Source organism: Cyprinus carpio, chromosome A18 (assembly GCF_018340385.1).
Source record: "Cyprinus carpio isolate SPL01 chromosome A18, ASM1834038v1, whole genome shotgun sequence".
Classification (NCBI taxonomy): Eukaryota; Metazoa; Chordata; class Actinopteri; order Cypriniformes; family Cyprinidae; genus Cyprinus; species Cyprinus carpio.
This window is the reverse complement of record NC_056589.1, coordinates 11,922,136-11,994,224: the sequence shown is the minus strand read 5'-3', so window position 1 is coordinate 11,994,224 and position 72,089 is coordinate 11,922,136. Positions and strand designations below refer to the sequence as shown.

The 72,089-nt window shown below is 37.2% G+C and overlaps 1 protein-coding gene and 1 long non-coding RNA gene across 2 annotated transcripts; both read left to right on the top strand.

Moving 5' to 3' along the window:
• The first annotated feature begins 43,044 nt into the window (after positions 1 to 43,044).
• LOC109077080 (cytochrome b-245 light chain) lies at positions 43,045 to 46,351 on the top strand. Its single transcript, XM_042775021.1, has 6 exons — positions 43,045 to 43,221; positions 43,608 to 43,677; positions 43,881 to 43,955; positions 44,155 to 44,238; positions 44,354 to 44,435; positions 45,095 to 46,351. The coding sequence occupies exons 1-6, from the start codon at positions 43,164 to 43,166 to the stop codon at positions 45,284 to 45,286; spliced, it is 561 nt and encodes a 186-aa protein (XP_042630955.1). The 5' UTR covers positions 43,045 to 43,163; the 3' UTR covers positions 45,287 to 46,351.
• A 9,811-nt stretch (positions 46,352 to 56,162) lies between these two features.
• Positions 56,163 to 57,006, top strand: LOC122148668. Its single transcript, XR_006162544.1, has 3 exons — positions 56,163 to 56,446; positions 56,565 to 56,700; positions 56,835 to 57,006. It is a non-coding gene; the product is annotated as an uncharacterized LOC122148668 (long non-coding RNA).
• Positions 57,007 to 72,089: the final 15,083 nt, after the last annotated feature.

Genomic DNA, 72,089 nt, shown 5'->3' with positions numbered 1-72,089 from the left:
TAGACAATCACTATAAACAACTTATAATAATAATAATAATAATAAGAAGAAGAAGAAGAAGAAGAAGAAGAAGAAACGCATATGTAGGCTATATTGAAACAGCGGTAGCTAGCCTATAGGCTAAACCTTTCAAACATTTTTTTTTTTCACGTCAAACACTTGAATCTAGCCTACAAATAAAGTTCGCTCTATTCTTCCTGTTTACCAGTCACTCACTTTCATGTCTTTCAGAAGAAATGGATCAATTCACGTGTTGTAAATCCGACAGGCTCTACTTGGTAGCGCATATATAGCCCCTAAACATATAACTCGTAAACTTGACATATTATCTCAACCCCTAGAATCATTAAAATATTAACATTTTATTTTGAATGAAGAATAAAAAAGACGATTATAACTAGGCTACTATTGTGCTTGTCTGTGTGACAGCATGGAATTTTAATATTATTATCATCAATATTTGTTAAAGGTATAGCCCTAAAAGAACATAAAATAATATAGAGCTATATGGACATCATCCGATAAGAGGTGTGCGATATAGGATATATGGTCTGCCATAATATTATAATAAGGATGTGTGATCTGACATTATGGAGTATTTAGCAAAATTTTAAAATTTTAAAATTAAAATGCATTTAGAATGACAAATTCAAGACATGATGGCAGAAAACTTATATATTTATACCACTTAGTTAATCAACTTCGTACGAAGAGTGCTGTTTTTCTTCAAATATTACCATGATTAAAAATGTGATATTGATTTTTGTTACAACAGTTCAATAAACAAGAAGTTAAATAACAGACACATAATAAACAAATTTTAAACACCATATTTCCTATTTTTGCATCAAAAATAATTCCAAATACAGCCACAGCACTGTTTTGCGTCTCTGAGCAACATGGTTTAGTTCCTGAATGAATCAACCGTTTAAATGATTCGGTTCAGTGGCAATGACTCACTTATTAACAGGGACTTGCTGCCATCTATTGGAGTTTTTTTTTTTATATTTTTAGTATGTGATTGTCTGCTAGCTATCCATGACAATTTGGTTGAATAGTTTTATTTTTAATTTATTGTATGATTATTTATGCATTTGTAATTACAGGTTAAATGCATTCATGTCTTGCATTAAAGAGTGTGTAATTACATCTAAATGCCATTTCAGATGCAGCTTCTGTGTTGATTTCATTTACTTGGTAAAAGCCCAAATGTCTTATTATTCTAATTTACTGATTAAATCTAAGAATTTGACTCAAAAGATAATGGACTTTTAGAAAAAAAAAATCCTTAAGCAGTCCTTAAGCCCATTCACTGATGGTTTATTATTTTTATTTAACTTTGTATATATTATAACTATTGTTGTATATTTACTGTTCCTCTTCATTTATATATCTCTTTGCCCAGTAATTAACATTCTGTATCAAAGATTATGCCATAGTACAACTATTATTTCAATGTCAAATTGCTATGTTCTGTTTTTTTTAATATGGAACCAGCAGTTTTGTTCCATTATTCTCAATAATTTCAAAAAGTTGAATCTTAGATGTTATTATACAGATAATAACTTTAGAATTTAACACAGTTGATAAAAGTAGGCTAACAAATTTTGAGTCTGAAGTGAGGTCCAGTGTCTTTGATTATGAAAACCTCTGACATATATGATCCTTTCGAATATTGTTCGTAATAAAATTCCATACCCAATACATACAAAAGCCTTAAATTAAATAGGCCCAAAGACAGATCTAAATAAAATATAAACTGTTAAAGCACTAAGGAATTCTATTCTATCAATTGAAAAAGGAATTCTCAGCACTATAAATGGTAGCATGGTAATTGACCATTTTGCTCAAGTCAAGTCTTGGAGATAATCTCTGATGATTCCACCCTCCAAGAAATAGGCTAGAGAAAACAGAAATATAGACTGAAGAATCATAAAGAAGGATAAAAATGTCACCAAGAGCATGAATTAGACAAGATACAAGCAGCTAGACAGATGAGTTATGAGAAATGAGAGAACAATAAGAGAAGGGAGGAGAGGCTGTAAAAAAAGAAAAAAAAGAATGAGACAGTAATGCTAGCATAAATGAGATATGAAATAAGAGGTCCAAGTATAATATAGATGATTGTAAAAAAATGTATAATTAAAAATAAAAAAATAAAAAGTTCTGCATGGCACTGTTTCACACACAAGTTGTAAAAGAGATAATATTGTGTGGAGTATCTGTGTGTGAGAGAAAAAGTAATTAATTTAATGAACACCTTTTTAGTAACAAGACTGTGAAGTGATGGGAGGAGTCAGAAAAAAGACTGAATGAAATTGTATAAAGTTGCACACTATTTTTGTTAATTTGTGTTTATTATTAAACTATATTACATAAAAAAGTTCTTCCAAAACACGTATTTCTTGCTTTCCCTATCCCCCCTAATTAGCCCCTGATGTTTCGGCCTTGGCCCCAGATGTTTTCAAATCCTAGAAACGCCTCTGCTGCCTCCCGCGATGCTCAGCTGTGGACGATTTCAGAATGTTTGATATAAAGGTTGCTGTCACATTTTATACAGGAATTATTCATAAAAAAGTCAAAATATATTGTTAGTTTTATGCTAACATGCAGTCAAGGTCTTCAGATACTATATAAGATACATGTTCATTTAGACTATTTAACATGCACTGTGACATTTTACCGTTTCAACTTATAAACTCCTTGAGATTTTAAAGTCAGTTTAATAGTATTGAAATTCAAGTTGAATATTGTATTTTTTTTTTAATTGCTTTAATTGCTTAAATTATTTCTAAGAATTAATAATATGTTATCATGACTTTTTCATCATATCATTTTTTATGAGCTGTGTTCGTTTTCCATTTCGGAAACCAAGCACACACTTTTTTTTCTTTTTTAAATCTATTAATCGCTCACATAGCTCTAACAAGGTTTTATTTTAATTTATTTTAATTATTTTTTTTTTTTGAGTCACATCATCATTAGAGTTGCAAATTAACTTCAGAAATGGAAAATAAGGGCTAATAGAGGTTATTTCTTTTATTCTTTATTTATAATGTTTATTCTTGAATAAAATAAGCATTTACTCTTTAGGAAAATAAGGGACGATCCAAATGTTTGTAATGTACAATAATATAGGCCTATGTCTGTCCATTGGATTTTAAAGCATGACATCTGAAGGTATATGAAACATTTCTATGATGCATTTTTTTTAAACAATGGCACTTAAAGATTTCAACTAAAATATTATTTCAACCTATAGCCTGTGAATAAATAAAATGCATACTTTTCAATGAAAGAACATTGAGAGTGTTGCTTCTGGTGTTTGGATTTGTACTTCAATATAATGAGCTCCAAGTTTAAGAACTGCCTACTTTTTTAGCCTGTTTTTTTTTTTATTATTTTTTTTTATCTCTATTTAACAGCATTAGCTCAATGAAATAGACTGAATGTTTTCCCGCCTTGCTAAATGTTGGGCTCATGATCAATAAGTTATATTCGCTCAAACTAATTTTATAAAATCCAAACGTGGACGGTGAAGCTGGGTCAGTGAGAGCTCGCGCTCGTTGTGAAGTGGGAGCAGCTGACGGAGGATTCCGCTTGGTTTTAAAGCCTGCCTCAAACGACTACGTTCACAAACGTCTACGATTTTCTCAAAAATAATGATTAATTATCAATTGATAATTTGTTTTTATTTTGGTCTAGTGATAATAATAATATGGGCTGCAGGAAAATAATGAATAAAAAGAGTAGGGCTGCTGTGAGTGCAGGCATGTTTCAACCCAGTAACATGACAACACACCGCTCCTCACAGCCAAAAAACAGAGTTCAGTTCAGCTGGAGGGGGCTGGGGTTTTGGGGTAGTTCTGTATAGCTTGTGGGGGTGGAGATAAAGGTGTGAATCTCTTGGTCTTTCATATGGACAGTGTCTTATGAGGGTTTCAAACTTGCAGAACAGGTTTTTTAGGACATATTGGGTTTTTAAAACAACTTTAAAGAAAGGTTTGATCCACTTCAAATGTTGACTACTGTATAGCGCAATAAAGTTTATTAGTTATTATAACTTAATTTCAGAGGTAGTTGCCTTAACTTAAAAAAAAAAAAAAAAAAAAAAACTGTTGCATTAGGGCTAGACATGGCCTAAAAAAAATCCCCAATTTTTTTCACAAAAAATCCGATTTACGATTTAAATAATTTTTTTTGCCTCCCTACTTAAAATCAATATTCAGATGACAAATAAATTGTTCAAAACAAGTTTTAATATAATTCTTTATCATTTACCAGTCAAATTTATAACTGAAACAAGATGATTAAAAAAAAGCAGTAATGTTATTACCTTAATGCTGGAAAGACCTTTATTTTATTTATTTATTTATTTTTTAATACTAGCCCATCATGCAAGCTGTTCAGATTAAACTGGCGACTCCGCAGTGAGTCAGTTTCATGGACGTAGGACGTAGAGCAAGTGTAAATATATTTTCTAGTCTATATTTTCATCTCGTTATGCCGCTGGTTTAGGTTTTGTATTTATTTTTATTTCTTATATCTATTATTTGTAAATATAGCAGACACTGTCTAACCGTGTCTACACTGGACGGTCTTTTTCATATAGGGTGAAACATCTTTCTCACTCGGTAGCAGAGTATGTGAGAGAGGAGCAGCAACAATTTCCCTCCGCACTCCGAGCATTTAATAATCACTCCGCTCTGTGCTCACTGATACCAGAAACACTGCTCCGCACTCGCTCCGTGGATAAAGTTGAAATGTTATGTTCATAACGTAGCCTATAAAATAAAATAAAAACTTCGCTCTTTTTTTACATCGTGTGTATTTCGTTGATTATAATGAGAGAACTTGAGTTTAAACCGAACGGCAACCTCGCGCTCTCTCTCGTGAAGCAAACAAGGAAGTGATCAAAACTGCAATTCATCGACTGGCTGCTTGAGGCTGGCTGCAGTCCCATAGACTCTCCATGTTAAAATGCCCAACTTTACAGCAGAAAAAACATGTTTACAGCCTGGTGCAAAAAGTGGGTTTGGTTTATATAGCTAATTTTGCCCTTCATGACAACTCTGAGGGAGGTGAATATTTTTATATCTCATCCGTTTAAATTATATTAAGCCTTGAAGTTCTGCATAATTAAGGGCGTGGCCACTTGAGTGACAGGTGGATTGCCGCTGCTGACAATGCTGTCGCGCTAGGTGGGCGTGGCTTCAGCAACCAGTTCCCGCCTTTTTGCCCATTTTCGATTATCAGGGAGAGTCGCGCGGTGACGCGCTGCCAAGATGGCGGCGGCTCGCTCTGCACACTTTGAGCTTCAAAACCGCTCTTGAGGAGTCTATGGGTGATGTCACGGACACTACGTCCATGTTTTTATACAGTCTATGGTTTAAACGTGAGGACGTTTTATTAATCCATCCATTCTTTAGAGTTTCAATGATTTAGTTAAATTGTGCATGTTTAATTTATTCGTTTCTTGTTTTAATTAGGCCTAAATAATGGGAGCGAAATTATACAGTGCCTCACGTTTTACTAAAATAAAGAAAATAATTTATAAAACACGTGTAGGGGAATTTACAGTTAAAACCCAAGGACCAGATGTGTCGCAATGAAGACCAGGAGTCAGAGATGCTTCAATGGAGTTCGTAGGCCGCTCTGCGTACAACTCAAAATCACCAACAATTATACTCTTGACAGAGAACTAATTGCGTCAATGCATAAGTCAACAAAATTCTGATTGGTTCCAAAACCTAGATAAACTCTCTAAAGATGTATATATCTGATAAGCTGGACATTGGCAGTTGAACGTTTGTCCTGGGACTGTCTGAGCTTCTCCCTGTACAGACAGATACTGACACACATACGCAGAAAACATATCAGAACTTCAAGGCCGTCTAGCCCTAGCTAGAATTTTATCAGTATGGTTTGTTACACACACACACTATGAAGTCATCATCTTAGAGAGTAGAAGTACAGCATAAAGCAGGATTCTTTAATATCTCATAAGCGCACGTAAGGTTACACATTTTACTCTTGCCATAACTTGATTAATAGTCAAACAAGAAATAATGTAATAATATAATTAATATCAATATGAAGGATATAGCAACTCGGCATCCACTCCTTCAGTCCCCCGTTTTAGACCAATGTGGGGTCCAATACCCCATGTCTGGTCTACCAAATATTGTCAGGTGGAGTCGTGATGCATGCTAATAATGCAGGCTGTTGGTTAACTTTAAGCTGGTGAATATATTAACATCCCTGGTACTGTCTATACATTGTAATACATGTAATAAACACATTATTTTGTACAAAATACTTCCCATATACATTCTTACTTCCCATATACCTTCATCTACTTACTAAATCCCACAATGTCTGCACTTGCACTAGTCTTTCTTCACATAAAAAGTTATGTCTTTTCCAGTGAATCATTCTGTGTGTCCCTCTACCTGGAAAAGTGTCCTCCATCCATATATGCTTTCATCAACATACCTTTGTAAATACCTCTCTTCCTACTACAGCTACTTCACACTTACCCTCTAAACATTTATCCAACAGCCTTAATACTAAATTTACATATTCATCAACCAGATTTAACAAATCCTTAAAGTATTATGAAAGAAAACCGCATGCACAATAACTTAATTAACTTAACTTAATAAATTAATTTTCATGACCCATTAGAAATAAAATTGCCTTATTTGTTTTATTTTTACATGTCTTATACAACTATGATTAATTTTTGGTTAATTTGGTCATATCGTAAAATAAACTTGTTACAATAAACGTATATATATTATTCTCTGGAAGCCGGGCTAAATGAATAACCACTGTTATTGCATTCCTGACATATGTCAGACCCTCAGTCACCTCACAGATACCAAATACAGACGTTTGCTTACAACCTAAATTCTAGTAAACATACCCCTATTTTATGAAAATTTATAATTTCCGATCCATGGTGCAATGAGAGGGATTGAAAATTCAATATACCTTTTCACTCCAAACTTAAAGACCATTTTGGTGTTAAAAACACAATGGTGATCTAACCAAAAATAAACAAACCAAAAAGTAAGAGCAATATTGAGCCATCTTTAAAAATAAAAAATATAAATAACCATAATCATTATTTCCTCGAAAACCTAGAACAGTTCCTAGTTTATTACTTAATAGCATTTTATTACTTTTTATTAAGTTTTACTTTCACCACAGATCCATTTGCAGTCATCCCAGTTCACATGCTATTTAAACATACATGAACCATAAACCTAAATTTGTTAATGTTAACAACATTTGGTTGAAATTACATTTTTTTCCCCTAAAATCACAATAATGGACATACATGCTGCTCACAAATTATTATAGCCCAGTTTGTGCTGATTACAGTGATATTAGACTTTAGCCATTTACATGTGTATAAGCAACTGAAAAAAGCACAAATGTCAGGGCATGACAAAACTTCTCCCAAAAATACCCTTAGACCTCAGAGGGTTAAGTATTGAAGTGTTTAACTTCAAAAATACAACTAACTTGTTCACTTATTGTCATGCATGTATCTTTATATAATGACATTACGGTTTATCATACTCATTGCCTTATTATTATCATTATTTATCATTATAATTTTTTTTATACAAATCTTGTCAATTATCATACCATATTACTGTACTTAACGACACATTCAGAAGCAACTCCTCAATACCCTGTATAAAGTCAATTTAGTTCTCACTGTTTTGTCAGTTAGAAATGCTTACAGGTCAGCTACCTGATCAATGTCTTAAAAACCCTTATGTCATGTTTGTCATTTGGCAGTGATATTTATTTACTCAAAATTGTTATAAACCGAAAAATAGCAGACAGATTTCCCAATCCTATTACTAAATGAACAATACTATTGCTTAGTTCTAAACGGCCAAATATTTATTAAAGATACATCCTCAGTTTCTGTAAATCTGTTTTGAAATAGTATACATTATCAAAAAGCCCTGTCAGTGTTCACACTATTAATTTGATTTGACTTGACAGGTGTTCTTAAGCAGCTCCATAGAGCCTATTACAATTTTGTTGTTTAAACATTCATTTTTGCTGTGCTATTTAAATTAATTCAAACCTCTTGTTACGGTATTCATCAATTAATGGGTTAGCCAGCAGATCCAAAAGTTTTTGTATAACTTCTCTGTTCTACATAAACCAAACTATTGCGTCACTCAGACTTTGAGGACCCACATAGCATTACAGCTCCTTTTGCTTTTTACCCATATTACATGAACTGTATTCACTCCTTTGTCTTCACACCAGCCTTTCTTTATGTGAGGGTTCTCTCTGGATAATTTGGTTAGTGACTTAGCCAATGTGTCACTGTTTCTCTGCCGTCAAGTCTAAAATATTTACCTTTACCATTCGAATAACAAAGCGTTAACTTGTTAAAATTTAGACCCTCAGTTGAATTTAGGCATGGATTTTAAACCCATTATGGACGGCAATCTTAGATTTTACAAATCCAAATCATATAAACACTCTTAAACATATTAATCCAGAGAGTGATTCAAATCAGCATTATAAAGGCCAAAAGAAGTCCTTATTACCCGTAGCAGACAGAGCTGGATAACCAATCCACTTACAGCTCGTCCCATGTTCGGTATTCTCTTTTCATTAGATTCACTCAGAATTATCAACTTCTGTAAAGCAATTTCACTTAACCCATCTGTAATGATAAAACACTTATTCCAGAGGTTAGTGACAAAATAGAAACAAAACAGGAACAGAATCGTCCCCCAAAATATAGAGTAGTCATCCTCACGTATGTACATACTCGACACATAAATATTTAATAGCTCATATTCAAGGTTTGCTTTTGGTGTTAAATCGGAAAGATTTAAACTTGACATTTTTCTGTAAGTTTTACCTAGTTTGTACCTAGTCTCTTATCTAGTCTCAAAGTTTGCCTGTTCATTAATGATTTTTATTTTGAGAAAAATCAGCTGGGTTGTTTTGGTCTTAAAATCATTGCTTTGTTTCAGTTACTCTTGCTTAGCAGGCCGATAAGAGAAGCAGAGCACCACCCACCTCCACTCAAGCAGTCTCTCTCTCTCTCTTACTGTGTAAATTATTTATTTGTATTTGTATTTCTTATTTTGACCATTTTCACCAAACTTTAACTTAGACTATAATATCAAATTCATTACAACATATAACCCTGAATCATTCAAATAGGTTAAAAATGTCAAAGTTTCTATATCTTAAATCTCAGTTTAGACTGTTTAAAATACATAATGCTAGGAGCATTTCTTTAAAATTATTTTTACCTTAAATGCTTAATTTCCTTAACCTTTGTTATTTAAACCATCTCTTGATTTAGCAAAAGCAGTCTTCATTTTTATCCACCACCATATCTTGTAATCATCTTATGCCAGGCCTTATGACCTGCATGAGTAAAAACTATGATATAGACTTATTAGTTCAATATCATCTCAGCCTCATAAGAAATTTTGTCTCAAAATAATGGCTGTCATCACATGGTCTCAGATGGTTCTTGAAAGCCCATTGCCATTAACTCTTTATAAATAAGCTTCTTTTCCTCAGGGTGTGATCCACTGGCATAGTTGCATCAAGTGGTGGACGCTTATCATAACAAGCCATCAAGGAATGCGGTTGCTGGTGATCAGGTCTGGAGGAGCTCACATTTTTTTTTAGGCAGATTGCTGTACTTCCTACAGTTCCCCTTTTAATGATGCTCTAGGCCTATCAAGCATCCGCTCAACTCCACTACCATCTCACGTATAACACCTCCCTTCAGGGCAGGTGCCCAGTGGCGGTGACCCCCTGCCTTAGGTTGCCCTCTGATTGGCCAGAAGAGGATCTTACCCGTCATTGAGAAATCACCTCATGCACACTGGTAACCGCTCTTTCCCGTTGCAACATCCTCGACAGTGTTCTTCCAGAATCCGGTATTTCCTGCAGCTTAGGAAAGGTGCACTCAAGAACCACGAGAGCCATTGACACCACCTACTAGTGTTAAAACATTGAGACAGGTTAATCACACTAATATATAAGTTTATATCTTCAAACCATCATGCTGAGATTACTCAGTAAATTTAGATGTCACACCCGTCCATTCAGTGTAATGTTCTGCTACTTCTGTAGCCGGAGCCATCAGGCCCTGTATGATGGTGAAGACTAAACATAAGACAGATAAGTTACTGGTCATAGAACAAACAGCAATACAACTGTTTAACTATTCAAAATCATTACCTCTATAGCTCAGGGTCTGTATTATGATTTTAAAGACCTATTGTTTCTTCAACAATTGCTCCTGAATTGTTATTCATTATTTTTACAATCTCTTATTCGTTAAATGCATTGGGCAGTTGAACATTTAACTACATTTACATTTAACTAATTGCCCTCTTAATGCATTAAATCTGAACTCCTTGTGTCATGTCCTTTAACATCTCAGTGTCTATGATTTGACTGAAACACTGTGCTTTACTATAAATAGCTTATCACTTAAGACACAGGCTCAGATAACAGCATTTTAGCTGACTTTGAATGAGAGAGAGAACTCTGGGGGATTCAGGACTGGTAGCAATGCATTTTCATTCATTTTTAACATAATTTCATCATACTATCATTTTACTCTAGCCCAGCTTAAACTTTTCAGAAATGACATGCACTCTTTGTTTGTATTTTTACTTTATTTTTGCAACTGAAATGTTTCTCAAAGTTCTTTGCAGTCCTTGTCATTACTTTTAAATCAACTTGTATGTATTCATTCACTTAATTCTGGCCATGGCTTTGGAATTTTAACAATGGTTTTAAATCTGTCAGGGGTTATCTGACCCAGATATGTTACTTCGGGTCATGCTAGCTGTGCTTTTTTTTTAAAATTAACTTTGAAACTCCCGTTTATGTTACTTGTTTAAAACATTATAATCTCATATGCAAACAATAATTCACTGGAAATTGGCAATTTTCCACTCAGAAAATGTCTCTGTTACTTTTACAGCTTAAACCAGAGTCATGGTGGGGCTAGCATGAGATAAAAACAACTGCCTCATTGCAGTCAAAGCAATCTTATATTTTAAAGCAAAACATAAGCTTCTACATTTTTCCAAAATGCTACTGCCAATTTGTGTGCCTACAGTCTTTTCACCAACCCAGAATTCTGTTCAATATGCCTTGTCAGGACTTTCAACAATTATATAGGAACTAGAACAGATCTTATGATATAATTCTTTGTCATTTAAACCTTCTATGCACAAAGAATCAGATTAAAACATCACTCAGTTACTTCTGGGATTATTTTTAACAAATAGGCACATACATTTAGAAATTTTTATCTCTCTGGTTCTTTCTTTTTTTAAAGCCAATGAAGTGTTTGTTTTAACTTTCCAATCAGAATCAAAGCTCAGACTGACCATTCTTTCCATGAACTCAGAGAATATTTTTAAAGTCAGAGCTTCAGAGCTGAGCTGTTTACAGCATTTGTGCTCTTCTGTTTCATTATTTCTATCAAGGCTGAGCAAGTTACCTAATTTGTCAGTCATATTTCTATCATAAACCAAAGAGATATTGAGGCAGCGATCTTACCAACAGCACTTGACTTCTGCGTGATGAAACTGCAAAGTATATTCCAGAATTTCCATATACTGGTCCAATCCAATTAGGGCCATGAAAACAAAATTTTAGCTCTTTCTGGGTTGTTCCTGATGCATCCCAGATCAATCAATCCTTTCCCTTAACCTATATATCTGTCTATATATGCGCATATAGATTATCACTATTTATTCTTAACTCTAATTTTTTTGGTATTCTGTTCCCTAATCACTGACCTGACCTATTCACTAAAGCTCGGGGTACCCCTGTCTGTAATGGTGGGTGGTCGAGAGTTGGAAGAGCGATTTACGACTAGAACCCACGCCTAGCGTCTTACATTCTTCTCGGTATTTCCTATACCCTTACTATGGCTCTCCCGGCCGTAAATGCACTTTGCCTTGGCTTTCTATGCTTGACCCAGCACTGCCTTTTACGGCTGGACGTGCTCTTTGGCTCTCTGTGCTTGACCCAGCACTGCCCTTTTTTTACGGCTGGACGTGCCCCTTGGCTTTCGGTGCTTGACCCAGCACTGCCCTTTATGGGTTCACGTGCCTGTTAAGAATGCGTTTTTGTCCCCCTTGGACTGTGCACACCTTTAAAATTCACATCTCTTCTAAGACCTAAAGGTGTGCACTTGTACACCTGTAACTGTACACATCTCTAAATAATCTTTTCCTAAGACCTACCGATGTGCACTTGTACATCTTTAACTCACAAGGTTACTTCGTTTACAAGTGTGCCGTGACACCAGATATCAACTCCACGCAGGAGCCTGGTGTCTAACCCCCTCACGTCTGAGTGAGTTTACCGTTCTTCCTTCTCTCGACCCCCTCCGCTTACAGACAGTCCCTAACCAGTAATATTAAATATAAAATCTTTCCTACCTTGGTTTGTTGATTGATCAGGGATGTCACCAAAGAACAATTGCCCGCGCATTCTCCACCATTTAACTGTAGGGGAATTTACAGTTAAAACCCAAGGACCAGATGTGTCGCAATGAAGACCAGGAGTCAGAGATGCGTTCAATTTTACTGAAGAACATGGTTTGCAGTTTCATCAGCAGAAGTCAGCTTCAGGACTCTCGATGGAGTTCGTAGGCCGCTCTGCGTACAACTCAAAATCACCAACAATTATACTCTTGACAGAGAACTAATTGCGTCAATGCATAAGTCAACAAAATTCTGATTGGTTCCAAAACCTTGTTAAACTCTCTAAAGACGTATATATCTGATAAGCTGGACATTGGCAGTTGAACGTTTGTCCTGGGACTGTCTGAGCTTCTCCCTGTACGGACAGATACTAACACACATACGCAGAAAACATATCAGAAATTCAAGGCCGTCTAGCCCTAGCTAGAATTTTATCAGTATGGTTTGTTACACACACACTATGAAGTCATCATCTTAGAGAGTAGAAGTACAGCATAAAGCAGGATTCTTTAATATCTCATAAGCGCACATAAGGTTACACATTTTACTCTTGCCATAACTTGATTAATAGTCAAACAAGAAATAATGTAATAATATAATTAATATCAATATGAAGGATATAGCAACTCGGCATCCACTCTCCTTCACACGCAAGCCTAGCTAACTATGCTACCACTTTTAATGCTCCGATGCAAAGTAAGCCACAATTTCTTTTGAATAATATAACACATAATTCATATTATATAAATAATATTGCACATCACTTAAATGTGTCAAATCTAAAATATGGTGTAGAGAAAATATAAGCATAGGCTCAGGCACAGGCTTGACATTTATCCTGCTTGAGTTCGTTCTAAGAAACGCACATATCTTCATAAGGACTAAACTTTCATCTGTGAATATTAAATATTTTTTCTTTCATTTTCCCCGACTGCAGTCAAATATAATACTTCAGTGAGGCAAAGCTGACGTCTGTTTGCGAAAATGTGCTTTGATGCGCTTGTTTGAAAACTTGTGATTAGACCAAGAAAAAGCCTTTGACCGGGTTGAGCATAACTACCTCTGGCAGACTCTGGGAGAGTTTGGTTTCAGTCCTGGTTTTATCAAAATGATCGGGGTGTTATATGTAAACATTGAGAGTGTACTTAAAATCAATGGAGGGTTGAGTGCTCCTTTTAAGATCACAAGAGGTATAAAGCAAGGGTGTGCACTATCGGTGATGTTGTATGGCTTAGCTATTGAACCACTGTTATTAAGAATTAGAGCAAATATTGATGGTTGGAGTATACCGCAATCTGAGTGTAAAATCTGAGTGTATGCTGATGACATTATTGTCATGATAAAAAATCAAAAAGAAGAAGACATGTTACATGTAATAATTAATGATTTTGGAAAAATGTCTTCAGCTAAGGTAAACTGGATAAAGAGTGAAGCCATAGTTTGTGGAAAGTGGGAAAGTAAATCCTTTCCTAAACTACCTGGTGGACTTGAGTGGAAGAAAAGTGGTTTTAAATATTTAGGTGTATATCTTGGGGATGATTCCATGATGCAGAAAAACTTGGAAGGTGTTTTGGAGAAAACAAAAGAATGTCTAGAAAAATGGAGATGGTTGTGGCCAAAAATGTCATTCAGGGGACGGGTCACAGTCATTAATAATTTGGTGGCTTCAACGTTCTGGCATCGCTTAGCATGTACTGAGCTGCCAAGTGGACTTCTTGCAAAGCTGCAGGCCATCATGGTGGATTTTTTTTGGACTAAGTTTCATTGGGTACCACAGAGTGTACTCTATCTTCCTAGAGAAGAAGGGGGACAAGGACTAATACACCTGGTCAGCAGAGGAGCAACCTTTCGCTTACAGTTCATTCAAAGACTTTTAGCAGGTCCTGAAAATCTTGTCTGGAGAAACATTGCTAATTTTATTTTAAAACAAGCTGGAGGTTTGGGTTTGGACTCTACTTTGTTTTTAACGGACTCTAGTAAGATACAAGTGAATGGACTGACCCCTTTTTTTAAAGGGATTTTTAGAGTATGGAGCCTTTTTAAAAGGAGAAGAGGGGTTTATGAGTTTTTGCATTGGTTACTTGAAGAACCGACTGTGTTTGGATGTAGATTTGTTGTATCAAGTGAAATCACATGGGGCTTTGAAAATGTCATGTGTACATCAAGAAAAGTTCAACTTCATTATCTAATAGTTGCAGGGGGTCCTGAGTTAAATAACTCAGAAGGGGTAGCCTCTTGTTTAAGTTTAAAATCTGAAAGGTTAGCAGGGAAACTGATGGAGGTTTTAAAACAGAAATTGACAGTAGAAGAAAAGTCTCTCCTGTTGAGTGGGTGGGCTTTCGAGCATGATGCACTCCAGGAGGCATAAACAACAGGTTTATATACTATAGTGGAGCGATACCTCATTGGCCATGTAATTAATGATGGTGATGTTTCAGACAGGTCACAAACCCCACTAGTTATTTTTTTAAATATTAAAGCCATAGATGAGATTGTGCTAGCCAATGTATTGATGATGCTGCATGCATAGGGCTGGGTATCGAAAAATCGGTTCCATTTTAGAACCGGTTCCAAATTTCCAAGAACCTGGTATTCGATAGAAGCGTGCATTTCGATTCTGCTTAACTATTCCTACGTTCACATTTTAATGTGATTTAAAACAATTTAATTGCAGGAATGGAAAGAACTTGTGCCTTGTTTGCGTGCAATGCACATGAAATGCAAACGCATGCACAGAGAACAGCGGTCGGCGGTCGCGGTGAGGGTTCCCGGTTTTTGTCCATTCATGGAACGTTCAGTGTATTTCCACTGTAGAAAAGGTTGTTCCGGGCCAGAACTGACTTCTTTCATATTTATCGACCAGTATGCAGAAAACTACACCAGTATATCATCATAAACACAGGCGTTTTTGTCTTAAGTGAACGTAAACAGATGAGAAAGAAAACGCTTGTACAGTATTTTTAGATCTGTGTGCGTTCAGTGTTAAAGAGACAGAGGCCTATAAACGTCATTAAAGTTAATCAAAGAACAAAAGAAAATCATTCACTGATCCTGACTGAATATATTAAATAACTTTAATTAATCTATATTTTATTTAAAAAACTATGCAGTGTTTTTAAAATTTTAATTACAGTTTCTGTACCTGAAATTCGTTTCAGTTGTATTTATTTAAGCTATTAATAGATTTGTTTGTACCTATTTTATTACTGACTGTTTACTTGTCTTTAACACTTTAATATTTACAATTTATATTAATCTAGTTGTTTTTGCTGTGGTATTTTTTTAAAACCACAGGCAAAATTCCTCTTGCAGTGTTCTGTAAGCTGCTTATTTTTGCTCATGTTATTCAGCTGCAACATAATGCTTTGTAAAAAGACAAAATAAATGTTTGACATCTAAATGTTTGACTTAATTTTTTTATATTGGATTTTTTTTTTTTATCTTATTGGAATCAAAACTAGGAATCCATAAGAATAAGCAGAATCAGAATCAATAAAATTCAAACAATACCCAACCCTATGCATGCACGCAGTGGTACTGACACAAGTAATTCTGGTACTTGTGTCAGTACCAAAATTAAAGTTTACAGTAATGGGTGCCACTGTAAATGCGGCATTGACACAATCCAACGGATTGAAACCCTTATTTCAATTAAATGAAATGTTCTTATTTTTAAGGACAATGACAGAAACAGACATAGAATCCTTCAGTGCACATATTCACTAATTATAGTAGATTTTGATAATTAATAATTTTTTTTATAATTAAAAAAAACATGGTTGTAATTTGCTATATATGTAACCAACATTTTGAAAAAGAAGCCCTCAAAAACGGTTATTATAAACATTAACTCAACTGTTCACCACTCATTTTCATAATCTCTTGATTTTGCACTGATCATTCAATATCTTTAATTTTTTTATTTTTTATTTATTTATTGTGTAAAGCAAAAAGGTTAATTATTGGTAAGACAGAAACCCATCTGTTCACTGGGCTAGCACGTTTTTCCAGGGATTTCAGAAGAGCGTAACAGATATTGCGTCATCGGGCAGGCGTGGCCTATTTAATAATTTGCATAGGTCAACGATCATGCGCAGATTGGGAGGAAAGCCGTTTGCTAAAATTGCTTCAAATACTTCTCCGAGATCATGGGTGTTTTTCATATTATATTCATACTGTTACAACTTAAGGTAACCTTTCCGCGATCGAGGGTGTTTCGTCTCAAATTACATTCATACTGTTAAAATTACATTAACACTGTTATAACTTCTAACTAACTAACCTCTAACTAACTTCTAACTTCTAGTTATAACTGTTATAGCTTGCGTTCTGCAAGTGAACGTCGCTTGATTGTGCCATCCCAAAGAAGCACAAAGTCACTTTTACGGACTTTTATATTAAATGTTCTCTTCTGGTGGAATGACCTGCCCAACTCAATCCGAGCAGCTGAGTCCTTAGCCATCTTCAAGAATCGGCTTAAAACACATCTCTTCGATTTATTTGACTAACTTTCGCACTCACTATTCTAATTCTATTTAAAAAAAATAAATAAAAAATCAAACTACCTTTCTAATCTTTTTGTATTCTATCTATTTTCTTTTCATTTATTATACAATTATAAAAAACCTCTAATACTAGCTTGCTCTATTCTTTTTCTATTCTATCTGTTTTCTTTTTATTTATTTTATTATTTAAAAGCCCTTGCTACGTATACTGCGTTTAGCTAACTGAGACTTGTTATAGCACTTATATATCATTGCTCTTTTGTTGTTTTTGATTGCTTCCATTGTCCTCATTTGTAAGTCGCTTTGGATAAAAGCGTCTGCTAAATGTAAATGTAAATGTAAATGTAATAACTTCAGATAACTGTCCTGATCTCAGGTGTTTCATGTCAAATTACATTAACACTGTTATAACTTCAGATCCCTGTCCTGATCTCAGGTGTTTCATGTCAAATTACATTAATACAGTTATGAATTCAGATCCCTGTCCTGATCTCAGGTGTTTCGTGTCAAATTACATTAACAGTTATGACTTCAGATACCTGTCCTGATCTCAGGTGTTTCGTGTCAAATTACATTAATACAGTTATGACTTCAGATCCCTGTCCTGATCTCAGGTGTTTCATGTCAGATTACATTAATACAGTTATAACTTCAGATCCCTGTCCTGATCTCAGGTGTTTCATGTCAAATTACATTAATACAGTTATGACTTCAGATCCCTGTCCTGATCGTTCCATGTTCACAATATACTATTCAGTTAAGATATACCCATTTCACTTTAATAAGCTTACTGACTTCACATCCATTCTGTCATGAGTTCTATCACACAAGAAAATGTCTACAGTTAAACCTCAGATTTTATTCATCTCAGTACTTTTCCAAAGCCCACTGCTTGTAAAGAAAACTCTTGTAATTATTCATAATTCCATCCTAAATTGAATTTACACAGAAAGAACATAAGATATTTGATAATGTTTGAAGGACTGGTTGCTTCAGGGCTTACAGGATCTTCTGAGGTATTATCTCCCAAACCATCACTTTTCTGAAGAGTGGACTGTCACACTACAGAGAAAGAGATAGATAATAAAACATTTGAGGAGTGAAAGGTGTGAACAGGAGCACTGTTGTACATGTCTGAATGTGAGTGGCTTATCAAACCCATGATTATTTTGTGATTACCATGGAGGTCAATAACCATGTTTGGTTTGTAGTAAAACTTACAGTAAAACATAAGTAGAGAACTAACGTTACGCGGCACGTTTTACATTTTTTGGTTGTTTATTTGTTTTCGAAAATAGCTAAACTGTAAGACAATAAAACATAATAGATATAAAATATATTATCTAACGTTTATTTAATGACTGTTTTCTCCTTCATTATCCATCGTAGGTATGCTTTTATTTCTCCTTCATTATCCATCTGAGTTGATCCTGGGATTAAAAAACGCCCGTGAAAAAAACAAACAAAAAAAACCAGCATTCTGCGCATGATCGATGACCTTTTTTTTTTATTTTTTTATTTTTTTTGAAAGAGGGCGTTTTACCAAGACCTTCAGAAATGCCCATTTTACGTGGTGGTAAAGAAACCCCTGGAATTTAGTGAATGCCCTGTTGGCTGCTCATTTTCACATACGTGTTTCAGCGCTTCTCTCTGGAGACTACTGTAAAATCACCCATAGCACCATCTGCTGTTTTGGAAGAGGAAGTTGCTCAGCTGCATTTGTGAGAAAATCTGCCTGGACACATTTTTAAGAAAATCAAGCCAAGAGATCGCATAAAAGGGCAATGTCTCACAATCAAAACAGACAAGCATTTGTATGCACTAAATTTGTTATTTTTTTAAAGGTTACATGCAATTCGTAGGATTGATTGTATTTGTGAAATATGATGTATGCTCATGTATTTATATTTATATATATATATATATTTACATTTGTAAATGAAAACACAACACTCATTTATCATCACAAATGGGCATAAATACAATCATAAAGTCAAAACTTTTTTGGCATAATTGTCAAGCATTTATTTACGAAATATATGGTAGGCTAGCAAATGCTAGCATAATTATACAAAATGTTAACTAGGTAAAGCGACAAAAAACAAATTGAAAGGGGAAATAAGCATATATAACAAGAAATATACAAAATATAGCCCTAATAAGTTAATGTAGTAATAATAATATACAAATATTAAAATAAATGTTTAATGTTTATAAAAATGTTATATCTATTTATGATAATCCCAGGTTGCTATGGTCATGCAGGTTGTTTATGCATTAAATTCGTGGCCACAAGAAAAATATGTTGTTCCCTCAACGTAAGAAGTAATGGCCATGAGAAATGGATGTCGTTCCCTCAACACAGAGCTGCTGAGAAAGAGAGTTGTGACATGCTTTGATCTCGCTGAAGCTCTCAGTAGTTCCAAAGAAACTCCGCTGTCAATATGTTTGAATGGGTTTAAGTAGGATAGTATGATGCCTGTAAGGTGACATGATCGGTTCACTTAGTTTATTTGTGGCCACAACATAATAACTCGTGGGAATGTGATATTAACTTGTGGGAACGTGATATTATGTCCTGGCCATGAGATCATTTTGTCGAGATAAATACATTCTTGTGTCGTGGCCTCAAGTTGTTATGTTGAGGGAACAAAATATTTTTCTTGTGGCCACGACTTCTTATTTTGAGGGAATGACGTCCGGTTCTCGTGGCCACGAATTTTGTGTTAAAGGAACAACTTTTTTAATTGAATGATCACATTGACCATGTGTACTATACGTAACCATACGTATAGTAACCATGGCAGTCAAGATGAGATGTAAAGATGGAGATGACTGATGAAATAACGTTTTACTTTGAATTAAGAATGAAATATAAAGACATAGTGCAGTCTCTTGCTTTAAAACACGGGTACTTTATAAGTGAAAGGCAAGTTTAACAGGTTTTGCCATCGGAAATTTGCTGGCTTGAATGAAGTCCTCGAATTCATCATTGACCAGTTGAACGGTCCCGGACACCTCCACAGATACCGCTGGATGCATAAAAAATGCCTTGAATATGGTATACGAAAAGAGGATGTTCGAATAATTTTGAAAAAGCTGGATCCAGAAAGTGTATTACTTCGTCGTCGATGCCGACTTCATTGTCGGCAGTATTTTTTTGAAGGTCCCAATTATATTTGCCATGTAGATTTGTATGATAAACTGACACCATATGGAATCTGTATTAACAGGTTCATAGATGTATGTTCTCATCAAATCATCTGGCTCAAGGCAGCACACACAAACAGCAAACCTCAAGTCATCGCTGGTTACTTCGTGGAGAGTGTACTGCAAACTGGATGATGTTCACAAATTGTGAGATGCTACCTGGGAACAGAGAATGTGATCATGCGTGACATCCAGATGTTCTTCAGAAGAAATGATGGTGATGAGTGAGCAGGGCCCACCTGCTGCATCACTGGTGTCAGTTCAGCAAACCATAGAATCAAAAGTTGGTGGGGACTGATGCGCAAAGAAGGGATTGAATTCTGGATACAGTTTTTGTAGAGCTGAAAAATGAGGTACTGTTTTCTGGAGATTTTCTGGACAAAGCTTTGTTGCAGCTGTGCTTTCGAAATATTATTCAGGTAAGCCAAATGGTATTTTAAATGACACATTAACTCGTTGGTCTAATTGATCCTGTATTTACATTTTTCAGTCCCCATGATTTATCTGCTGATTGATTAACAAACATTAATTATTTTGCATTTAATCACTTTTATTAATATGACTCTTTGTCTTGGTGCAGCAAAATGCCTTTTAAGTCATTTAAGTGGGACTCATCAACTCAGAAATGATCACCCTGTTGTAATTTAAACTAGTAGATGAGATTATCAAGTGTGTCAGTGACTTTGCAAAAACAAACAAAAACATGTCTTAACAGCCCAAAATTAATTGCATGATGAAGCCTATTAGAATGCAGAAATTCCTATATATCAATTAATGAAAGAAAAAATATCCCTGTATTTTATATATATATATATATTATAGGCTATAATATCACACAAGAATCAGCATGTGTGTGTGATCGCAAATGTTTACTTTTATACAGCAGTTCAAAAGACAAGAAGTGAGTTATAATTTAGACACATTTTGATTTTTTCTTGTTTTGCAAATGAAATAGTTAAAGCCAGAGCAGAGCTGTTGTGGATGAATTAATCTGTTTTTGAAGAATGGAATGAGCCAATTTTTCATCAATGATCCATTCATAAAGACAGTCAACTTGCTTCTTTCTAATTGAATCAGCCGTTTGAAAGAATCGTTTGATTGAAGGATGATGAATCATTCATTAAAACGAACACTTTCCGCCACCTACTGGCGGTTTTTAGAGTCATTGATCCATGACAAGCCTGTATTGCACAACTACAGTATAAGCAAGGGGCATCATTTAGGTCATTTGGCACACACAGATTGTGTGCATGCATTTGTGTTTATGCGTGCATTGGTTTAACCTAGATTGTGATCCCCAAAAAAAAAAAAAAAAAAAAAAAATTTCTACATTGTGGGAAATCAGCTCATAAACAATAATTTATTTTAATAAAGCTTATTTTTTGTTACTTTTTCTGCCCCATGATCCCCGTAAATTTTTTTTATTTTTTATTTTATTTTTTACAATTCGATCAATCAATGTTATCACAAAAAAATAACAAATGAATGGCTTGTAAACATTAAAGAATCGATTTTGTTATTTGTCTAACTTGAAAAAGTGTTGTCTGTTTTTGTTTTATTTCAGGAGGAATTTAATTAGATTGCTACTGTTTGGAATGCACACCGGATTTGACCTTCAGCAAAATGCAGCGATTCTTGTGGGATCCCTAATACAATGTTCATGGTACCTCAACTATGGGGAACAGAAGACTTTATTATAGAGCAGTGATGATCTACAAACAGCCCAAGAAGCATGCTTGTTCCTGACAACAGTGCCTTGTGATAAAGAAGTGTTCAATCTATGTACAATCCTCATGCAGCAGTTAAGCTTCACCAAAGACAGACTCGATGTAATGAACCAGAACTAGACATGGGATCCATCTGCAGGCTTTATTGCAGCAACTCGTAGTCGTACAGGCAATGGTCAGTACCAGCAATATCAGCAACGTAGGGAGAACAGAGAATCAAAATCCAGTAAACAAGCAAGGGTCGGTAGGCAGGCAGCAAAGGTACGTAAAGGATATCAAACAGGATCGGCAACAGGAAAACAAACACGGGTAGTAACACTCAGAAATGACAGACACAGCAAATCAAGACTTCGCGTTGATCTCTTGCGATAGTCCAGCTTATATACACAAGTCCGGATGAATTGCACCTGTGACGGTGATCAGAGTCCAAGGACGGGGTTTGTGGGAAATGTAGTGTAGTCAGTGTAAATGAATGGATGGATGCGTGTGTGTCAGTATTCAGGTGAGGGTGCCCTCTGCTGGCCGGCAGAGGGAATCACGGGGTTCGTCTCCGTGACAGAGCCCCCCCCCCCCCCCCCTGCGAGCGACTCCTGGCGCGAGGAGGCAAACGACGTCGGGGTCTACCACGGGGTCGAGGGGCCGGTCTTTCAGGGTGTAAACGATGAAATTCATCGATGAGATTGGGATCTAGAATATCCTCAGAATTTACCCAAGAGCGCTCCTCTGGACCGTACCCCTCCCAGTCGACCAGATACTGCAGGATTCTTCCCCGACGTCTGGAATCGAGTAATTCCTGGACTTGCTAAGCCTCCTCGGCCCTCAATGGTGATGGGTTGAGGGGCCTGTTCACGGGACCTCCCCTCTCCCTCGTCTCTGGGACCAGCAGCGGGCTTGAGCAAGGAGACATGAAAAGTAGGAGAAATACGGTATGTGTTAGGAAGTGCGAGCCGGGAGGAAACTGGGGTTTATTTGTCTGATGATCTGGAATGGACCCACGTACCTTGGACTCAGTTTGCGGCATGGAAGCCGGAGACGGAGATCCCGTGTTGATAGCCACACCCATTGACCCGGCTGGTAGTTGGGACCTGGGCGCCTTCTGCAGTCCGCTTGCTCCTTTTGCCTTCGAACAGCGTGTTGAAGATGAACATGAGCCCGACTCCAAACCTCCTCACTGCGCGTCATCCAATCGTTCATGGCAGGCACGTCCATTGGATCCCCTGACCATGGGAACATTGGCGGTTGGAACCCCAGTACACATTTAAGTTGAGGGTTTGAGAAGGGAGTTCTGCGCATATTCTGCCCATAGTAAGTATCGAGCCCAATCGTCCTGATTCTGATTGCAGTAGGTTCTAAGAAAGCGGTTCAATTCTTGGTTGAGCCTCTCTACTTGTCCGTTGGCCTGGGGATGATAACCAGAGGTGAGGCTGACATTGACATTCAGGGCTTTGAAGAAAGCTGATCATAGATGAGAGGTGAATTGAGGTCCTCGGTCTGACACGATGTCTTCGGGTAAGCCATATAACCGAAAGACCCAATTGCATAGATGTTCCGCAGTCTGGAGAGCTGTGGGTAGTTTGGGTAGTGGAATGAGTCTGCAAGCCTTGGAGAATCGATCAATGATGGTAAGTATGGTAGTGTGGCCCTGTTAATTGGGAAGATCCGTAATGAAGTCTATGGCAATGTGAGACCATGGTCGTTGTGGAATGGGGAGTGGTTGAAGGAGGCCAGCAGGAGATTGTTTGGAGGATTTGTTTATGGTACAGTTGTTGCACTGCTGTACGTAGTTGGCTGTGTCCTTGTGTAGTGATTCCCACCAGAAGCGGTTCTCCAGCTGATCAATGGTGGCTGTGATACCTGGGTGACCGGATGATGGATGGCAGTGAACCTGACTGATGACTTGACCACGAAGATGTTCAGGAACACAGATTCTGTCGACTGGACAGGCCACTGGGGTTTCGTTTTGCTCCCTGTATTGTTGCAGCAGAGTCATGATGTCCCATTGAATGGGGGCAACTACCACATGAAAAGGTAGAATGGGTTCTGGATCTATTGGAATCTCCTCCTCCTCGAACTGACGTGAGAGAGCATCCGCCTTGGTGTTCTTGGAGCCGGGTCGATAAGTTACAGAGAAGTCAAATCGGGTGAAGAACAAGGACCATCTAGCTTGACGAGGGTTAAGGCATTTGGCGGTGCGTAAGTATTCCAGTTTCTTATGATCGGTCAGTACGGTAAACGGGTGAATGGATCCCTCTAGCCAGTGCCTCCACTCCTCGAAGGCTGCCTTCATGGCAAGAAGTTCCCGGTCCCCGACACTGTAGTTGCGTTCCGCTGAGTTGAGTTTCCTTGAGTAAAGGGCACAGGGATGAAGCTTAGCAGCGGGGTCTAGACGTTGGGACAGGATAGCTCCGATACCTGTGTTTTGATGCGTCCACCTCAAACAACGAAAGGTAATGAGGGGGTCAGGGTGGCAGAGGATGGGCGCGTTGCTGAATCGTTGCTTCAGGGTTTGAAATGCCTTGTGAGTGGGTTCGGACCATTGTAGTCGGTGAGTTCCTCTCTTGACCACTGAAATAAGTGGGGGGACAACCGTACTGAAGTTTCTGATGAATCTTCTGTAAAAGTTAGCGAATCCTAGAAATCGCTGTAATTCCTTGAGGGTTGTGGGTTTCAGGCCAGTTAAGAACGGCGTTGACCCTTCCTTTCGTCCATGGCCACCCCTCTGGGACTGATTATGTACCCTAAGAATGTGGTGGAAGTCGTGTGGAATTCACATTTCTCAGCTTTGGCGTACAACTGTACTTGATGAGGTGTTGAAGAACTGATCGGAGTGTTGTACATGTTCTGGAAGTGTGTTGGAGTAGATCAGGATGTCATCAATATACACGATCACAGATATGTTCAGCATGTCTCTGAAGACCTTGTTAATAAATGACTGAAACACAGATGGACTATTGACCAGTCCGAACGGCATCACAAGATATTCGTAGTGTCCAGTGGTTGTGGAGAAGGCTGTCTTCCATTCATCTCCCTCTCTAATATGAATGAGATTGTATGCGCACCTCAGATCCAGCTTGGTGTAGTACTGAGCAGTGCGAAGCTGTTCCAGGGCTGTAGGAACCAACGGAAGTGGGTATCTGAATTTTACAGTCATCTCGTTAAGTCCACGATAATCAATGCATGGGCGAAGACCACCATCCTTTTTTTTCACGAAAAAGAACCCGGATGAAGCAGGGGATGTGGACGGTCTAATGAAACCCTTCTGGAGTTCCTCATTGATGTAATCCTTCATGGCTTCGGACTCAAGTTGAGACAATGGGAAGATGCGACCCTTTGGGGGAGAATGCCCTGGCAGAAGATCGATTGCACAGTCATATTTTTACGGTGAGGAGGTAGGGTGTTGGCTTGCTCCTTACTGAAAGCCTCTATAAGATCAGCATATTCCTCTGGAAGGTCAAGAATGGACTCTCGTGCTGGAGAGAGTGACACGGAACAGACAGGAATGGGTTTGACCAGAGAAAGACAGTTCTGTTGACAGTGATTGCTCCATTTTACGATTTGGCCCTCTCTCCAGGAAATCTGTGGATTACGCAGACGTAACCAGGGTAATCCAAGAATCACGGGAGTGTGAGATGTGGGGAGAATGTAGAATTGAATCCTCTCCTTGTGAGTAAATCCAGCCGCCATCAATAGTTTGCGAGTGAGGTGAGTGATGGATCCAGAACCCAGTGGTCGACCATCTATTGTCTCCACTGAGAGAGAGGTAGAGCATGAAATCAGTCGAATGTCATACCTCTTAGCAAACTCCTCCGAAATGAAATTGGCAGCCGCCCCAGAATCGAGTAAAGCAGAGGTAATGATTTGTTTGTCGTTTATCCACAATTCGACTGGAATGCTTACACAATGGGTATCACATATGGAAGTGAGAGGAGTACTCACCGAGCATTGTGAGGAGGTAGATGCACGAGTAGGGCAGTTGTTACGTTGATGGCCAGGTAAGCCACAGTACATGCACAGTCTATTAGAGATGCGTCGATCTCTCTCCTCAACAGACAGATGGTAAGTATTAATCTGCATGGGTTCAGTATATTCATCAGACGGCATGGAAACTGGGCGGTCAGTGCGACGATAATTGGGGCGTCGGGTACGTTGCAGATTATCAATGGTAATGGCAAGTTCAATGAAGCTATTAAGCTCTGCCCTCGTCTCTGCATGCTAGCTCCACTTGAAGATCATAGTTCAGACCCTTGCGAAAGAGTACCTTTAACGTGTCGTTCACCCAGTTGGTTTGTGCCGCCAGGTGTGCGAAATCGTAGAGCGTAATCAGCCACCGTCATTCTGCCTTGAGAGAGTTCCAATAAGTGATCTCCAGCTCCTTTTCCCTCCTTAGGATGATCGAATACTGCTCTGAACTGTTGTAGGAAGTCATGAAAGGAGGAGAAGGCAGAACCATCGGAGCCCCATACAGCAGTAATCCATTCCAGTGCTTTCTCGGTCAACAGAGAACAAACAAAGGCGATCCTCCCAGTCTCAGTAGTATACAGCGTGGGCTGCTGTTCAACAAACAATGAGCATTGTAGTAGAAACCCCTTACATCTGCTGGTGTCACCATTGAATTTCTCCGGGAAAGCGAGGCGGGGATTAACATGGGACGGCGTATCTGCAGCGTGGGTAATGGCGGACGCTCCCGGCGTTGGTGCGGCCGCGGGAGCTGTATGAAGACTCTGAATGGCTTTGACGAGTTCCTCGGTGATAGACGTCAGTCGATTCAGCTGAAACTGGTTAGCAGTGATCTGACTGGCTTGGGCCGCCATGGTGGTATGAAGACCTTCATAAGCCGCTGGATCTCGTGTTGGCGAAGTCTTCTGTAATGAACCAGAACTCGACATGGGATCCATCTGCAGGCTTTATTGCAGCAACTCGTAGTCGTACAGTCAATGGTCAGTACCAGCAATATCAGCAACGTAGGGAGAACAGAGAATCAAAATCCAGTAAACAAGCAAGGGTCGGTAGGCAGGCAGCAAAGGTACGTAAAGGATATCAAACAGGATCGGCAACAGGAAAAACAAACACGGGTAGTAACGCTCAGAAATGACAGACACAGCAAATCAAGACTTCGCGTTGATCTCTTGCGATAGTCCAGCTTATATACACAAGTCCGGATGAATTGCACCTGTGACGGTGACCAGAGTCCAAGGACGGGGTTTGTGGGAAATGTAGTGTAGTCAGTGTAAATGAATGGATGGATGCGTGTGTGTCAGTATTCAGGTGAGGGTTCCCTCTGCTGGCCGGCAGAGGGAATCACGAGGTTCGTCTCCGTGACACTCGATGCATTAGAGCTATATCTTTAACTCAGGGATGCAATCCGATCCCAAATAAAAGAATAACAGCCTTAAATTGGTTGGACAATCACAATCAAGTCAAGTCAAGTCACCTTTATTTATATAGCGCTTTAAACAAAAAAGATTGCGTCAAAGCAACTGAACAACATTAATTAGGAAAACAGTGTGCCAATAATGCAAAATGACAGTTAAAGGCAGTTCATCATTGAATTCAGTGATGTCATCATGCAGCTCAGTTCAGTTTAAATCGTATCTGTGCAATAATTTGCAATCAAGTCAACGATATCTCTGTAAATGAAGTGTCTCCAACTAAGCAAGCCAGAGGCGACAGCGGCAAGGAACCAAAACTCCATCGGTGACAGAGTGGAGAAAAAACCTTGGGAGAAACCAGGCTCAGTTGGGGGGGCCAGTTCTCCTCTGACCAGACAAAACCAGCAGTTCAATTCCAGGCTGCAGCAAAGTCAGATTGTGCAGAAGAATCATCTGTTTCCTGTGGTCTTGTCCCAGTGGTCATCTGAGACAAGTCTTTACAGGGGATCTGTCTCTGGGGCTCTAGTTGTCCTGGTCTCCGCTGTCTTTCAGGGCTGTAGAGGTCCTTTCTAGGTGCTGATCCACCATCTGGGCTGGATACGTACTGGATCCAGGTGTCTGCAGTGACCCTCTGACTTGGATACAGACTGGATCTGGTGGCTATGGTGACCTTGGAATAATTGAGAAACAGACTAATATTAGCGTAGATGCCATTCTTCTAATGATATAGCAAGTACATTGGGTGTTATGGGAAGTGTTCCCGGTTTCGGTTTACCTAATTAATGCAGCCTAAAAATCCTTTAACGGATTTGGATATTAGAAGCGTATTAGTGTGCCATGTGTAAGCCAGGTTAAAGAGATGGGTCTTTAATCTAGATTTAAACAGTGAAATTTGCAAATGTCTAGCAGTTTTAAAATGATCCACTATCTTCCACTTTCCTCAGTGGCTTTATCACAAAATAAATGTAATTGCTTATGCAAACTGTAATTGCTCATGTAGTTATACATGAAAACAGTTTTGACTTTGTACATTGGTAGACATGATGTATTGACCGTCAAAGTTTTCCAAAACAGAACAAACCTCTGACTGTGATCACCCTGAATATATTTAAAGGGACAGTTCACCTGAAAATTCAGTTATCATTTACTCACCCTCCCAACTTTTCGAAACATGTATCTTACTTCTGTTAAACACAAAATAAGATATTTTGAAAAAGGAAAATAAATAAATAAAAATAATAATATTAATAATAATATTTAAAAGTTAATGGGGACAGAACAAAAAATCTCAGACAGGTTTAGAACAAGTGGAGGGTGAGTAAAATGATGACAGAATTGAGATTTTTGGGGGAACTATCCCTTTAATGTTGCTTTGTCTAAATAGTCTAACATATTTCTACATGCATGTTATTCTACATGTTCTCGTTTATTGTGCAATCAAATAAAGGAGTCAACAAGAGAATGTCTGAAAGATTTATACTTTAGCAAACATTAGAAAAAGTTTTAATAAACTCTTGACTGTATACATAAACATTTTAAAAACATTCATTTCTTAATGAACATCACTTTCTTTTACATACACCTTGCAGAATAAACTGCTTCATCAGAGCAGAAATTTTTTTAATGATTCCACCTCTTTACCCTCTTACTGCTTAAGTGATTAACATTTTGCAGATACTGCAAGGTGTAATATAGTCTTTGGACTGCAACTGAACTATTTATAATGACTGGATATGTTTTATAACAATTGTTGTTCTTGTTTTCTTGGTATTTTTTCTGACTTTCCTGCCTCTTTGGAACATTTCTGTTCACACAGACTGTGGAGAGATAGTGTGCAGCTTCATGACATTTGAGGTTTAGTGCCGATGGTGAACTTCTGGGACATTGACAGACAACACTTTCTAGCAAGTTCATTTGAAATACTGTTTATTATTATTATTATTATTATTAATTAATGAATTTATTTAGTCAAATTTGCATTCACAAATGCTAGAGTAAGATTTTAGAAGAAAACATTTGGTCCTGTTTAATGTTGGTGCTAGTAAAGGTTTGAAAACTAATGGCCTGGTTTCACAGACAAGGCTTAGACTAAGACAGGATCATAGTTCAATAAGGACATTTAAGTAATTTTCATTAACATTACTGGTGTCTAACTTGAGACAAAACAAAGGCACTGATATTTTTAAAGATCAGTCAGTGCAATTTTCTTTCAGTTGAAACAGCTAAGAATTACATTTTAATCCGGGGCTAGGCTTAAACCTTGTCTGTGAAACTGGGGGTACAAGTAACACAGTTTGGTAATGTTTTACAATAAGGTCTCATTTGTTGTACATTGAATGATAATTTTCTTGAATGTTTTTGGTATTATGTGTGTGTGTTTTTGTGTGTCAGTAATCCTATACGTTACAGGGACCAAACAAGGACTCCACAAGGATAGTAATACAGGTAAATTTATGACCTTGTGGACATTTTTAGGTCCCCAATGAGGAAACAGGCTTATACATCATACAGAATGATGTTTTCTATGATGGTGAGATTAGGTACTTTTGAATGTAAGGGATTTTGCATTGTTATCAATACTGTAATAAGTGAGTTAGAGTGTTGTAACTGTGTCTAGAGTTGGGTTTTTCTTGTGCATCAGCAAAAAGTGTTTTTGTGTATTTGTTTTAGAGATTTTGTCAATAAATGTAGAGGGTTTTCCATATTGTTTGTGGTGATTGTAACTAGGTAATTAATAGATTTTTTTAATTAAAATATTTAAATATACTAAACGTCAACTTCATTGCCAGAGATATATGACATTGAAGTGTATTTTAGTTCACATTAATTGCTTATTCAGAAGTACATATTTACCATATTTCAAAGTACATATAAAATACACTAAAGTCCCACTTAAGTGGTTCAAAAATATCACTCAAAAGTTAAACTAATTGCAATTAATGTAATTTTCAACTGTAATATATTTGAAATCAAGTACAAATAATATGCATTTAGGTGGTCGAAAATAATACATTTAATTTACACTTAAGTGTTTTGTTAACTGACATTAAAGTATATTTTAGTTAACATTAATTGCTTGTCAGTACATTAGTAGTACACTTTAACCATATTTTAAAGACACTAGAAGCACTTATGAACATAAAATTGTACATATAAAGATGAGTGATTAAGTGAATGTGAGTAAAAGTGGCATACAGCCAAGTATGGTGACCCATACTCAGAATTCGTGCTCTGCATTTAACCCATCCAAAGTGCACACACACAGCAGTAAACACACACCCGGAGCAGACAAAAGATGTACTGTACTAAAAAAAAGTCCCACTTAAGTGGTTTAAAAAAAAAATACAAATACAATGTACTGAGCTACAAAAATAACATTTAATTTGCACTTATGTATATTATTTCCCCAATAAGTACACTTTATAAAAGTATACTTAAGTGCACTTTTTCACAATTGAACTAATGTGATAAAATGCCAAAAACTGTAATTTCCTCAACCTTCTGGCGAGTGTACTTGAGAAGCACTGAAATTAATGGGCTTCAATACTGGAACTATTGGTTGTTGTGAACTATTGGCTGCTCCATGACATGCTTCACTTTCGCATTCCTCAGTTCCTTTTGAAGCCTTCAGCTGTGTCCCAAAGTTGAGTGTGCCCACTTCGAAGGCCAAGCCTCCAAAGTGCACGAAGGGCCCTCTGAAGTGCGTGAGATGCTCCGCCTTTGCAGGATTTCCTAATTCTGCCACCACGTGTTCCCGATTACCACTTTGCATAGCAACAGTGTGAGAAGAGAGCTGACGGGAGGACTATCCTGCTAGGACAGGTAGAGCCAGAATTGCTAATTTTTGTTTTAATGTTTCAAGTCATAATGGAGGAGACTGTAATGTTCTTCAGGCTTAGCCAAGACCAAAGCCAGGTAAGTGGTTTGCTGTGTCCTTTGTCAGATTACAACTTTAAATGCAGGTATTGGCTTGGAGCTTGCGCAAATAATGTAGTGATACACATGGAAAACTACAAAATGCACACACATAGCAGTTCAAAAGCTGACTGCTATCTTACAAAGCTGCAATTTTAAATAGTTTGTCTTGACAATGGTGAACATATGTAGACAATTTTTTTAGGCAGTTAAGCATAAAAATAAAACTGAATAAAAATAATAAAATTGAGCATTGTACAGGTCAGTGTTCAGTGACAGTGTAACGTTTGAGATGAAGAGACGTGAGGATCCATGTGCAAGCTTTTATTGGTCAGAGATGTGGTCATAACAGGCATGGGTCAAATAATGGCAAACCGGTATATAGAGGGCAAGACACAAGAATAATCCTAGGGCAAGCATGGGTCCTCGGAGCGAACAATATCCAGACAGGGTAACCAAAAGGTTAAATCAAAAAAGAAAAGAATCAAAAATTCAAAAATCCAAAAAACGAAGGCAAGTCAAGGCAGGAAACGAGACAACATGGGCTAAACAATTCTTGGCAGTGAATGGTGGTGTGAGACTGAGTTATATACTGACAGGATAAGGTAACGAGGAGGGAGGAGCTAATCAATTACTATAGAAACTAACAAGATGGGCAAAGGAACAAGGAAACACAAAAACAGTGGGGAACAAGAACATTTCAAAATAAGAGTCCACAAAACCAAAGACAGGGGAACATAGACTGGGATCCTGACAGTTTCAGTGGTGGTGTATGCCAGTGCTTCCCAAACCTCTCCTGGAGGACCCCCTGGCCTGCACATTTTGTATGTCTCCCTAATCAGACACACCCAGTTTAGTTTGCACAGTCTCTACTAACGAGCTGATGAGTGGAATCAGGTGTGTTAGATAAGAGAGACATACAAAAGGTGCAGGGCAGGGGGGCCTCCAGGACAGGTTTGGGAAGCGCTGGTGTATGCAGCCCAAACACACCATAAAGCAATCCCCCGCATGGGAAGTGCTGCAGGCATTAGAATTAGTTCCTGAACAGGAGGGGTTGAGCGCGCTTGTTTAGGGATACCAGCTGTATGTGCTGACACCAGCATTGAATCCTCCACGCTGGATGCCAGTCTGGCAGACTGAAGAGCTGACCTCAAGGCTCTGGGTGCAACAGACAAGGAGTGATAGGATTCAGGATGAACAGATGAGACACAGTGATCAGCTGTCACATGACGATACTCTAGATGATCAGCTGAGATGTGACGAGACTCTGGATGACCAACTGAAAAGTGACGAGACTCAGGAAGAGCAACTGTGATTTGACTTGATTTATGAAGAACAGCTGTGACTTGACCTGACTCCTGAAGATCAGCTATGGCTGCCATTTTGCAATCAGGCTCAGCTGTTACCGCCATTTTTTGCTTGTGCTCTAGTGTGGCTGCCATTACATGAGTAAGAGTGGTGTCGCATTCTTCCTCCGTGAAACCCACAGTGAATGAAGAGCCAACAGTCAAAGCATAATCCATAAACTGAGCAAGTGATGAGCGTGGACCCTCGCATCTAAGCTTAGACCTAAGAGGTTGGTTAATGCCATCACAAAAAAAAAAAAAAAAAAAAAAAAAAAAAAAAAAAAAAAAACTTTCAAAAGACAATCCGGTAAATCTAAATAGTGTGCGATTGCTAAATATTCTCAAATATAGTTATCCAGTGTTCATGAACCCTGCCTAAGGGCTAACAAAATTCTTGCCGTGTCCATACCTGGCCAATGTTCCTCAGAAAAGCCGCTGGATCCTCTTGTGGCCAAGTATTCTGTAACGTTTGAGTCAACGAGACGTGTGGATCCATGTGCAAGCATTTATTGGTCAGAGACATGGTCATAACAGGTATGGGTCAAACAATGGCAAACCGGTATATAGAGGGCAAGACACAAGAATAATCCTAGGGCAAGCATGGGTCCTCTGAGTGAACAATATCCAGACAGGCTAACCAAAGAGTAAATCCAAAAATACGAAAGCAAGAATCAAAACCAGGTAAACAATCCAAAACAAACCACAAAAGCAAGACACAGCCAGAAACCAGACAACATGGGCTAAATAATACTCGGCAGTGAATGGTGGTGTGAGACTGAGTTATATATAGACAGGATAATGAGGTAACGAGGAGGGAGGAGCTAATCAATTACTATAGAAACTAACAAGATGGGCAAAGGAACAAGGTAACACAGAAACAATGGCGGACAAGAACATTTCAAATAAGAGTCCACAAAACCAAAGACAGGGGAACATAGACTGGGATCCTGACAGGCAGCTGTCACAGCTGAACAGTGCTCTGTTTGACCAGTCTTCAGAAGCAGCCCACGATACTTAGCAAAAATGTTTTAATATTCTGACAAATGAAAATGTTGATACTGTCATTTTCATAATAATAAGAGGTGTACTGTAAGGAAGTCCATTCATTAAGTATACTCTTACAAATATGAAGTTCTACGTTTTCTTTTTTTACAGGACAGCAGCACTAGGAAAATATGGTCTTTTACAACATGATGCATTGTTTTAGATTAAACTACCCAACAGTATATTTAATAGGCAACTTTAAATTTAATAACCTTGAACATAATCAAAAGTAAAATGCAACATACACAGTAGTGCAGCAGTAATATTAATGCAAAACCATCCTGACTAATTATTTTTTAGGAACAATACTGTATACCTTTACTTTTACCCTCAAAACCTTCAGTATATTAGAGTATGCAGGATAATACTATTACTTAAAGGATAGTTCAGCCAAAAATGAAAATTCTGTAATCATTTACTCACCCTTAAGTTTTTCCAGGTTTGGAATTAAAATTTTTGGGTTAACTATCCCTTTAGCTAAGATTATAAATGACTAGTAGTTTTTCCCCAATTTGGTATTAGTAGTTACTAAAAGTTGTTTACTAAAGTACCTCAATATTACTTCTACTAATAACATGGTCATAACTCTAAACAGTTTCTCTTTTCCTTCTATCCCTAAATCAGACCAGACCCCTGTATTGTAGGATAAAGCTGAATGTGCCAGCGCTGTACTGGTTTTTAATGGTTTTCGGCTGAGCAGGGAGGCCCTGATAGTGCTGCTGGATCTTCTGAGAAGTGAACAGCAACAGTGATGGGTTCCAGTGACAATCCAGACCCTGGTGTTTCTCTTCTGTCTGCCAGTGGTACGTCATACAGAGTGGTCTCCAGAGTGTTTGACATGTGCCTCGTTCCACTGTCCACCACATTGTCCTCCGAGTTTTGTGAAAAAATTATAAGATGCGTTAAAATTTTTGAACAATGTACATAATTACTTCTCTTTTATTTACACATGTGAATATGCAAAACAAAAATGCTAAATTTACAGAAAGTACTCCGGCTCATTTACAAATAAATTGCACTACAAAAATTAATAATGTATACAACTTATTCATATCATTTTTAACTTACATCACAAAAATAAACTACAGAAATTAGGTTGTTACATTGACAATGTGACATTTAAAAAAAAGATTCTGAAAAACTTTAATGTACCCATTTTTTCCACTGCTTTCTCTTGCCTAATAGAGAATGGCTAATAAATAATGTAATTTGTTAAGCATTCTCTCCTGTGCTCTTCTCTTTCGAGTTTGATGTCCTCCCTGAGCACCTACACCAGCTTCCACTCACTCTCTCACCTGTCCCAGGATATTTGCAAAAAGGAAGAGCAAATAAACCATGCCTGTTAACAACAACAGCACAACAGCACAAGAGCTGCATTAAACAGTGTGTAAAAACATCTAAATGGCACTTCAGATACAGCATCTGTTTTCTCTGCATTGCAAAGATCAATTTTGTTGATACTGATTGCATTTGCTTGGTAACAGTCCAAATGCAAGTATTTGACCTAAAAGATGGTGCACACTTTTAGAAAAAATGGCGTAAAGGTAAAAATAACAAATTCAGTAGTCAGCTGTCAGCACAATTAGAAATAAGATATCAGCACAATAACACACTCGGCAAAATATTGTCTAATTATCATTATTGATAAAATCCCAGAAATCACAGAGATATAATTTTTTTTCAATATTGCAAACCCTTATTTTGTTTTCTTATTTTGATGTGCCACCCCAAGATTTTCTGTGGCCTCATCTGGCCACCCGTATAAAAATTTTCTGGGGGCGCCACTGCGCCACACGAAATGAGTTTGCGCGCACTCAAAGCAAACTTCCAGCAACACCGCGATGATGTCATATTTACCGCACATACCCAAGCGAACTTGCGGATACATCGAGTATAAATCCATTTGAACGAGTCAGGGTCATTGGCTGCTGAAAACTTGGATCAAACCATTTCTGTGAGCTTAATGGGGTGTACCATTCATAGACTAGGATACCAACATCTATAGGGTACGTCAGCTTATTCAGCCTTTTTATTTTATCCTTTTTTGTCTTTTTTTGTAAAGCATGTAGGAATAATATATTTAAATTGCAGTTTTATGAAAAATTAGATATTATCTTAGAAATAAAATTGCCTAATTGCCTTTTTTAGTAAATAAACATATTAGTGGACATTATATTTTTAACAGTGATCAAACTTAATTTAACAACAAAGCTTTAACATTTGTGTGGGGAAATCAGTTACAGTGGAGGTAAGCAATCGATGCAAGTTTAAGACAGACCATTGTATATGGGATGATATTAGACTCAAAATGATTAATAGCTGCACGCACAATTATCCATGTATCTTTCTAACCACAAACAAATACCATTCAGTTTGAGTCTGTGGAATTCAGGATTAAATGATTGTGCAGCGATTTTTACAAATACAGACATGTTTGCAAATAAAAATGTTCTGTGCTGCATTAATATATCATAAATTGCTCATGCAGAAAGGAATCCATGCATATGTGGATCAGGTGACACGTGTGCATTAAATGAAATCTAGTTCGAGTCAATCTTGTTTGGTTCAGTTGGATTTTGAGACTTCATTTTCGCAGTTTACAGCATTTCACATACCCCCCACACATCTCTACCAATGAACAAGGCCCAGTGCAATTCAAGTGTACACGATTTGAAAAATTTGCAAATGTGCGTCACTACACTGAAACAAATGCTTTTCAACCGGTGTCTGCAGAGTTAAGAATTACATTAATGTGCAGCATTTTGTTCAAATAGAGACCTATTTGTGAATATAAATGTTATAGTTTGTATTAAAGTATCATGATTTGTGCATGTAGCGATTAAAATGTGCTTTTGTGGATCAGGCGATGCACGTGCATTCATTCACGTCTCTTCGGAGTAGATTCTATTTGATTCATTTGAATTTTGAGACTTTTGTTCCGCCCTTTTAGCCTTGCACAATCCACACACACACAGCTCACGATCCACACGCAGCTGAGCCAAAGGAAATCAGCGACCAATAGATGGCACTAGCCCCACTCACATGTGCGCATTCCATTGTGTACAGTTTTATGAACGTTACACTGTGTTTTCTTTGTTACTTTTTGTTTTGGCTTTTTTTTCCTTTGACCATAGAAATACAATAAGGATGTTTTTTTTTTACTTGTTCTAACTTAACTTGTTTTAAGACACAGAACAGATTATATTAGTTTTGCCAAACAAGAACTTTGTGACGGTACAAAAACTTTGTGATTTCTTTTAGGTTACAGTATGGGATCCGCATTAAAAATAAATCTTTACAAGTCTACAACCAAGACAGATGCAGTTATGTAAATTAAAGGCTAGGCTATTTGACATTTTAAAATTATCTACGGCTGATGCCACCCCAATTCGTCGATTTTTGTTGTTTTAATAAATCTCTTTTATATTAAATAATAAAGCTACAAAGCAAGTTAAGTTAGATATTATTGTACAAATAATTATAAAATGCTATAGACTGCCAATAAGATTGCAGTTTCACATTTTGCATATGCATTACAAAGTTAATTATCTTTACATGCAAAAATACAAAATAAAACCAAAAAAGATTTGTAATGAAGAAAAAATTTAAGAATAAATGTTGTGCGTCGCACTCAGCATCATCAAATCTTGCACTCTGATATTTTAAGGAATATAATACACTCCTGCATTTAAATGCGGCTGCATTTTTTTTTTTTTTTTTTTTGAGTTTTACATAAATTGTATGAAAGCAAGTAAAGAAGGTTCCCTTTAAAATCACTGAAGTTGTCAGTTAATGAAGCTCTTTTTTACATTGTGTGCACTTTGTTGATTATAATGAGAGAACTTGAGTTTAAACATGAGGACATTTTATTAATCCGTCCATTCTTTTTAGTTTCAATGATTTAGCTAAATCATGGCCAGGCTTAATTTAATCATTTCTTGTTTTAGTTTGGCCTAAATAATGGGAGCGAAATTATTCAGTGCCTCACGTTTTACTTTTCCAAGTAGTTATCTGTCAAAATAAAGGACAGGTAACAAATAACAAAGTATGTGCCTGTTTTATTCTGTTTTATTCATTCGAAGAAGGAACATACCTTAAGTAGGCTACTAAAGTTTCAAATGTGAATATGAAATATTTTAACTACAGTGTTTTTCTTTCATTTCCCTCTAACTGCACCCGTCAAATGTAACACACCAGTGAGGCAAAGCTGACGGCTATTTGCGAAAATGTGCTTTGATGCATTTGCTTGATAACTTGTGGTTAAAGCGCCACTCAGGCAATCCAAGGGGCGTCAGAGGCCTCGTCGGCTGCACCCAGTACCTCACGCCCGTTCCCGGAGCATTTCGGAGCTGATACCCAACATGCAGGAATCCCCGCTGATGTCGGTGTGAGCAGCGTGGTCAGCTTACAAGGCTCCCGGCTTCAGGCCTTCACAAAGCAGCGGAGCCTGCTGATGTTCCCTCCGAGGCGGCGGGGCTCGCTTCCGGCCAGGGACGGACTGGGACTAAAAAACGGCCCTGGACTTTGACTAGGCCCGGCCCAAAGCAATCAGTGCACGGAAACTCGACAACAACAACAATAACGCCTGGCATGAGTGTCACAACAAGACTTTAATTGTGGCTCATGGTACTATACCATCCAAATTATAGCAATAGCACTGATGTTGACTAGATGTTGAGCTGGAGTGGGTGTCTTTCTCTGCTCTTGGTCTAAGCTCAACCAGAATAAACAAATGATGAAATGGATTTAAAAAAAAAAAAAAAACAGGTTTTATTCCAAGATAGCATGGAATAGATTGTATAATATGCTGTTATAACAGCTGTCTTGAAATGAATTTATTACTTAATAATCTTACTGTAATTAATCTTACTGCACAAATAATAATACCACATCTAAATGAAAATACACCATTACAAATGTAACTTCTGTATTCAAAATCTTCAAAGTTTGTAAGCATTAACTGTAACGTTAACAACATTTTTAAAAGTAAAAGCACAACATATTTCTTAATATTAGCTACTGCATGTGGCATTTTACAGCTAAAATGTTGAAGTTTAGCTGTTTTAACTACTGTAATCATTAAAAATGTAGCAATCTGAATATCGCTTCCTAACATCATCCCTAGCAAGTAACTGTCTTTCTCCTCTCATGTTCCATACTTACTTGCCCTGGATCTGCCTGTGGAACCAGCTCATCTTTCTGTCTCTCATCATCATCATCACTGGTGGCATGTTGCTGCATAGCTGTCTGGCTCACTTCTTCACTGCTGCTAATATTTAACTGCGAGGTGCTGCTGCTGGCTGTGCTGCTAAATATTTCAGTTCGTTTGCGACATTTAGCGGCTTCAGTATCTAAATTCTTTTCTCTCGCCTTCTCAGCCCCACCCTTTTCTTTCCGTTTTTTACCCGCGGCCGCGTTATGCATATTGTTTGTTTGTTTCTATGCTTCTTCTATCTAACGTCTTTGCTGTTGGTTTCTTCCTACTCTTCCACTTCTTCTTCTCCTTACTTGACGGCCACCATAGACAGGCGGCCACGGACAGTGCAGCTGGCATCCAACTTAAAGGTGCATTGCTGCCACCTACAGTCCTGGAGTGTGAAACAGATTAGTGGGGGGAAAAAACAGTTGAGTGCGTGTGTGGCGGGTGGTGGGCCGGCCCGCTGGCCGTCCTGGAGTACCGGCCGTTCTGTGATTCTCCAGATCACACAGATGGCCAGTCCGCCCCTGCTTCCGGCCTTCACGAAGCGGCGGAGCCCGCTGATGTTCCCTCCGAGTCGGCAAGCCTTGATGGCTGCTCTGTCAATTCTTCGTCATCAGTTAGGAACCTAGGTGTGCTATTTGATAGCAACCTTTCCTTAGAAAGCCACGTTTCTAGCATTTGTAAAACTGCATTTTTCCATCTCAAAAATATATCTAAAATACGGCCTATGCTCTCAATGTCAAATGCAGAAATGTTAATCCATGCGTTTATGACCTCAAGGTTAGACTATTGTAATGCTCTATTGGGTGGCTGTTCTGCACGCTTAGTAAACAAACTCCAGTTAGTCCAAAATGCAGCAGCTAGAGTTCTTACTAGAACCAGGAAGTATGATCATATTAGCCCGGTCCTGTCAACACTGCACTGGCTCCCTATCAAACATCGTATAGATTTTAAAATCTTGCTTATTACTTATAAAGCCCTGAATGGTTTAGCACCTAAGTATTTGAATGAGCTCTTGTTACATTATACTTCTCCACGTCCGCTATGTTCTCATAATTCTGGCAATTTGATAATACCTAGAATATCAAAATCAACTGCGAGCGGCAGATTCTTTTCCTATTTAGCGCCCAAACTCTGGAATAACCTACCTAACATTGCTCGGGAGGCAGACACACTCTTGCAGTTTAAATCTAGATTAAAGACCCATCTCTTTAACCTGGCTTACACATAACATACTAATACACTTCTAATATCAAAATCGGTTAAAGGATTTTTAGGCTGCATTAATTAGGTAAACCGGAACCGGGAACACTTCCCATAACACCCGATGTACTTGCTACATCGTTAGAAGAATGGCATCTACGCTCATATTAGTCTGTTTCTCTCTTATTCCGAGGTCACTGTGGCCACCAGATCCAGTCTGTATCCAAGTCAGATGGTCACTGCAGTCACCCGGATCCAGTATGTATCCAGCCCAGATGGTGGATTAGCACCTAGAAAGGACCTCTACAGCCATGAAAGACAGCGGAGACCAGGACTAGAGCCCCAGAGACAGATCCCCTGTAAAGACCTTGTCTCAGACGACCACCGGGACAAGACCACAGGAAACAGATGATTTTTCTGCACAAGCTGACTTTGCTGCAGCCTGGAATTGGACTGCTGGTTTCATCTGGTCAGAGGAGAACTGGCCCCCCAACTGAGCCTGGTTTCTCCCAAGGTTTTTTTTCTCCATTCTCTCACTGATGGAGTTTTGGTTCCTTGCCGCTGTCGCCTCTGGCTTGGTTAGTTGGGGACACTTCATTTACAGCGATATCGTTGACTTGATTGCAAATTATTGCACAGATACCATTTAAACTGAACTGAGCTGCATGATGACATAACTGAATTCAATGATGAACTGCCTTTAACTGTCATTTTGTATTATTGACACACTGTTTTCCTAATTAATGTTGTTCAGTTGCTTTGACGCAATCTTTTTTGTTTAAAGCGCTATATAAATAAAGATGACTTGACTTGACTTGACTATTAAAGAGAAGTCTTTTCTGCATTTGGACCCAGACCCAGTTTTTTCCATGGTGCTCACTAATCAATCTTTTAATTGTATTTTTTATTTTTTTTTATTATTAAACACAAGGGGTCATTAATGATGCTTACGTTATAGCATGTGCAAATTCACAAACAAAGTATCTATAATTTGGCCAAATATTAATATTATATCTATATATATATATCTATAATCTATAATATTCAAGAAGGTCATAGAGAAAATATTAAATAAATTTAATGTTATTATAGATTACAAAGAGATTTATAATTAAATACATCCAAAAGTACCCTCAAAAGATATTTTAAAGTCACATAGCCTAATTGTGTTAAATGAAAAAAGCAAATAATGAGAATAAGGCAAAAGAAGTGTAGCTTTAATATTTAATTTAGAATTACACATGCTATACTTTTGTTTCAGAAGCTGCATCTGAATCAACATATATTTACAGATTAAACAGTTTTGTTTTCAGCATTCTTGACAATATCTTCCTATGTTCCTCAAAAGCAATAAAGAAGTAAGGTTTGAAACAACATCAGGATGAGTAAATGTAAATGTAAATAAACAGAATTTACATTTTTGTGAAACTATCCCCAACTATTTTTTAAACTGAAATGATAGCATACTCAAAATATAATATAATAATAAAATAATATTAATTTCTTATTAATTTTAACTGTTGTATAAAATCATTACCAAATTTGCACTCATTCGTGACTGGTGTGATAACTTTATGTGACAAAAGCTCATTCAAGGGAATTTTTCCCCTGTATAGAGAATTGTAAGGCCGGTCCTTGACATCTTTGCGCTCTAGCAAACTGGATGCTCCGACTTGCCGTAGAGTCCTCGTAGCCATGAGAGGTGTGTCCACATAGATGAGCAAATACATCTGCATCTTAAGCATAGATCTTAAGTGGCGTGTGGTGTTAACTTAACATCGGTCGGGGTGTGCAGTGTTGCCAACTTAGCAATTTTGTTGCTAAATTTAGCAACTTTTCAGACTACCCTAGCAACTTTTTCTTCCAAAAGCATCTAGCAACAAATTTAGCACTTTTTTACAAATTTATTTGGCAACTTTTTAGCACATTTTGATAAGTGACTCAAAGGCATAATTTTCTATCCAAATTACACAAAAAGAGGAAACCAAAGACGCCTAGAAGAGCACAAATCACATGAACTGAGTTAGCTGCTACTTGCAATTATTGAATTTAATAATAATAATAATAATAATAATAATAATAATAATAATAATAATTTAATATGATACTCTTTGTTCGTAGCTTGTACACTGTAAGGAAAATGGAAAAGATACTAGTAATTTTCCAGGACATTATCCATTATCCATTGTAACCCAAAAAAACACAAAGTGTAATTTAAAATGCAGGTATAAAACAATACAGAAAATCTTTCATATTAACATAGCAGATTTTGCCCTGTTTTTACAGACTTTTCTCAGAGTGTAGCATATAAACTACTTAAAACACTGCTTAAAGCATAATTCTTGAAACTGTGTAGAATTTCTAGTTTACTATCTATAAACTAGTTTTTTTTATTGTAATCATTTAGAAATGTGTAATTGTTCAATAATGCAATGCATTTAAAAATACAGTTATTTATATTTTAATATTATATTATCCATATTTTACAAAGAAATCTAAATTAACATATATAAAATATTTATTTGATGTTGTGACAATTTTGCTTCGTGATTACGTAATGACGTCATTGATAAATGACATCACAATGTCATTTAACAATTTTTAGCAACAAATTAACCTTCCATTAGCAACTTTCTCTGAAAATTATTTGGCAACACTGGGCGTGCGGCGTTATTTTAACGCGTGGTGGCGTCTGCCGTTAACTTATCGCCTATAATGGCGCTTATTTAATGCCTGGCGGCGTAATGAAAATGGCGTGTTAATATTGATACGGCGGTGAAAAGCACGCGAATTCTGACCCATTTGGCTTTCGATACAAATGGGAGATCTACGCACGAGCTGAGCTTATTTCTCACGTGACCTCAACGCATATGACAAATGAAAAAGTTCCTGTTTGCCGTAGTCCCACCTCCTGTGGTCACCCTTTTTCATTGACATGTACACTCTAGGGCTTTTATTTCCTTTCATGAATTTATTGTATAATTTGATGAAACGTAAAGGAAGTGATGAAACGAAAGGGTTGGGTCTATGACACGCTGACCACTTCCCACTTTTCTTTTAAAGAATTAAGTTGAAAATAAAGTTAATTTATTAGCGTCAGCACGCACTCAAGTGAACATGGGGAAAATTGAGTGGGCGATGTGGGCAAACGAGCAATCTCTGGCTGCTGGGCTCAGTAAGAACACATACTCAAATTCTAGATCTCGTTCTGTTTTCAGGCGCTATAAAACATTTTACCAAGTTTTTCTTACATTAATGTTTCTCGAACAGTGTCCTGAATAGATATGTACAATTCTAAAGAGAATACTACATGGGTTTTAAAGTATAAATAGCAGCTGTTAATCATGTCGTCAAGTTTTTTGTGCTATTTAGAATGTATGTTAATCTGTTTTATTATCTTTAAAATAAAGAAATTGATTTTCACTCTGAACTAATGGATTACTTTGAATGTAAAAGACTTAAAAATATGATTTTATATTTATTTATTTATTCAAATTAAAATATAATATGAAGAAATAGAAATGAGGAAATAAAATTAACTCTTTTTTTCCCCTCTTGCAGTTTATGCTACTGGTGGGATTGTCGGAGTTGCTGGTCAGTTCAGAGGCTGGCAGTTTGCAGCATTCGGGATGTATCCTTACAGTCTCTACAGGGGTCTTTCCAATAAATGAATGAGACTCTGATTTGCCCTCATTTTTCATTGTCATTTCCTCATGTGTTCTTCTAGTCTTTTGACTTGTAAATTACCAGTGTTTTTTTTTTGTTTGTTTTTTTTTGTTTTGTTTTTTGGTAGTGTATTTTAAGTGTATTTATTTATATCCTTGACTGTGATAGTGCTGCTGGTGTGTTTGTGTGTTTGCTTGAATATCCACGCAGCAAACGCAGGAAAGGCACCAGCGTTGAGAGAACGTGAGTGTTTTATAAAGAGTAAATCTGACCTCATTTGATACTGTAACTAGTTACAGGAAGTACAGGCTGGTGATTTCAACAAACCATCAATAATTCTTTACAAAACATTTTATACTGTGTCAGTTGTAAAGCGAAAACTGTGTGCCTGTGTGCTTTGAAACATAAAATTCTCATGGAAAGCTTTTCTGTGTGTCTTCAGTGGTCAGTACTGCTTCACAGTGTGTGTAAAGGCTTTCGGACCCCTGACAAGAAACTATTACGTCAGAGCATTCTTGCATGCTGCGTAAGTCTGTCATATTTCAGTCAGGTTTGTCATGCATGTCCATTCTCTCTGTGGTGAACTTCTGTTATATAAGACAGCATCTTACTTGTGTTGCAATCCATGTGTTACCATGCAGGTTGTGTGTTCCTGGAGGGTTCATGTTAGCCACAGTTCTGGGATGTGTGTGTCTAGGAATTGCCAGTTTAATCTACCTTTCGGTAAATTCATTATCCATCATAATTCAGTGCTGATTCATCTGAACTTCAGATTAACAACATGACTGAATGAATGTGAATACAACTGTAACTAAAAAAAGATCTTATTACTACATGCTCTATTGCTTCCTCCTATAAACTCCCCTATTTCACATTCAAACTGTTACAGGAACAGATCACCCAAAATGAAAATTCTGTTATTTACTTTTGTAGAACACAAATGGAATTGTTTGGCAGAATGTTTTTAAGTTATGAAAGGGGACAGAAAACTTCAAGCTTAAAAAATGATTAAAAAAAAAAACACAGAAATATAAAAAAGTAGTTAATATGCACATACTTACATTTCTCTTTTGTGTTCCACAGAAGAAAGAAAATTTTAGAAAGACATGAGTCTGAATGATGTAGATGACAACATCATTTTGAGTTAACTAAAGATTTAAAAACATGTCTCTGAATCGGGTTCTTTGTGCTGACCACTTGATGCGCTGTCAGATGATATGAGTGTAATATGATGATCCATGCCATAGTATTTTAGTAGAACACTTTACTTAATTTGACTCATATGAACTGTCGCTTTGAGGAAAAACTCTTTGGAAAGCATCTATTTTTGGATGCATTTGGTTGTGTGGGCATTTATTTCAGACATGTTTTTGGCATCACAGGCAGCTATTCATGGAGAGCATTGGGAGCCCATACTGCCCCGCACAGAGCAACCAAAGTCTGTTGGGAATAGCATCAAAGAACCTCCTCAAAACCCTCCACCTCGGCCTCCTCCTGAACTCCGTCGGAAGAAAGTAGATAAACTAGAGACTGCTGTGTATGACAATCCCATGTCTGTGACCATCAATGAATAAGGCTTCCACTGTGAAAACAGTTACCTATTGTTCAAAGAGGCTTCAGCAGTAAGTAACTGTATGATATGAAACATTTATGATGAGTTTATACTAATAAACTGCATCAAGAGAGAGCTGTCACTGATCATGTTTATTTAATAGTATCCATGCTTTGAAATGCTTGATAAATTTAAAACATCCCATTTATTATTGTTAGTAACAGAGAAGAAATTTTAATTTAAGATTTTTTTTTATCAATATAATCATAGAAGAAAAATATAATTTTACTGGGATGCTGTTAAAATGTTAACATTGTGTATATTTACCTCAAGAGAGTGCATATAGTTATGCCTTCATTTGTACTTACAATAAACTCAGGATGTGCTACACTTAATCATTTATGTCATCCATAGAGTTAAAATATTGCAAAGTTTCATTTCTTTTTTTTATTTGTTGTGTATATGTATAACCTAATGCTGTGTTATTTCATTAGCAAATCCATTTTTATAATGCATGGACATTTTTCTTCCTAAATGCTTGTCATCCTGAAATCTATATTCATAACTTAAAAATTCACAAAAGCATTGCACAAATGGTCATTATATTATAGAAGAAGGTAAAACACGTCTTTGTGTTTTCGTAATCCTTTATTACTCAACAAGGAACAAGGAAGTTCATCTTGCTCAAAGAAAAATGAAACTCATTGTCTTTTGTGTTCGTTTCACAATGTCTTATTTCTTTGATGTCTGATGTTAATTTCATCATCATGTACAATGAAGAAATACAAGTGCTGTAGGCTGAATAGATCTGATTGTGACCATCAGACAAAATTCTCTGAAAATCATTTCTGATCTATGACATAATAGCTTTAAATGTTTTGAACTTTCTGAGCATGACTGCCCAGTAGAATATTCAATTGTTCATTTCATTTCATCAGATTTTGACAGACAAAATATTAAGTTCTTCCATGCTTGGTTACTTGGTTAAGTAGTAGTTAATTGTCTTTTATCGGCCTGATTATAAGCTCCCATGAAACAATCAGAACAAGCCCTACAATAAAATAATACATATTATACAGAAACATCATATTTGTAGTAAATCATTTTGTGAAACAATTGGTGCAACTGATTCAAAAAAGTTTTTAAAAGCTTTGTTTCTCCCATCACTAGTGACAACCAGCTTTGAGTTCAAAAACTTGATATCATCAAAAGGGAACTAGGTAGAATCCTACTGTGTAAACACTGGGTCAGATCAGCAGGCTAAGTAAGTGTATATGATAACTGAATCTTGAGTGATTAGATGTTAGCCTATTGGTGGTGTATAAAGTACCTGAAAGCCATATAAGTAAAAGTACAGATACCTTGCCAGAAAATGACTTTGGTAAAAGTTAAAGTCACCGTTTAGAAAATTACTTGAGTAAAAGTTTTAAAGTATTTGATATTTATTGTAATTAAGTATGAAAAGTATTTTTTATATTAAACATACTTAATGAAAGTAAAAGTACAATGCTGTAAATAAAATACTATTCATTTAAAAAAAATAGAGCCTACTCAGGCTGAGGGTTACAAAAGGAGCAAATAGATATTATTAAAAATGGTTTTATACACAAATTTGAGCAGCAAGATTGTGTTAAGTTTTAACTCTGTTTCATCCATTTTTTTTAAATGGCAAAATGTTTGGGTTTTTTAAGTAAAAAATAAATAATAATACAGTTTGAAATCTGAAAAGTGAACTGTTTATTTTGAATGTAAAAGACTTTTAAACAGTTCTCTCAAAATTGCCTGCCAAATGGAACAAACACAATTATGTTGGACATCTTTTGCTGCTGAATCTGGACCAAGTGTATGGCTGCATAACTGCAAGACTGATCAATTGCTTTAACATGTCAACATGACAAAGTTTTGACTGAAATTTACAACAGGTATAGAACAAAAATCAAATGTAGATACAGAAAACATCTTTATAACTTAAACATTTACAAAATCCAGTTTTACCTTACCTCCCATTCCTTTATTCATCTGTCCCATCTCTCTCTCCTTACTCACACTCTTACCTGCAGTAAAACCCAGTCATTACTTGAAACTGAAAAATTTGCTGCTCATCTTCAACAGAAGTTAGTTTTCAAATTTGCGAGAATTCAGTCTTGCTCTTCTTGAGCTGAAGACTAGTCCTGCGATTCTAAATAGCCTTTCACAGGCTGCGGAAGCAGGTAGAGGTGTGTTCAGCTTCACAGACAGCTTGCACACAGCTGGGAAGGATTTCAACAAGTCCATGTGATCTGCTGAACAGGCCAAGTATCCATCCAATTTTTTGGAGCCATCTTGTGCTTGAGACGACTGCAGGGCAGAGAAGAAATCATCCTCGTCAGATGAACTAGATCAAACATCGGCTTGCTGCAGAGAGGAGACATCTATGTGCTTCTTGGTGTAGTCCATTCCTGAAATAGTGAGCAAGAAAATATAAATTAAAATATAAATTAATTTATCTATTAATATATAATGAACTCAACCCAAGTTACCATGTTTTTTACCTATTCTGATTGTAGCTTCATCCTTTGTCTAAATTGTCTTAAATTTTAGAAGAAGAATTGTGGCTGCGATTAACTCTGGGTTTCTTAATATGTGGCCAAAACGATTCTTTATTCCCACCAGTAAAGCATCCACCAGAGGCCTGTAGTATTTCAATTGCAATTTGGCTCGGTCAAGCTTGATGGTCAGTGCATTTGGATGTAACAACTGGAGGGAACAAACATCTTCAACAGTTTCGGCTGCAAGTGTGGATCTTCCACATTTGTTCCAAAGTGCGCTACATTTTCCGAATGTTGAACGGTACACTTTCTTGTATGCCTCATTGGATGTTGCTTTCATGGCATCAACTGTAGCTATTAGGTTAAGTACAGTAGGTGACAAGCCTAGCGATGACTGAGGTTGAGATGCTTCATCACTTTTGACCACATTGTTCTTCTCATCTTCACCAAAAACCTGAAATTAGAGCCATTATCTGTAGTCGTTCTAAGAATCTTTCCCCGAATTTCAAACTCTGAATGTATATCATTCAGGGCACTTGCCAACACATCAAATGTGTGCGAACCTCTAAACTGTTTACAGGCTAGGGCTGCTGAGCATCTAGTGAGACTGTCGGGGTCCAGCCAATGTGCAGTAACACCTATAAAACTCCTCCTTCTGGTAGACCAGCAGTCAGTGGTGGCAATATGGTCAACTGCCCTCATGGCCTTGGTCACTGCCTTCTTCATTGCTTTGGAAGCATCATCTTTCATAGAGCGCAGGGTCAGCCATGAAATTATTTTTGCATTAGGCTGTAGTTCCTTCACAAAATCTTTAAAAGGTTCTTGTTCAACAACACAGAAAGGCTGGAGCCCTTGGACCACATACTTCACAACAGCTTTGTCAATGACCCTAGACACAGTCCAGTTGTTCACTAATGTGGTCTGTTTGCTGGTGGATGGAGTCTCAGAAGTCCTTTTTCTTTTTGTTAATGTCAGTTCTCCATATTTTTTAAGGTGGTGTGCATGCTTTCTCTGAAACAGAGAGAGCCACTTAGAGTGCTTGGAATGTTTCACAACTTCAGCTACAGGATTTAAAAGCTACCCAACAACATTAACAGTCAGTTACCATTAAGTCAGTTACAATTAACTGTAAGTTATGCATCACCTAAGCCCTAGTGTGTGATGCCATCATTGTTTAATATTAAAAAAGTTCATTAACATTGATTCATAACGTAAACAGAATTTATTAATGCAATGTATAGCATGAGCTTATACCCCTCCAAGTAGAATTACAACACATAGTGCAACTTTAATAGACAATATATTTACCAACGTTATTGATAAAAAAATAACAAGTGCACTTCTTATTAATGACTTAAGCGACCATCTGCCGGTTTTTGCAACCATACCATGCTGTAAGGTGACCAATAGAGACATACAAGTACAATTAATAAGACACAAAACCAAGAGTGCAATTAACAATTTTAAAGAAGATCTTTTAAAACAAGACTGGAAGGAAGTTTATGTTGTAGATGTAGATGAAGCCTATGATAAATGTATATCTATATTAATAACATCTTATGACAAAAACTGTGCCTTAGTAAAGAAAATGAGGAAACAGAAATTTGCTGAAAAAACGTGGTTAACAAAGGCATTCCAAAAATCATGCACACGGAAAAATACATTATATAAGCTTTTTATTAAAAAAAGAACTAAAGAAGCTGAGCAAACATATAAGGTATATAAAAACAAATTGACTAATATCATTAGAAACAGTAAGAGAGAGTATTATAGTAGATCATTGGACAATAATAGGAATAACATAACAAAAACATGGAAAATATTAAATGAAATAGTAAGAAACAATGTTGGAAGGACAAGTTGCCCAACCTACTTTATGACAAAGAATAATATAATTATAAGTAATAAGGACCAAATTGCTAATGAATTTAATGATTTTTTTGTCAATGTTGGTGCCAGTCTGGCTGGGGAGATTGAAGAAATTGGAAGTAAAAGTAGAACGGAAAGAGAGAAGGGTAATGTAAATCAGAAATCAATGTTTATAAGAGGAACAAATGGAAAAGAAATAACTGATATTGTTAAATCATGACTGACTGACTGACTGTGGAGAAACCCCTGGTACATATATGCAACTTGTCCCTACAAAAAGGTTTATTTCCTAAAAAAATGAAAATTGCTAAAGTTATACCCATATATAAAACTGGAGATATACATACTTTTTTAAATCATAGGCCTGTTTCTTTGCTTTCACAGTTTTCACAAATATTGGAAAAGTTATTTTATACAAGACTAAATGATTTTGTTGTAAAATACAATATATTAAGCAATCAACAATATGGGTTTAGAAGTAACAGAACAACCTCACATGCATTAATAGAATTTGTGGAGAAAATATCTAACGCAATAGAAAATAAACAATATACAGTTGGAATATTTTTAGATCTTAAAAAAGCATTTGACACTGTTAACCATGATATCCTACTAGAGAAACTGAAAAAATATGGTGTAAGAGGAGTAGCTCATTCTTGAATAAGTAGTTACTTAGAAAAAAGGTATCAATATGTCCAAATAGATAATTGCAAGTCACAATTGTTGCAAGTGACATGTGGGGTTCCCCAAAGCTCTGTGCTGGGCCCATTGCTTTTTCTGTTATACATCAACGACATATGCGAGGTTTCCAAAGTATTAAAACTGATATTATTTGTGGATGATACAAACTTATTTTGTTCTGGTGACAATCTGAAACAACTTTTGGATACAATTGAAAAAGAAATGGTACTGCTAAAAAACTGGTTTGATTTGAATAAACTAACATTAAATATAAGTAAAACAAAATTTATTGTGTTTGGTAATCATTTACCAAACACAATAAGTAAATTAATGATTAACGAAATTGAAATAGAAAGGGTGTCGGCAATTAAATTTATTGGGGTGATAATTGACAATGACTTAAATTGGAAGCCCCATATATCCTATACTAAGAACAAGATTTCAAAGTCAATTGCAATATTATATAAAGTTAAAGACTTATTAAATGAAAAATCATTATATACCTTGTATTGGTCCCTAGTGCTTCCATACATTACTTATTGTGTGGAAGTATGGGGAAATACATATAAAACAAATACCAATTCAATTTTTATGCTTCAAAAGAGAGCCATACGAATAGTAAAGAAAACCAACTATAGGGAGCCAACAAACTCCCTATTTATTGAACTAAAGGCCCTAAAGTTTAAAGAATTAGTAGAACTAAAAACATTACAAATTATGTACAAAGCAAACAATCATCAATTGCCAGAAAGTATCCAAGGGTTGTTTACAGAAGGAGAATGTCAACATGACTTAAGGGGAACTTGTATGTTTAAAAAGAACCAAGTGAGGACCAATGCAAAATACCATTGTATTTCAGTTAAAGGTGTAATTCTATGGAACAGCTGTCAAATTAAAAATATGTGGGACACTTAGCAAGTTAAAGAAGCTATTTAAGAATAAAACACTGAAACTATATGAAACCATTTAAAGAGTGATAAATGAAAGCTGCTTTTTGTTGTTTTTTGGATTGTGGAACTGTATTGCTTGGCAAAAATAATGTTATTGTAGTCTAGTTATACTAGTTTGTCAACAGTATATTGATGTAAAATAACAGTTTTTTTTTTTTTTTTTTTTTTTGTTTATTTATCAAAAGATGAGATGTTTTAAAAAGGGTAGGCATTATAAGCAAGAGCTTCAGCCTACACCTGTTCAGACTGATGTAAATATGTTGTTGTACATTAGCTCAATTGTGTTGAACCCAAGTTGTCTGTCTGAAATAAACTAAACTAAACTAAAAAAAAACTAAACTAAACATATCTGAGTAATAGATAAAGCCAAAATAATCACTGAATTTTGACAATTATTTAAAAGCAAAACTCAAAGAGAGTATGGCACTTTGAAGACGTGCATAATGGTGAACACTCTTCCGTAACCTGTAACTACCAAAAACATCTCCTATTATTTCCATATATTTGAGTTAGGGCTGGCTCGATACCACTTTTTTCAGAACTGATACCGATCTGATACCAAAAAATCGGAGTATCTGCCGATAGCGATATCGATCCGATACAGCGCAGTTTTTTTAAATCAGTGTAGAATTTCTATACCTCACTGTGTAGGTCGATCATCAATCTTTTGTATGTTACACACAATCTACTAAATATAGACAGCTTCATTATAAAGAAAAATAACAAACAAAAAAATATATAATACATTGCTCTCATATTGTTGTAAAATACATTCATGAAAAACAAGTAATATATTCATATGTAAATATACACTATAGTAGTCAGCATTTGAAGTGGATGATCAAAACCTTTCATCAAAGTTGTCCTAAAACCAAAACAATACCCGTTCTTGTCTCAGGACAACGCTGATTAACTTTTTTGATCCACTTCAAATGTTGACTACTGTATAAATTAAAATACATTTCTTTTAAATGTATAGCAGATTAATGAGGCAGCAACATATGATAGATAAGATGAACAAGAAAGGCTATTAATCTTTCATTGCGCAAGAGTATTATACTAAAGGCTCCAAATATGGAGTGGCACAAAGAGCTTATGCGCATCCTGTGCGCAGAATGATGTGCTTGAAGCAACACGGAGTCACAGCAAGCACAAAGTGAAGAGATATTGATGCGTATTAAATATGTGCATTAGTTTATTGAGCCTTTTCTTTTCACATTCTTAAATTTCAGTTACTGTGCTCATGAAGAACAATTCATAGTGTTCTCTACTCAGGTCTTGTGATCTAACCAGATACCCGGTAGAAATTTACACAATTTAGAAACAGCATGAAACTCCAGCAAGATAAATTCCTTTTATGTGAAAAACCACTTACAGATCAAGTAACATTAGGCACATTTAATCATCTTGGAGAGAGTTTTATCATCTTGGCTGTCTTAACCGAACGCAACGCATAGTTTGAATACTGAATGGAGGATGACAGTCAGCCACAGTGGAGAGAAGAGTTTACGTGAACTTGACTTGAATATTAATCTGTACCTCACATTAAACTATGGAACAGCTTCAGAACACTTGAAATACAGTGCACAAAAACTTTATTGTGCTTTATAATGTTTATGTGGCTTTCGTGGGGCTTAATAATAACACAGAATAGTATATGCACTATATTGGATTTGGATTGGTCTCGTCTGACCAATACCCTGATCCAGCAGAAAAGGCCAGTATCGAAGCGATACCCATACTAAATATCAGATCAGTGCACCCCTAATTGGAGTACAACAATAGTGTACAATGCTGCTTAAATACAGTATGTGAACTGTCTTAAAGTAACCCTAATATGGCTTTTGTAAAATGACCTTTCATGCAGTGTGTAACACAGCTCTAAGTGAATGAAAACATCCTGCAAAGTTTTAAATTTGCACTGTGTATTGTAGCAAATTTTAGCTCAAAGTAAAATGAACATAATTAATCATAATGGCTTATTATTTATTATATTAATTTTCAGGAATTACTTGTAGCATTATAACATTAATAGTACAATAAAATGATTTGTTTGTCAGTTTTAATCGTTTATTGACTCTAAGTAAAATTATTTCTCTGGCCATGAAAAATAATTTTACTACTAATACCACAATATGTAGATTCCTGTTGAAATCTGTTAGGAGTAAAAGCTTCGTCGTTTCATCCATGGGTTGACTGCTCCGAAGTATATCAACTAAGTTGCTGAAAACTGCCAGAGGATCGGACTCCCCCCGGAAGGGGAGTCATGGGGTTTCCAAGGTGATGGGTGTCTCCAGGGAACCGCAAGTGAAGAGAAACCCACTTTTTGGGTGTGGTAGAGGTTTTATCTGGTTTCCCTGTAACACCTATTTTGGTTAGATTGACCAGTAGCAAGGCATATAGTTTCAGCGGGAAAGTGTTTCTTTGTCCCAGTGACACCTCATTTGCATGCTCTATGACCGTCCTGACGAGTTGGTGTAGTTTTACCCAAAATATGGTACAAATAGTATGATGCATTTCACGATCACATAGAGTACATCACGGTTTGAGGAATAAAAAGCAGATCATTTTGATAACAAGGACGAAACATCTAGACTATATTAAACCAGAGATACATTCATACACCTGAATATTAGTCTTTAGAGCTTAACTAATGCAAATAAACAGTGGTAACTAGACTAATATAATAGGGAAACATACAGACAACACATGCATATACCAGATGCATTTGTAACTGATTGATTATAGTCTAAAATAAAGAAAACGTCTTTATGTGTGTGTGTGTGTGTGTGTGATGTGTTTTGAAATTGTGGAGACAAACCACTGGTCTAGTCAGGCCATTGGTGCCTGGCACAGGGGTCATTTGCTCCTCCTGGAATGTGTTTGAAGTTTGATGGGGAGACCAGAGAGTTGATCTGTTCAACATCTTCCGGATAATGGGGGTAAATATTGGCCATTTATAGCACCCATATAACTGCAGACTATGGGACCAGATTCTGTAATTTATATTCAAATGTCAAAAGGCTAAAATGAATTTCTAAGACATAAAGCCCAAACGATCATACATGATCCTAAGCAGATGTTACAGAATCCCCCCCTTTTGACTGACGAAGTTCACCTGCAAAAATCGTCAGACAACAGTACCTTGAGTTTATCCTGGGTTTTCACTTCGAGCTTGTCTGTGCAGTGTGAGATGTGCAATAGCTCTCTCAGGAACTCAGTGGTCTGATGCTTGAAATCATCCTGGACTTTCACAGCCAGCTTGTCTATGCTTCCTTCTGAAGATGGGTGCGGTGCTTGTCGCTTAGTGTCAGCTTGACTGTGGAGGTGTAGCTTAGGAAACTGGTGACCTTGGTTAGCTCCCCATGGTTGTGATTCTGGCTTGAGTCATGTGTCAGGAGTCTCTTCCGAATCATGACTATTACTCAGAATAATAACAGTTCAGTGGTCTTGTGGGTGAGGCTATCCGTAATGCCTCTTAGCCAGGTGTTCACATCTTCTCCCTGGGAAGTGGGGTTTGCAATCTGTGACATGCTGGCAGACTGGAAAGTGAGGACTAACACATATCTGTTAAGCTAAGTGTCATTTTAGTGATTGCAAACCAAAAGTGGAGTGTGTTGTAGTGGGGCTTTGTGGTTTGGGTTTGCTGTTTGGACTTGACAGCAACCCGGCATGCTCTGACATATTCCAACATGTCTTGTTGTATGCCAGTCCAGTGCACCACTTGTTTTTGTGTCTCATAAGTGTCTCTAGTACTGTGGTGTCCAGAACATGGTGCATTGTGGGCATACATTACCATGACCCCTCCTTTGTCATTGTGGCACCACAAGCTTTGGCACAGTGTGGTCGTCAGGGACATATTATAGAATGTTGTTCATCACACACATGTGTTTGACATTGTGCAGATGTAATAGGGTGGTTGGAGGGGTTAGGGAGGTGGCAAAGAATAGTTTTTATTGAGGTGTCAGAGGTTTGCATTTAAGCAGTGCCATCCGTCGATAGTCAAGTCACCTTTATTTATATAGCGCTTTAAACAAAAAAGATTGCGTCAAAGCAACTGAACAACATTAATTAGTAAAACAGTGTGTCAATAATGCAAAATGACAGTTAAAGGCAGTTCATCATTGAATTCAGTGATTTCATCATGCAGCTCAGTTCAGTTTAAATAGTATCTGTGCAATAATTTGCAATCAAGTCAACGATATCACTGTAAATGAAATGTCCCCAACTAAGCAAGCCAGAGGCGACAGCAGCAAGGAACCAAAACTCCATCGATGACAGAATGGAGAAAAAACCTTGGGAGAAACCAGGCTCATTCGGGGGGCCAGTTCTCCTCTGACCAGACGAAACCAGCAGTTCAATTCCAGGCTGCAGCAAAGTCAGGTTGTGCAGAAAAATCATCTGTTTCCTGTGGTCTTGTCCCAGTGGTCGTCTGAGACAAGGTCTTTACAGGGGATCTGTCTCTGGGGCTCTAGTTGTCCTGATCTCCGCTGTCTTTCAGGGCTGTAGAGGTCCTTTCAAGCTGCTGATCCACCATCTGGCTGGATACATACTGGATCCGGGTGACTGCAGTGACCCTCTGACTTGGATACAGACTGGATCTGGTGGCTACGGTGACCTCGGAATAAGAGAGAAACAGACTTATATGAGCGTAGATGCCATTCTTCTAACGATGTAGCAAGTACATCGGGTGTTATGGGAAGTGTTCCCGGTTCCGGTTTACCTAATGGACTACTTGCACGTAGACTCGTGACGTACTTCCGCTTTGAAGTAATAGGGCTCGCTGAGTTCCGGTTGTCGGCCATTGTTTTGGCGTTTGGAGAAAATGTTCAGAAAAAAGTGTGTTTATAGATTTCAGAGACAGCAGAAGGTATACAGCGTACACTGCTGTGTTCCGCTGTGTACATCTTCTGCAAAGTTCAACGGAACTTTAAGTTTTCACAGTTTTCCTGCAGTACCCATGGATGTAACGATGGATCATGATTACTGTAGCATTCCTGAGCCTTCTTCATTAGACCTTGCATGTGCTAAAGTAGAAGAACTCTCTAATGAAGTGGAGGAGCTGAAAAAATAGCTACATGAGCTACACGTTCAGCGTGATTTCGGATTGGAGCGGTTTACCGGCTCAGATGAGGACATCAGATTTTACACAAGGTAAGTCTAAACATTGGTAGAATCTTACATATAGATGTGATTACATATACTCGGATTTAGATGCATGTAACATGTAAACAATTTGTAAATGTATTCAGGATAAGACTTCTGCTTACAGGTTTCCCAGCTACCGTCACCTGATGTCATTCTGGTGGCTAATCGAGCCATCCATACACAAAATCATTTGTGTGTCCAGATCGAAATCTGCTGCTAGAAAGCATGAAGATATCACACGTGTACTGCCACCATCAGAGGTAGGTTATATACTTGCATGCACACGATAAGTGTGGCTGTACATTTACAGAACACAGTACAGGGCCGTATTTACAATGTGTTATCTATATGTTTTTATACAAACTTACCTTTCATGCATGTTTTACTTTTCCAGAGACAGCTGCTGCAGCCAATCGATGAGTTTTTTCTTTTCCTTATCTACCTGTCAGTTGGTTTAAAGGAGAGAGACCTGGCACACCGATTTCATATGCATCCTTCCACAGTGAGCAGAATAATTTAGACGTGGACAAACTACCTCTATACACTGCTGGGATCAGTGTGTGTGTGGCTTTCAGCAGCTGATGTGAAATCTAACCTTCCTGAAGAGTTCACGGAACTCTAGACTGCGTGTGCACGTGGAACGAGTCATCAGGAGGATCAAACAAAACAAACTTTTTGATGGTGTCATCACACTTTCCCACAGTGTTAACATTAATCAACTTTATACAGTTGCATGTCTGTTGTCAAATTATCAAAACAAGGCATTAGTGAAGACTTGGATCAAATGAGATCAACTCTTATATGACTTTTTACTTTGAGTACTGGTATGCTATTTCACATTTATGGCTTACTTTAACTCAGTGATCCTCAAATCTGGTTCGCTAGATCCACTTTCCTGCAGAGTTAACTGTCTTTAACTGTTACTGTTTCATTGCCATTTTTAATGTTAACTCTGAATCGGTTTATTTAAAAAAAACTTATGACAAGCAAGATAAATGAAATTTACTGTAAATGAAACTGACATTGTACAAATAAGAAAATGTAATTGAACATAAAAAACAGACATTGTACAAATAAACATTTATTAACATATGTTTGAGTGCTGTTTTACAAATTTCTCTGACGACTTTAAAATTTCAGTTACTGTTTCATTGACAAGTATTTAGGCATGTATGTGTAAAAGTAAAAATAATCCACCTTCTCTCTAATAACTTTGTGCACTGAAGTGTCACTGTAGATACGCTGGACAAAATAATCCTCCTGGGCCCACACCATGAAATCACACCACTGCATTCCTGAGACCAGTAGCTGTCCCTGCACTTGATAATAGTATGCATGGCCCTTTTTTAGGGTGAGAAACCCATTGTCCATTTGCATATATTTGCAGTCAAAAATGTTTTTACATTAGGACATTTAATTTCAACAAGTCCAAATTGAGGACTTTCAGTGGGATCAAAGACTACACCATCAGGGGATGCACCAAGCCAGGGAGCATTTGGATGGATTATTAAACCACAGGGTGAGTAGTTAACATTTTTCAATTTGCTGTATTCCACTGTTACCTCTGACTCCATTTCAGCACCTCTTCTCATCTCTGCCGTCTGTCGGCTTCCTCTGATGATTCGCTCTGCAAGGGACTCTGCAGAGCTCAGGCCTCTGACGTGACATATCTCCCGAAACCTGGAATCTGTTACTCTTGATCTGCGAAGCTCATGCCAGTCAGGACAAGAGCTTTGCTCGCGTGTTGCCTCTTCAATTTTCTGAGCCATATCTAATGGTGTGTTTAGACTTTGAAGGTGTAAGAGCTCCTCCTCAGTGCAAACAAACATGCATTTAGATGGAGCAAGATAATGTCCTTCAAGAGGCAAAGGTGGAGTTGATGGGGCATCATGTAGTGTGATGTACCGTGATGTTAAGTCAGGCTGCTGGTAGGACAACACGCTTCCTTCCTGGACCAACCCGAATGCACTTTCTACAAGTGGCTTGTCAGGTGACATGTTCATGGTGGTAACAAGTGGCTTGTCCTCAAGGTTGAATTCTGCATATGCCTCCTCAACTCTAAACATGCATGGATCTATGGATGCATGTATGGATCTATGGATGCATGTAGAGTCCACTTCTGTAGTTTGTTGTTTTTGTTGAAGTTTGTTGTTTATAGGGAATTTTTTTTTTTGTAATTGTTGTTGCTAACTGTATGTCTATATTTTTTATACTCTGTATTTTTTAAATGCATAAGAACACTTTGCTGCATTTCATTGCAATACTTATGCTGTTAAACAAATTATCTTTGTCCTCAGCATCCTTGTATTAAAGAAAAAAAAAATTGGTTGCTGAACTTACCTCACTCCACCTTGTGCAGTACGATTTGCTACAGGTTTTGTGATGATCATGGCATTGATGGGGCCTGGTTTCACACCCTGACAGACACATGTAAGTAATATTAGAGAGAATGACAATGCTGAAACTATAAACATAGAATGCACTTAAAAAAAAACTGTTTCTACATAAAATTAACCTACATGTAAAGCACATTCTGTGAAAATATAACCTTGACATCTTTAATATGAACTGAATAAGATCATGTCAAATATTGAAATCATGGTGAATTAAATGGATGAAATTAAAATTTGATGCTCCTGATCTCAGAATTACATTGAGATTTTAGTCTAAATTTCACAGTCACATATTTTGAATATACGGTTTTATAAATAAGGCTAAAATACTGATTTTAATTACCATTGTTCATGGTTTATGCCAGGATTGTTCTCTTTCAGTGCAGCTAAGCACAGGGGGTACAACAGATAAATTAAGCTGAGAAAAATGAGCACTTTGAAAGAGGAAGGCAACCGTGTGATTGCACAAAGCAGTGCCTGCCACACATGAACACCTGCTTTGTGTGAGCACCACAGGTGAAGCATCCCTGAGTCCAACCTAAAAAATACATATATAATTATTAACTTGTATTTCTTACCAATAAAGTCCAAGTTAGTAGCATGTTAATTTTAGTAGAACAATAACCAAGGTGGCTTTGCAGGAGCAGATTACTCTATGGCTACTCTGGGTTTATGTAATACTTAATGCTGCAACCATACAGGTATCTTAATACAGATTTCAAATTCAGACTGACAACATTATGATTCTTCTGCAAAACCTCCTTGTTATTTGTAATTAGGATGACCATAAGAAACATTTTTCCCGGACGTGTCCTGGCCAGGATTTCTATATTGCCTAAAATATCTAGATTTTGACTTTGTTTGCGTGCAGACCGATCGGTGTATGACATCGGTTCCTTATGTTTTCAAAACGCTGTCGAGGTACTTTGAATCAAAGCAATACAGAAATCCTGGCAAGGACGCGTCCAGGAAAAATGGCATGTATGGTCACCCTATTTGTAATACTTCAAGAAAATGAACACATGAATATTTGAACACATTTGAACACACTTGAACACCTGAACTGGGTTTGGAGAACGGTGAACCCTATGCCTCTAGCATACTATCAAATTGTGTGGTGCCTCATTGACCTGTAACACAAGGCTCTGACGCTGACTTCCCCTGACAGCCTGTCTTTATTTGATACTGATAACAATAACACAAACATACGATGAAAACAATTAAAACATTTGTTTGTTTATAGTTAGCTAACAGTTAGCACTGAAAGCTAATTAACATTAAATGTTGCTTACCTTCGTAACCGTGTATATACGAGGCTGCGTATAATTTAAAGCCTTTCTCCAGCTTGCTGGATGGAGCTGTGGTTGATTTTTTGCAAATACGATGCACATCGGTAACGTTAATCTTAGGGAGATCCTGGAGACAGCGGAACTCACTGAGCCCTATTGAGAAGAACGCGGAAGTAGTAGTGCAAGTAGCGCATTAATGCAGCCTAAAAATCCTTTAACGGATTTGGATATTAGAAGTGTATTAGTATGTTATGTGTAAGCCAGGTTAAAGAGATGGGTCTTTAATCTACATTTAAACTGCAAGAGTGTGTCTGCCTCCCGAACAATGTTAGGTAGGTTATTCCAGAGTTTGGGAGCTAAATATGAGAAGGATCTGCCGCCCGCAGTTGACTTTGATATTCTAGGTATTATCAAATTTCCAGAGTTTTGAGAACGGAGCAGACGTGGAGGACTATAATGTAACAAGAGCTCTTTCAAATACTGAGGTGCTAAACCATTCAGGGCTTTATAAGTAATAAGCAAGATTTTAAAATCTATACCATGTTTGATAAGGAGCCTGTGCAGTGTTGACAGGACCGGGCTAATATGATCATACTTCCTGGTTCTAGTAAGAACTCTAGCTGCTGCATTTTGGACTAACTGGAGTTTGTTTACTAAGCGTGCAGAACAACCACCCAATAGAGCATTACAATAGTCTAACCTTGAGGTCATAAACGCATGGATTAACATTTCTGTATTTGACATTGAGAGCATAGGCTGTAATTTAGATATATTTTTGAGATGGGAAAAATGCAGTTTTACAAATTCTAGAAACGTGGCTTTCTAAGGAAAGGTTGCTATCAAATAGCACACCTAGGTTCCTAACTGATGACGAAGAAATGACAGAGCAGCCATCAAGGCTTAGACAGCATTCTAGGTCATTACATGCAGAGCTTTTAGGCCCTATAATTAACACCTCTGTTTTTTCAGAATTTAGCAGTAAGAAATTACTCGTCATCCAGTTTTTTATATCAACTATGCATTCCGTTGCATGCATTCAGTTTTTCAATTTTGTATGTTTCGCTGGGCCGCGAAGAAATATAGAGCTAAGTATCATCAGCATAACAGTGAAAGCTAACACCATGTTTCCTGATGATATCTCCCAAGGGTAACATGTAAAGCGTGAAGAGTAACGGCCCTAGTACTGAGCCTTGCGGTACTCCATACTGCACTTGTGAACAATATGATACCTCTTCATTCACTGCTACAAATTGATGGCGGTCATATAAGTACGATTTAAACCATGCTTATGCACTTCCAGTAATGCCAACAAAGTGTTCTAGTCTATGCAAAAGAATAGTGTGGTCAATAGTGTCGAACGCAGCACTAAGATCCAATAGCACTAATAGAGAGATACAACCACGATCAGATGATAAGAGCAGGTTATTTGTAACTCTAAGGAGAGCAGTATCAGTACTATGATATGGTCTAAATCCTGACTTGGAAATCCTCACAGATGCCATTTTTCTCTAAGAAGGAATATAATTGTGAGGATACTACCTTTTCTAGTATCTTGGAAAGAAAAGAGAGATTCGAGTTCGGTCTATAATTAACTAGTTCTTTGGGGTCAAGTTGTGGTTTTTTGATGAGAGGCTTAATAACAGCCAGTTTGAAGGTTTTGGGGATATACCCTAATAACAATGAGGAATTAATAATAGTCAGAAGAGGATCTATGACTTCTGGAAGCACCTCTTTTAGGTCAAAGTGAGATGAACATAATTAATCATAATGGCTTATTATTAATTATATTAATCTTCATGAATTACTTGTAGCATTATAGCATTAATAGTACAATAAAATGATTTGTTTTTCCGCAAGATGGACAGAGTTAATCGTTTATTGACTCTAAGTAAAACTATTTCTCTGGCCACAAAAAATAACGTTGATCACACTACAAATAGTACAAAACTATAATGCTATAAGAAACAGAAAAGATTAATTCATTGTTTACCTGGACCTTCAGTCTATGATTAGCTCACCTCAACAGGTTTAATTCGTTCATTCATCACATGACAGCCCTGAAAAACTTTGTTTGCTTTATAGCCAAGTCACATTTGGTAAATTGCTGGTTAGGTTTGTAACCTGCCACAGTGTGTCTGGTAAGAGACTTGGTCAAAGAGGGTTAAATATGGGAGTAACCCGTTTATTTGTCACCACAACAACTCAGTTATTAATAAGGGTTTCTGTGGGTTCTTTTGCATAGATGCACAACACCCATAAAATGAGTGGAACTATATATGACATGCAACGGCAAAGTTTAGCATCCGCATCAGCGCTCCGATGGACTCACTCTCAACTTCACACGAAGCGCTGTGGGTGGGATGTTTGCCTGCTTGTGGATCAGCGAATGCTGATTGGCTGCCTTGTGTGTCAATCAGTCTCGGTAAACAAGAGAAAGATTTGATCAGAAGATTCATCATTCTTAAAGCTATAATAAACTTAACCAATGCAGTATGAGCCGGAAAGAGAATTGATTAGTTAATCTCTGGAGTCTTTGGTTTTAAATCATTCGTTTATCACGGGACTATGGAGACAGATTAGTCTCAAATATAATTCACGCAAAAAACACGATTCACACATGCGTAGACAATTTCACATGCATGAAACCTAATTCACGTACACACAAAAAAAAATTCACGTACGTGAAAAAAATATATATATTCACAAAAATTAATACACATGCGCAAAATAAAATTATATATTCATAAAATACATTTCACAAATGCAAAAAACAATTCGTAGATATACAACTGTGCACAAAAACCTTTGAATGTTTAAAATTTACGAGTGTCTGAATGTACAAATCGTCATTTACTACGAATCCACTCGGATTTGTGTGTGTGTGTTTTTGAGACTTTCCTGGCAGAGCTCTCTTCCCAAAGGGGGTCTGTCGTACTCTTTAGCCAATCAGATGCGAGCTTACCATTCAACCAATCATATCATAAGCCACCGAGAGTGCATTCAGAAGCTCGCAGGCAATCGGAGGAGACGTCAAGAGAGAAGCCCATAGAAGCCCTGGCGTTACATTTTAAAATACTATACAAAATAATTTATCAGAATACTTACTCCTGCTCACTCACGCCAAAGAACTCCCCGCTGAAGCTCGCCGTCTCTGCAAGATTAATGATGGCAGTTTGCACGCACAGCTACTAGAAGATTTACATCTGTCAGACAGGTTGCTGACGTCATCAAGCTTAGTTTGAGTCTGCGCGTCAGAAACGGAAGTTCTAAAAATCGCTAAAAATGGGCTTCACTTGTCTCAATTGAGTTCCTATTGGGTCGCTGCCTGTGTCCATTTCTTTTACTGTCTATGGGATTACTGATGTAAAGGCTTAATTTCCGTTCTAATTAATCCATATTGCGCAAAAGTGCGCAGAATCGTGCTCCTTGAATGCGCTCTCAGTGGCTTATGATATGATTGGTTGAACGGTAAGCTCGCATCTGATTGGCTAAAGAGTACGACAGACCCACGTGGGAAGAGAGCTCTGCCAGGAAAGTCTCAAAAACACACACACACAAATCCGAGTGGATTCGTAGTAAATGACGATTTGTACTTTCAGACACTTGTACATTTGAAACATTCAAAGGTTTTTGTGCACAGTTGAATATCTATGAATTGTGTTTTGCATTTGTGAAATTTTTTTTATGAATATATAATTTTATTTTGCGCATGTGAATTGCTTTTTGTGAATATATATTTTTTTTTCACGCACGTGAATTTTTTTTGTGTGTACGTGAATTAGGTTTCATGCATGTGAAATTGTCTACTTATGTGTGAACTGTGTTTTTTGCGTGAATTATATTTGAGACTAATCTGTCTCCATACGGGACAGCCCCATAAACTTTAACCTGATGTGACAGCATTGGATAGAGAAATTAGCTAATTTACAAGCTTCCTTACAAACAGGTGCATAGTTATTATCATCATTATATTTATTTACTGTTACAGTTACATAATGTGTTTCTGGTCTCAAATAGTAGCTTTTTACTATTTACAGTTTATAAATGTGTGAATTTCTGTCATGATGGTTCTTTTCCATAAAACTGAATATTGTAACAAAGGTAATAAAGAGTTGGTTATTATTTAAGTTTCTTTCCGGCTCAGACTGCATTGGTTAAGCTTATGGAGCTGTCACCTGATGAACGAACAACTCAAAAACCTGAAAAACTCGAAACAGGTTGTAACAGTAACAAAGGGTGAGGAAGCAAGTGCAAGAGTGAAATACAAATGTTTATTGAAGACAGAGATACAAATGAGTCCAGGTGGAACATCGGATGGTCGCAGCGATGACAGACGATGATCCAGGAAGTGGCGGTGAGGTGAGGCAGCAGGAGAGCGTGACACAGGCCTGAGATGAGCAGTCCGTGGTGGTGAGTTGGTGCATCCGGTGGTGAAGAGTGGACAGGGTTCCAGGGTCAGACAACTGCGATGCATAAAGCACAGAGAAACAGGAACAAGAAACCAGGCAAGACTTCAACAGGAGACTTCATACAACGCTCTGGCAAACACAAGATGAAAGACAGGGCAATAAGTAGGGATCGGGTAATGAGTAACAGCTTGTGCAGATGAACAATCAACGGAGACACCCACATGAAACAATCAGTGCTGACGAGCGACACACACAAACTCCACCCACATAGTGCAAACCCGAGACCACGGTTTACCAACCGTGACACAGGTGAACTACTTGACTAAATCCAGTACAGATGCCTTGTCCAAATACCCACACTTGCGGTCTTTGCAACCGATCGCTTGACTACTTATATGACATATTTCCTGCATTTGGCCCAAGTGTTCAAGTGAGCATGAAAACCACAAGTGTGTGTACAACTCTTCATTACTTAATGGAACGTATTTATAGTGTTGTAAAAACGCAAGTGTTTACAGAGTTTTGATTTTTATTTTCAACACTTTGCATTTTAAAATAAACTTCTAAATGTCTGTTCGGTAGTCCCTATAACAGATAACACAATTAAATTTCTGGTGCTTCTAATTAAGTGATAAAAAGCAGCTGCAAATGATGTACAAAATAAATATACTTACCTTTGCACCAATAAAATGTGTAGCACTTTGTTTTACTACCAAATTATATGTAATATCTAATTATTATTTATTTAACTTACATTGAAAAGGTTTCCGTGACCTCTCGCGATCTTGGCAAAAAGTCTCATGATTTAGGGTGCTTTCACACTAGCACTTTTGGTGTGCACCCAGGTTCGACTGATGTCAGAGTTCGGTTCATTTTGAATGCTATCTTCTGAAATTGGGTGCACACTTGCGAACCGTACCCGAGTCCGCTTAAAAAGGGTGGTCTGGGGTATGGTTCATGTGAACTCCAGTACAGTTCTCTGCTGATGTGAACACAATTGTACACTTTAATGTAAACTAAATAACACTAATGCTGCGGATTCACAGTAATATTAACTTACCTCAATTTGTTTCTTGAGGTTGGACGGTTTTTAATGCCAATATTTCTATAGGTGCGTCCAAAATCGCGTAATTATGCACTATTCTATGACGTGTAGTAGTGTTAGTAGTGTGTTCACACTGAAAATTCCAAAAAGAAAAAGTGCACTTTAAACACCAGGAGGATGCACTTAAATAACCGAAAAAAAAAAAAAAAAAAAAAACGATGGGTGCTTCTTAATATCCCTCCTCATTTCCTCTCTCCTCCATCCTCCATCCTATGACCCGGAAACCGATCAAGCTCAGCCATCTTGAAGAACATCTCAGTTCTCTAACTGCACCATAAGGAGGCGAGAATTGAGGAGTGAGGAGGCTTCCAGAGGAGTCATGATCGAGGATACACAGGTGTATCTTTTGCGGAAGTGTGTTTCATCAAAAAACCTGACGCACATATAAATTGTCCTCCCCCTTCAAATCTGTTGTAATAATTTTATTTATTTATTTTTTTTACTTTGCAGATTCAATAAACCATACATGTCATATATTTCAAACAGGGCATCTTGCTTTATTGATATTTATTATGAATGTCTTAAATAACAAACTTTAACAACATAAGGGCAGATGTCTTTAGCTCAGCTGATGAAGCTTTGAAGTGACGCTAAAGGGAGTGAGGATATATCATTTCACTTGATTAAATTCTTCCATCCTTGCATCTTTTCCTTGCGTCCTTCCCTCACATCCTGAAGGGGTGGAGCTAAGATGCGAGGAAAGGAAACCAGGATGAACAAATAAGAATTGAGAAGCACCCTAAGTGTGGAATGTTGGACACTTCATGCACTCAACTGTCGCAGCTTTAATTACGTAACGAAGGGGGAGGGGGTATCAGACTCGGATTATGAATGACAAAATAACCTTATATAATTCATACACTACATGGTTGAGTACATAGTGCATAAGTACATAGTCAAGTCAAGTCACCTTTATTTATATAGCGCTTTAAACAAAAAAGATTGCGTCAAAGTAACTGAACAACATTAACAGTGTGTCAATAATGCAAAATGACAGTTAAAGGCAATTCATCATTGAATTCAGTGGTCATCATGCAGCTCAGTTCAGTTTAAATTGTATCTGTGCAATAATTTGCAATCAAGTCAATGATATCGCTGTAAATAAGGTGTCCCCAACTAAGCAAGCCAGAGGCGACAGCGGCAAGGAACCAAAACTCCATCAGTGACAGAATGGAGAAAAAACCTTGGGAGAAACCAGGCTCAGTCGGGGGGCCAGTTCTCCTCTAGCCAGACGAAACCAGCAGTTCAATTCCAGGCTGCAGCAAAGTCAGATTGTGCAGAAGAATCATCTGTTTCCTGTGGTCTTGTCCCAGTGGTCGTCTGAGACAAGGTCTTTACAGGGGATCTGTCTCTGTGGCTCTAGTTGTCCTGGTCTCTGCTGTCTTTCAGGGCTGTAGAGGTCCTTTCTAGGTGCTGAATAGTGTATAGTGCATCATTTGGGACACAGCTTATGTCTTTAGTCATGCATAAAAGGCAATTCACCTGGTGCGAAGACTCTTTCACTCCAGCATAAGAAAAAAATTCTCACAAAATATGGCAACGGGTGTTCATCTTCATCACAACAGTCGTTTGTCACGGGAGCAGGTACCGCTGCTATTTCTTCTTCCATCACGAAATTCATCTTATTGTCTTCAGTCACTTTGCTTGCTAGCATGATGCAGAGCCGCTTTAACAAAATCTCTGGCATGGGTTTGGGTGCAAAATGAAATCAACTTCAGTTGTGTGATCACTTCCCGTATGGAAATGTAATATATGTGCATATATGAAATATCTAATATATGGTCATATAAAGTGGAAAAATATGACACTTATTAGAAATTGGAATGATTACATATTGACATATACATTTATTCTATAGTTCTGTTATTCAAAAAATCTTGAATCCAATTAAACATCCTGCCACCTATACCCATCTTATCTAACTTAATTAAAAGCCCCTCCTTCCACAACATGTCATATGCTTTTTCAATGTCGAATAATATAACCAAAACAGCTTCTTTACTTACTTGAGCTTTCCTAATTTCGTTTTCTAGACAAATAATTGGGTCCATTGTTGTGCGCCCATTACGAAATCCACTTTGGTGAGGGGAGAGCATTCCTCTTTTTTCAATTACATATCCCAGTCTTATAGTAATCATTTTCTCCATAACTTTGCATAAATTGGATGTAAGAGCTATTGGTCTATAACTTTTAAAATCTGTTTTATCCTTGTCGGGCTTACCTATAGGGACTATCACAGAGTGTTTCCACATTTTAGGCAATTTCCCTTGCTCCCATATCTTATTATACAATATTAAAACAACACTCTTAGCTACATCTGATATCTGCTCTATCATTTTGTAAGACATCTTTCCCTGGTGAAGTACTCTTAACACCTATTAAAGCTCTTTTCAGTTCAAATAATGTAAAATTTGTATCAATTACACCTTCATCTGTGTCTTTCCTCCCCAATATGCCTCTATTTTCCTCAATCACCTTTGTTCTCCACATTAACTCTTCACTGGATAATTTCTGTGTGCTATGTACCTTAACAAATGCCCTAGCCAGTACCTCTGCCTTTTCTGCATTAGTTACTGCCTCAATGTCATTTCCCCTTATTACTGGTAATGCAAAGTCCCTTCTAATACCGCCCATTTTCCTTATCATTCCCCATACCTCACTAACCTTAATTTCAGACCCAATATTGCTGCAAAAGTCTCTCCAGTATTTTCTTTTTGCCTCACAAATTACTCTTTTAGCTTTGGCCTGTGCTTTTTTATATTCAATAAATTTATTGAATGTGTGATTTGATTTAATAACTTTAAAAGCCTTGTTCCTTGCCTTAACTGCTTCTTTGCACCCCTCTGACCACCATGGGACCTTTTTCTTTTTCCTCATCCCGGTAGATTTACCTATAGTCTCCTCTGCTGATTCATTCGGTATGCCAGTAATCATAGAGTTCAATTCTTCAACGTCATCACCTGAATATGACATAATCCCCATCAACTTTCCACTTGCTACCATACTATAATGTTCCCAGTTGACCTCTTTCATTTTCCATCTTGGGAACCAGTTACCTTCTAACTGTACACTTTGGTCACTCATCTTTGTCCAAATAGGGTAATGATCACTTCCCAAACTATTGTCACTAAAAACCTCCCATTGACTTCTCCCTGGTATTTGTTCTGACACTATAGTCAGATCTATAGCTGACTCTGTTCCTCTGCCTATATCCAATCTTGTACCTCTTCCATCATTCAAACATACTAAATTGTGCACATCCATATACTCCTCAATTATCCTCCCATTTTCATCTGTTCTTACACTGCCCTATAATGAGCTGTGTGCATTGAAATCTCCACATATTATTACTTTTCCATTTCCCCTTTCCCATATACCTCCTAGCATAACTTTTGTTAACTTTTGACAGGGGTTATAAAGGTTAGCTACTTTGATTTTACCTCTGTTAGCCCATATTTCAACAATGACCACTTCAGTCTGTACATCACTGTTTATAGCCCTAAAATCAATACCTTGTTGGACGAATGTAGCCACTCCACCCCCTGTTACATGACTTCTATCTTTGCGCACAGCCGTGTACCCATGAATTATAAAATCAAGAGAGGGTTTTAACCAAGTTTCCTGAACACAAATAACATTAGGTTTAACAGATAGTTCTTCAATAAAACACTTTAATTCTTGTCCATTAGAAATTAAACTCCTGGCATTCCATTGGAAAATGGATATACCCATCAGCATCCACCACCACCTGATGACTGACTTTCTACTACCTCTGTTCTAAGCATTTCATTGATAGAATCAGTTGTTAGTCCCTCTTCACCTAGGTACTTCTCTGCTGCTTTTAAGATGATCTTAATTCTTGCTGTTCTGCTATCTGTTTGTGCTGTGCAATTAATGACTTCCACCATAAATGCAATAAATGTCTTCTTTTCTACAATCAGAGTATTTTCATTTACTTTACAACATTTATGCACAATGTTTTGGGCTGGATTTTGGATCACAGGTACTAGGCCTACCCTTGGGCCTAAACTATTCCTTGTTTTAAAGTCACCTTTTTTGATTGCTTCAGCGTATGTAATTTTTTTGTGTGCTTCACATCCCTTATACGCAGCACTATGCTCTCCCCCACAATTACAACATTTAATTTTGATCCCTTCAGCACATTTACCATATTCATGGTCCCTCCCACACTTAGCACAATGGGCCTTAGCCCTACACGCTACAGCAATGTGACCAAAACGTTGTCATTAAAAACATCTTGTCGGTGGGGGAATGTATGGTCTCACTACATAACTAACATACCCAATTCTAATCCGTTCAGGTAGTTTATCCTCATCTAATGCCAACATAACAGACATACTTGGTCTTTTAACACCGTCTCTAGTGTATGGCAACCATTTAACGTTGCTTACTCGAACTCCTCTTATATTCACTTTAATTTCCTCTTCGGTCACATCAGTCGATACTCCAGATATAACACCCATAGCTCTCCCTCTTTCTTCCCATATTTGCGGCTTCACAGCCTTCCCCAGCAGTGTTTTACACCTCATTAATCCTTGCTGTTGATCTCTGTCTTTGCAAACAATTAACAAATTTCCATCTCTTAAAGTTTTGACTATATATACCTCTCCTTCTATCTTGTATACAGCTTCGCTGACCTTTAACGGATTCAATGCACACAGGGTTTAAAATCGAATTATCACTTTTATGTCATTTTCTTTACTCTCGTCTCCTTTGTTTCCATTGGCTTTCCTTTTTTTCCTCTCTTGTCTCACCTCCTGCCAAACTCCATCGTTTGAATTCGCTCCATTAGAAATTACTGACGCTTCATCACCTTCCATCTCCTCTAGATCATTCTCATGTTCTCTTTCTGCATTCACCTCACTTCCTATCCATCCCGGATCACTCCTCAGCCCTCCTGGCTCTCGCACCGGATCTGGGGCGTGCTTCTCCATTGTCCCTCCCTGCTCTGAGTTTCAAATCTCTTGTTGCTGTTTGTTAATATTCGTTCGTTCATTCACTTTGCTATTAGGCCGTCTGGGATAAAATGTACCCCAGAAAAAAGCAAAGGACGATTACATCCTTTTTTTTCAAACACACACTGTAAGTATGTTACAGTATGTCGCGATGACATGAATCACGCAATAAAGTTTTTATGTTATGATTTAACCTACTGTAACGTCAAAAGACAACAGAACCCGTATGGACCTCGTTCAGTGTGCTAAATGCTCTCCTACTTGTCGCTTTGGATAAAAGTGTCTGCTAAATGAGACGTAACAAATTATTGGTTTCTGCTGTCTTTTGTTGCCTACGTGCTGCTCGCGAAGTAGAATTATCGTTTCACAATAAATCAAATTTGTTTTGCACCGAATATCTTAAAATACTTTATCAAATTTTATTCTTTTAATTCATTACTGCTACTTTATGTCCTAACTGATCTGTAGTATACACTACCAGTCAAAAGTTTTTGAACAGTAAGCTTGTTAATGTTTTTTTTTTAAAAGAACTCTCTTCTGTTCTCCAAGCCTGCAATTATTTGATCCAAAGTACAGCAAAACAGTAAAATTTTGAAATATTTTTACTAATCTATTTAAAATATCTGTTTTCTATTTGAATATATTTCAAAATGTAATTATTGAGTTTTCAAAGCTGAATTTTTAGCATCATTACTCCAGTCACACAATCCTTCAGAAATCATTCTGATATTCTGATTTGCTGCTCAAAAAACACTCATGATGATTTTGAAAACAGTGGAGTAGAATTTTTTCAGGTTTCTTTGATGAATAGAATGTTCAGAAGAACAGCATTTATCTGAAATAGAAATCTTTTGTGAAATTATGTCTTTATCATCACTTTTGATCAATTTAAAGCATCCTTGCTAAATAAAAGTATTAATTTTTATAATTTCTTTTCCAAAAAATAAAAAATTATACTGACTCTAAGCTTTTGAATGATATAGTGTATAAAGTTGCAAAAGCTTTTTATATCACATAAATGCTGATCTTTGGATCCTTCTATTCATCGAAGAATACTGAAAAAAAAATGTACTCATCTGTTTTAAATATTGATAATCAGCAAATCAGCATATTAGAATGATTTCTGAAGGATGTGACACTGAAGACTGGAGTAATGATGCTGAAGATTCACATTTGATCACAGGAATAAATTACAGTTTAAAATATATTCAAATAGAAACAGTTATTTTAAATGGTATAAATTATTTCACAGTATTACTGCTTTTGCTGTACTTTGGATCAAATAAATGCAGGCTTGGTGAGCAGAAGACACTTCTTTAAAAACATTAAAAATCTTAAAGTTCAAAAACTGTTTACTGGTAGGGTATGTAGATTACAGAAATGTTATATATATATATATATATATATATATATATATATATATATATATATATATATATATATACAATTTATGTCCCCCTCACTTCTGAAAAGATGG

Coding starts and splice junctions, on each gene's coding strand:
- LOC109077080 (XM_042775021.1), top strand. CDS start 43,164: ATGGGGAAAATTGAGTGGGCGATGTGGGCAAACGAGCAATCTCTGGCT. Junction 43,678..43,880: donor CAGTTTGCAGCATTCGGGAT/GTATCCTTACAG, acceptor TGACTGTGATAG/TGCTGCTGGTGTGTTTGTGT. Junction 44,436..45,094: donor CCAGTTTAATCTACCTTTCG/GTAAATTCATTA, acceptor TTGGCATCACAG/GCAGCTATTCATGGAGAGCA.